Genomic DNA, 61,632 nt, shown 5'->3' with positions numbered 1-61,632 from the left:
AACCTTTTCATAATTTTATTTTATATCTGATATCTCTCAGGCACGGTTTTTCTTCTATTAATTCTGAAAAATAATTTTCCTTGATGAAAAAAAAGAGCGAAGTTGAAACTTAAATCGAAAAAAAATCACTGCTTCGCAATTTATGCAATATATTTTTGAAAACTATTTAAAATGAACTGGCTTTTGGTATTTTTCTATGTTCGTAGAATTATGAAAAACCAGGGCTTTACCGAAAACAACGCCAAAACAATAAAACAGGACTAGCAGCAGTGGAATCCTTAAATAGCCTGCAGAACAAAAAAGGCTAATTAATAAATAAAGGCTAATTAATAAAGCTTGGAATAGATTTTTACCGGCCAATAAACACAACAATTTCACAATACAATTTTAATTCTCTAAGAAACTCAAGCAAGTTTAGTCTTGACTACTATTGGCCGTGTGTCTCTCTTTACTAGGTTGCAGGTGCAACTATGATTACAGTTTCAGCTTAATATGAGTCAAAAGTGGAGTGTTTTAGGCCCTTAAACCCTCCCCAACCCCACACTTCACTTTTTCGTACTTCTAAATCTAAAAGGCATTTTTTTTTGGGGGGGGGGGGCAAATTCATCAGGTGATTCCATTTTTGGGTGATTTTTATGGAGATGATAAGAGACACTAATGGCTTTCTAATCATCCTTCTTATATGAATTTTGTTATATTTCTGGAGCAGTGGAAAGATATTTATCTTGGACAGGAGTTTGGAGACTGGCGACTACGAATTTTATAAAAATTAACATAGAATTGTATTGAAAAATAAGCGTTAGCACTTGAAATAAAAAAAAAAAAAAAAAAAAAAAAAAAAAAAAAAAAAAAAAAAAATCAAGCTGGATTGAAACACTGTCTTCCTCCAGAAAAAAATCAATTCCAAATTGACTTCTTGAAATTCAAAAATAAAGCTTTGATAATTTAAAAGTAAATATATTTATGAAAAAAAGGCACAATAAACGAAAACCAGTGTAAAAATAAAAATACAGCAAACTCACCAGGATAGGTTCAAAAAATAATTAAGACACAATTTCGTGCAATAAAGCCATAAAAAAATTTATCTCGAGCAAAGACGCCTTTATATATATATTATTTATTTTTTCTACCAACTATTCTTATTATCATTACAAAACAAAGCTCAGCAGTAGTTGTAAGCCCGCAGTCCAAAAGATGACAAAGTTATTCTAAAAATTCAGTCATATAAATTAATTAAAATTAGAAAGTTATTTTTAAATTTAAAGTTTCCATTTCTTGGAGGAAGAATAAAATTACAATAAAACATTTAATTCCAGTCAAAAGACTACATAATGATAAACATGAAAACACAAAATAACATCATTGCACTAAAATGACATTATTACATACAACATCAAATAAAGTCTAACTTCATTTCAGCATAATGAGGGTAAATATTCCTGAACTGCGTAGAACATGTTCCTGCACTGTATGTATGCGATCAGCCCCCCTCCCCACCAAAAAGCGAAAAAGGTCCACTTCCAGAAGCGCTTGAAACTTGTCTATTAAAATTGTACCCGATTCAGTAGACTAAGGATAAATATATACTAATCATGAAGAGATTTTTTCAGTAGAACCCCCCCCCCCCTCTCCCCAAGGAGCGTAGATTAAGGTTTTCAGAGGAACCAGAGTCGTGCCAAACAAAATCTAACCTGATTTTAAGATAGAGAGAGTAAATATTTATTACTTTTGTAGGAACTTGATTTCCAACAATGAAATTGTCAACTTATGGGACCATATTTAGAAAAAAAGGCATAACAAAACGACAACTAGTGTAAAAGTAAAATGAAGAAAAACACACCAGGACAGGCTAAGAAACTAATTAAGGCACAATTTCGCGTAATAAAAAACACATTCAGACAGAGGGAGCCCATTTTATTTGCTTTTTTCTTCTCATTAATAATTTTTTTATAATTTTTTTCTAAGGGTAGATATTAATTAATAAAATTATTAATTAATTATTAGTAAATAATTATCAAAATATTAATTAAATAATTATTAAGGGTCGATATTAAGTAGAAATTTTTTTTACCGACCAAGTTAACAACTCTTCCCCAGCGAAGCCACAGCTTCATCGTCCAGAGTCGACAGGGCCACAAAGATATAAAGATATATCGACGGGGCCACAAGTCAAATATAAGTAGCCTCGAAGAACACTGTGGGAAAAAATAGATGAGTCTGAGGTAACCTTTTAATGTATATTTTACATGCACTAGCCCCAAGGAGTGCTTTATTAGAGGCTTTGACAAAAAAAAATAATTGAATTTAAATGAATCATTCTTTTCAATTCTGATAATGATGTTTACAATTTAGAAAATTGTGTTTCAACCATTGCAATTGTTAAATTGCAATTGTAAGATTGAATGCAGTTTTATCAGTGGCTAGCACAATGGTATCACAGAGAACAAGGGTGGAGGATTACAAAATTTTTCTTTAATATGACACGAAATTTCTTTTCGTCAAAGCTGATCATGAAAGGTTCCTTGAGGGCTGAGTACATACATGGAATATATCAAAAGGTTAGCCCAATTCTTCCAACAAAAGGTTCCTTGAGGGCTGAGTGCAAGCATGGAATATATCAAAAGGTTCTTTGAGGGCTGAGTGCATACATGGAATATATCAAAAGATTAGCCCAGTTCTTGCAACAAAAGGTTCCTTGAGGGCTGAGTGCATACATGGAATATATCAAAAGGTTCCTTGAGGGCTGAGTGCACACATGGAATATATCAAAAGGTTCCTTGAGGGCTGAGTACATACATGGAGTATATCAAAAGATTAGCCCAGTTCTTGCAACAAAATCTAAAGCATAGATCATACTGTGGTAAATAGAAATATATTGCGATTTCAGCGTTATCATTGGCTCCTATTAGACAGCACTCAGTAGATAGGAAATTGATATACTAGAGCATCTAATTTCGTCAAGCGGAATCGATGTAACAGCGTCGTCATACCGGCTGGTAAGTTTGCCTTAAAGCGAAATCCTCTAAATTCGTCCAAGAAGGCTTCTTGGGAAAAAAAACACCTTTAACGACGATTAAAAAAGAATAAGAATTGTACCCTTTTCCAGCACTGGACACTCAATAAATTATCTTTCCGACGGACAGCTTCAACTTATCTTAAATAAAGCTGTTCCGGCCCGAAAACGAGCTTTTCATCAATAATCCGAGACGCAACCGAACCGAACATTCTTAATCGGCACTATTTTTTCGAGCAGCCAAAACGAATTATTCAAATTTAATCCAAAACAGAAGCGAGATCAAATATTCACAACGCGAATATTTTTTTTTCGCCTCAACAGCCGATACTGAGAATTTGACTCTTCTAACAAGCATTTTTGAGGGCACTGTTTCGATAAGCCAAAACCAAATTATCCAGCATAGGTCAGAAATAGAAGCGAACCGAGTAAGCGCCACTAGAATAAATTTCTTTTATAGCAGTCGTCTAAACAGCCAGTATGGAATCGAAATTCGACTCCTGTCAGAACCTAGATTAAAGAGCGCGATTTGTCGAGCAACAAAAACGAATTATTCAACTTACATCCAAATCAGTAACGAATCGAATATTCAGCACATGAATATTTTTATTCGGCCAATTCGACAGCCGATATTGAGACAAAATTCGACTCTTCTAACAAGCATTGAGCACTGTTTGGACAAGGCAAAACCCAATTATCCAGCACAGGTCAGAAATAGAAGCGAACCGAGTAAGCGTAACTAGAATAAATTTCTTTTATAGCAGTCGTCTCAACAGCCAGTATCGAAATGAAATTCGACTCCTGTCAGAACCCAGATTAAAAAGGGCGATTTGTCGAGCAACAAAAACGAATAATTCAACTTCCGTCCAAATCAGTAACAAATCGAATACTCAGCACATGAATATTTTTATTCGGCCGCCTCGACAGCCGGTATTGAAACGAAATTCAACTCCTCTTCCAAACTTGTTAAAGGACATTGCTTTGATAAACCGAAACCGAATCATGCAGCATAGGTCATAAATAAAAGCGAATTGAGCATTCGTCCTAAGAAGATATTCTTTTTTTTTTCTTCTTTTTTTTTTGTCGTCTCGACAGCTGGAATTGAATCAAAATCCATTTCCTATCAAAACCCACATTAAATAGCGCTATTTGCCGAGGAACAAAAACGAAGTATTCAACTCCGTCCAAAACCGAAGTTAGCCAAATATTCGCCGCCTGAGTAGGCTATATTCTTTTTTTCATTAAGCACCTTGACGGTGAGTAAAAAGCCGAAATTCGACTCCTTTTAGAACCTACATTAAAGGGCGTTATTTTTCGAGCAGCAAAAACGAATTATTTAACTTTCATTCAAAACAGAGGAGAGAAATATATTCACCATGTGAATATATTATTTTATCAGGCAACTCGAAAGCCAATAAAAAGGAAAAATTAGACTCCTGTCAGATCTAACTTGATCGACTCTGCTAGAGAGCACAAAATATAATAAAATAGTGACCACCTTATTATTAGAATGCTCTTCCCCTTATTACTACTACTACTAACAACAAATACGCAACAAGCCACCTGAGGCCAACAGAGCTACGCACTCTTGCTCCATGCAACCCTATTCAAAGCCTCCCTCTTTACACCCTCTCAAGAAATTCCGATTTTCCATGTGCAAACCTACAAACGTGCACAATTTTCTACGTGCAAACGTAGTTCTAGTCCTCAAAAATAAATTTATTATATAAGTACCAACAAAAATATTAGAAATAATAATTTCCGTTGTATAAATAGAAATCTGAAAGGGTGGTGAGTTAAAGGACTAGACTTTATTATTTCATTACACCCAATCAAAAATTCAAAAATGTATCGATTCTTTAAGTTTGTCGGACCCTCTTATAGGACCATAGTTCCACAAAGGGCTAGAAAAGTGTTTCTACACCGGATACAGGTTCCATTTCGTGCAAGGGCTAGAATGTGTCCTCGAACAAGAAATCGAAAGGATTGAGGTCAAAGGTGCTTTCATTCTTGCTTGAAACAATTACTTTAACCTATTGCACTAAAATGACTTCAGAAAAATGCCGGACCAGAACCACAGAACCTCCAGAACCACACATTTACAGTTCCTTGGTTGAATCAAAACCATCACCAGAAAGTATAAAAGAAATGTACACCTCTCTAAAAATAAAAGATGACAATGGAAAAGAGAGAAAAACTATAGACCAATCAAAATCTCTCGCTGTCTCCCTCATTCATGGGAGAGACATGCCTCTCTTTATGTTAATCCAAATGCGGCCCAACTAGAGCAGAATAAGATTATCTACAATCATCATATTGCAAATATCAGATTGAACCTGTAACAAAAAGGCCTTTAAGGCTTCCTGCCAGAAAAAGTAGCATTAACTTTGAAAGCTTGTATTTAATCTTTTTTATCTCGTTCGAATGAATTTTATCATCTCATATCACTTTGCTTATCAATCCTGGTTGAACTTCGTTGAAGTAATGATCATAGGGCTATTTTAAAAGTTTTAAAAAAGATTTTTAGTTTTAAAGTTCGCATTTTAATGTAAGTTATATATATATATATATATTTGTTAGTATTGTGCTGAGGACGGCCCTTGGATATAGGACCGAAATATTCACTGAAAAATTCCACTGGGTTAAGAAAATTTTCCTTGTTGTTTCTAAGTGTGTTTGCTTGTTACGGAAAGGCAGTGAGGTCTTTGTCGCTATTTACATCATATTATATACAAAAGTTTTATTTCATTTTCCTGTGGCCCGAAGAGGCATTTGCTTCAATAAAAATATATCTATCTGTTTATCTACTTGTCCAAGATCATATCATTTATTTGTAGTATATGGCCCTTAGTTTCCACCTCATGGGGAGCTTATAACTCCTTCCACTTTCAACAAAAAAATTCACACTAAAACGACTTCAGAAGAACCCCGAACGAAGAATGGGCTGTTACAACACATTTAGTTCCTTGAATGACACAAAACCATCACCAGCAAGTGCATAAGAACTTTTGAAAAAAATTACAATGACAATCTGGCAATGGAATAGAGCCAAAAACTATAGACCAATCAAAATCGCTCTTTTCATTCATGGGAGAGATATGGTTCTTGTTATGCTGAATCAAAGGTGGCCCAACTGCAGCATCATAAGAGGCCAAATCCATCAGAAGATTATGTGTAATTATAACATTATGTGCGTTATTATTATGTGTGTAAGCTTTATTTTCTTTTACTACTACCCAAAGAGGCGTATGCTGCAATAAAGATGTATCTATCTATTTATCTACTTGTGTATGACCATATCATTTGATTTATAAACCCTGATACTTAATCAACGGTTTACGTTTGATAGAAGAAGTATAAAACATTAAGGAGTTTTCCTGACCTCTGCTAATTCAATACTTCTTTTACGTTACTTGTAGTCTGCCATGCAAAAAGAGGGGTAGCAAACTGGTAATGCTACATGGCAGTTTTCAAATTTGTTGGCAGAATTTTTCTGAAAATATCATTCTTACATATAAAAATACTTTTGCTCAAAGAAAAGCTGTCAAAACACAAGTTGTGCTGCTACTGTCGGCAGCTTTTGAAATTCTGTTGGAAATCTGTTGATTCTGCTACTGGCAGCTTTGGAACTTTGTTCATAACTGACAGGGGTAACCTTGCCTTTTTGCAAATCAAGTGGTGAATACAACAATGATTTAAACAATGATCACCTACTTCCGTCCGTCAACAACAGGTATGACGTCAAAACGTCGATCAGATTCCAACGACTACGACGGTTTCAACGTCTCGAAGCCCCTACGGCACACAGTCCATGGTGATCCTACCTTTTTCAGTTTCGGTTAAGAATTGTATTATAATATCTTGAGAATTTTTGTTTTAAGGTTTAAAACTTTTCAGTACAATTATAATAACTCAACAATACTAAGAGAATATAAAATATAGCAAAATTACCAAAATAATTAAAGTAATTACCACAATACAACTCATTAAGAAGTTCCAACAGACGAAAGTTCCATTGAAACTTGACATCCACAATAGAATATCAGGTACCTTAACAGTAAGCGAAATATGTCAACTAGAAAAAAGAATAAAAAATTAAAAAGCAAATAGCATAAATTTTAGAAATGAAAACTGTCTTGACAAATATAATTCTTGACATTTGTTTCACAAGACATCTAATTCCCAATCCGTGAGCATTTTTTTCCCTTTCTTTTTTAAAAATTAACAACAATAAAAATTAACAAAATTAACAATCAATGATCTTGTTATAGACCTGGGCCCTTCTGTGTATCCTGTATTATTGGCTGATGACAGCAACTTCTTCATCACTAGCACCAATCTACCATTGGCAATAACCTCTGCCCAAGTCCTTCTGAACAGAGTCCAGGCGTGGTGCCTTACGAATAACATGACCATTAATAGCAAAAAAGTCAAGTAGTATTATTCAGAACCCCCTACAACAAAGAAATATTACTATTTATTTTGATTTTAATTTCAATTGCCTCTCGAACAACCTGTTTTATGCCTAAATCATTGCTAATAAGGCAAGTTTCTTCAAAAAGCATTTTATGACTAGGGTTATCATATATGTGGCTGCTTAAAACAGAATCTAAAGAAATTTTAGTACTATTAGAATTTAAAGCTTTAGTTATTTCATTTTTGTGCTGTTTCAGGCGTTTTTCTAAATTTTGATGGGTTCTACGAACATAAAAATGGCCACAGTCACATGGTATTTGATAAACCCCTCTCTGGCGAGTAACTGGGGTTACATCTTTACCAGAATTTAAGAAATTCATGATTTTAAAATTATTTGTAAATACGACATAAAAATTATTTTGTGTGCAAACTTTTTTTAAACTTGTAGTGACTTTTGGAATATACGGAAGGTAAATTATATTTGAGGGCATGACGGGAACTTCACATTGCAAAAGACCCTTAATTTTACGGGAGTGTCTTGCCAATCTTTGGCTTATTGTATTGTTAATAAAGACAATAGGATAACCGTTTCCAAAAAGCATGTCTCTAATAAAATTTAGTTCATCTGTGATGTAAGATTCAGAGAAAATGTTTAGGGCACGGTCAACAAGAGATGTAACAACACCTCTTTTAACTTGTGGGGGGTGATTGGATTTAAAATGTAGATATCTGTTATTTTGTGTGGGTTTTCTGTAAATTGTAAAATCCAGTTTATCAATGTCACGAATAATTAAAACATCCAGAAACTGTAATTTATTTACATTTTCAATTTCTAAGGTAAATTGTAAATTTCGGCCATATGTATTAAGGTGATCCAGAAAGCCCCTAAGTTCATTTTCCCCATAATTCCTGAGCGATATTACATCATCCATATAACGCCCCCAATATACATGTTATAAAAAAATATGAATTTAAGGCCCAATTTTCAAGGTGTTCAACATAAATGTTCGCGAATAACCCGGATAGCGGCGCACCCATAGGGAGACAATTTTTTTGTTGATGAAATGAATTACGGAGCTGAAAATACATTGAATACTTATTACATAGATTAACTAAGGTCATTAAAACCTCGCAATCTATTCCTGTTGTTAAATCTTCTATTTAATAATAATTTTCTTCTATTTTATTTTTTAATAACTGCTCAGATATTGCTACATCATTATTTGTTTATATAGAAACCATGTCAAAACTACTTGCTATTGTATTTTCTGAAATGCTTGCACTTTTAAGTTTTTCTACTAAATCTACCGAATTACATAGGTACGATTTTTGGGAATAAAGTAAAGGTTTGAAGGCTGTACATAACCACTTTCCAATATTGGAAGCAGGGGCTTTCGTACATGCTACAATTGGCCTTAAGGGAATACCTTGCTTGTGTAATTTCGGTAAACCGTAAAACTTTGGGCAAAAGCTACCTCGGGGGAGAAATTTATTATACAATTGTGGGGTGATTTTGCCATTTTGTTTTAGATTCTTTAATTCGGTTATAATTTTATTCGCAAACTTATCAGTATGGTCGTGAGTCATGGAAGTATATGTATTTGTGTCATTTAAGCGTGAATAAATTTTATTGTCGCAATCTCAGGTATCAATGACTGCAAGTGAATTTCCCTTATCTGCTTTAGTTATTATAATTGAAGGGTCTTTGCGAAGATTAGACGAAATTTTCATATCGTGCGAAATATCTGGTCTCAAATTAGTATGAAATGTAACTTTTTTTTGTTTGCCGTAAGTGTACTACTAAAACAAGACCTCACCTCATCTGGGTTGGAAATGGATATGTAGTGTTTATGCAAAGAAGATTATAAGGAGGAAACAATATCTGCCACAGGAACTTGTTTTGGTGTAAAAGAAAATTTTGGACTTTTTTCAAGAGTTTGAATTTCCTTAGGTTCAAGAACTCTAGAGGAGAGATTATCAATAGCGGGTCCTGGAGTAAACCTCGGGGTATAAACACGATGATCCATCGAAGATTCATACCTCAGACATTCCAATTTCTTATTGTCTTTGAGACAGCAATTTTGAGACAGCAATTTCGTTCAGCATAGTAGAACGGTCCAGCCACTATGTCTTTAGGGATATTAGGCATGTCAACCCCCCACAATTATGCAATTGGCTCATTATGCTGTAAAACTAAATGTAGCTTTAAGATAAATCAAAAGGCATTGTGTTCAATGGTTGCCAATAAGCAACCTCAGAAATATATCGAGAACAACCGGGGATATTAAGTTGAAAGTTTTGGGGATAGTTTTGGGGATGCACCCGAATCAGGTAGAGATATTGTTGACCAAAAGAGTGAAATAAAATTACTAAAGATTCAAGAAACAAAGAATCAGAATGCTTCAAGTGAAAATATTGCGTGTAAGGCTGCTACAGAAAAAAGCTCAGTCATCAACGATATTAACAATATCGAATTTGCGAAATCAAAACAGTATGGATGTGGCTGACCTATCAGATATGACTTCTTATTCTTGAGAATAATTCTTAAGAAAAAATTGGAAATTTAATGTATGGTTGCTTTAAGGAAGGTAACCATAAGGCTGAGGTTGGATTACGAAACAGTTGAGACTTGAATTAGTTGAAAACATATTTAGAATGAAGGTAGAATAGAAAATAGATTCATATTTGTTAGAGTTACAGATAAGATTGCAAAAAACACTTTTGTCGGGTGGTCGGATAAAAATGAAGAAGATGAGAGCCATGGCTAATTGGAAAAGAAAAGCCAAGACAGATAGTATGAGTGAGAGGCAAAGCTGGCATTAGCTTCTTTCAGAATTATATAAAAATTCATATGCAAAGAATATGCCTGTTCTTCACTAAATTATGTAGATTTTATAACACCTCTTTTTCGCCTTGCGTATCATCGTTTTATGTCACGCTTATGCATACTTCTACCACACGTAGACACACTTTTGCAACGCCACACCTCCTCGCATCACGCACGGTATAAATCTTCAATATATTGTGGGATCCTGATAGTGTAAACGCTTTTTGAAAGTGGCTGACCCCTTTGTTTAAGTAGATAAGGAAAATTTAGATAAATGTTTTGAAGTTAAATATTTTTTTTCTTAAGGTTTTTCTTAAAGTTTCATATTCGCTGATTGATCACCCTATGTCTAGCGCTTGTATTGCAGCATCTGATTCTTTAGTGATGGAATCCAACTTAACTTCAAGTGTAAGTTTTTTTGCTACCTCGGTACAGTCAATAATACAAGAAAGAATAGCAAAGGTATTGCTGACTCCTACCGTTTCTTTGTGATCAATTTTTGAACTGCGAAATTTCAAATCTTCAAATCTTCAAATTTCAAATCTTCTCCACCGATAAATGAATTTTTTATTTACGCATATTTTGTAAAATTGAGATCATTAAAATAATTCGTGAAATAGATTAACAAAGTATCCAATCCAAGGGTTCAACAAATGGATTTTTATTCGCTTCTATGTTATCTTGGGCGCATAAACTTATAAGTGGAGACATGTGATTTTAGTGACAAGAGGATACACATGTGACAAGAGGATAGTGATTTTAGTATGTATTCATTTTATTTATCCTTTTTCTTTTCTTTTTGTTTTGTATATGGCTGTAAAAAAAAAAAGCTTTAATAATACATTATTATTATTATTATTATTATAGGGTCGAAATATTCATTTAAAGTTGCGTTCCACTGAAATTTCCACTGTCTTGTATAAAAATTTCCCTGTTGTTCTACTTATTTGTTTATGATGGAAAGGCAGTGTGGTCTTCGTCGCTATTTAGGTGCCTCAACAGAAAGAGAAAAAGATCAGCTAGAAAAAGTAATAAAACAAATGTCATGAATATATAGAACTAATAATTGTCATGACAATTAAAATTTGTGGGATTTGTCTCCCCTCTTTTATGACATTTCCCTCCCTTCTTTCTTAGAAAAGTGATAGTAGCAGTTTCATTCATTCCTTCAAATAGGGGCAGTAGGGGGGAGGGGGTTATTAATACAGCATTAGAAGCTTGACATTCACAATACAATAGGTGCCTCAACAGAAAGAGAAAAAGATCAACTAGAAAAAGGAATAAAGCAAATGTCATGAATATATACAAATAATAACTGTCATGACAAATAAAATTTATGACATTTGTTTCCCCTCATTTATGACACCCCCCCCCCCCCATCTTCCTTAGAAAAGTTAGAATAGCAGTTATATTCATTCCTTCGTGTATTGGGGGCGGGGAAGAGGGGTTAATTAGTACGGTGGTAGAAGGTGGATATCCATAATAGAATATCAGCAGGAAGCAAAATAGGTCAACTAGAAAAAGGAATAAAACGTTAGAAAGCAAATATTATTGAATATCAGAAAAATTAAGCATTATGACAAATATAATACGTTGCAGTCGTTTCACAACAGACCTAATCCCCAATCTGTGAGCACCCCCCCCCCCCCCCCCTTTTTTAGAAAAGTGATAATAGAAGTTATATTCATTTCTTCGCATAGGGGTGGTGAGGGAGAGGGGTTGATTGGTATGGTAAGTAGAAAGTAGAAATCCTTAATAGAATATCAACAGGAAGCGAAATATGTCAACTAGAAAAAGGAATAAAACATTAGAAAGTAAATACCATGAACACTAGAAATAGTATTTGTCATGACAAAAAAGAAGAAGTTAAAGAAGAGGTTAAAGAGCCAAACTTCTCTATAGACTGTCAGATTTTTGTTTTTCTTTTTCGAGAATTAATGAATTTTTCTGTTTTTTATGAGTTTAATGTTTTTACTGAATCAATGAGTCAAAATTGATATAAGTAAATAAGTCTCCAGGAAGCCATTTGATAAGTTTAAAGTTACAATTTTTAAATTTTAGTGCAAGAACACTTATCTTCGCATGTTCGTAAGGACATTCCTGATAAAGATACCAATAATAGGTTGAATAGGTCAACCTATTATTGAATAGGTTGACTATTGAACACAAAATAATCTTTAAGAGGCCAATTTGAATTAACGCGTACTAAAATCTACGTAAGGATATTTTCTGCACTCAAAACTACTCAAAAAAACTGAAATTTTCTGTACTCTAATACATAAAACTAAAAATAAACCTGGACATTTTTTTTCTACCAGTTAATCGATGCATTAAAATTAAACTCAGTAATATATCTTCTCTTGAATTGTGTCCTTTGTTTATTCTTAAAGTTCAGCAATAGAACTTAGAACCGCTGAAATATACTTCAAAACATACAATTTCCACTATCTCACTTTTTTCTTTAATTATGTCAATTTACTTTTATTTCAAATATCTCAATTGTATTTTTACTTTTACTACAATTTACTAGAATTTCAATTATTTATATTTACTTTTATATTACAATATGGAAAATACATTTATCAACAACCTGAATTACAAGCGTACGAACTGAATATACGGCGTATAAGGGAGAGGGGGTGGGGGGGGGGTGGGCTTCAGGAACGTTTTATCTTCTCAATTTCTTATTTTTGGACAATGATTCGGGACAAAATTATGTATGCCACGAAATATGTTCATTTAGAAATATCAGGGAATGCTTTTACACCACAAAAAAGACAACCGCATAAATTAATAATAATATTTAAAAAAAAAAACTGCTTTTTTTGGTACACACAAATCTCGACAATGAGGTATTGTAGTGATTGGGATCTTAGAAAACACAAAACTTAGCCCCTCCTCAATTTAACAATATCACCAACACATTGGCGTCAACCCACAAATACGTGCGGGATTGGGGCAAAAATGTTTGTCGATTTTTTTTCAACGAAAATGCCCAAAAAAAGCATTTTCCTTTGGAAACACACCAGAATTTTTTTTTCCAAAATCTAGGCAGAAAGAGGGGGGGGGGGAATGTTTTCGCACATTGTATAGATCATTAAGTCTATTTTATCTTATCTATTAGCCTTGGCTTTGCAGCTCAAATATCGTAGGCCTATTTCATTATTAGATATGCAAAATGGAGGAATGAGGGGGATCTTGGGGGGAGCCAAATGAAAACGTGTACCCATCATCAAGGCCGTATCCAGGGGGGGGGGTCCCGGGTTTCACCCCCCCCCCCCCGAAAGTTTTGACCGACTCGAAAATAAGTCGAAAATTAGTAAAACCTAGGTAAAAATCAGTAAAATTAGTCGAAAACTGAGTAAAAAATTAGTAAACCTCCCCCCCCCCCCCAAAAAAAAAAAGTCAAAAATTAGTAAACCCCCTGAACAAAAATCCTGGATACGGCCCTGCCCATTATACACAATGACCTGGAAACAAGATTCATAAATCGTGTTAATGCCTCGAAAAAATATAGACCCACGTTTTTATCTTAGACCAATAAATCATTTTCAAAACATTATTTTTTTAATGGCATTACAATGATTCATAAATGGGATAATGGGAGTAGTGGGGCTTCATGTATTGGTTAGTACATAAGTATTTTTATCGCACGTTTGATAGACCATAAATCCTTTTATGGGCCTTGTTTTTACAGCTTAAGTCGTGTTTCCCATACAAATATACAAAATGAAAAGGAAAAAGGGACGACTCACAATCCAAGAGTATCCTCGTTGCAAATATATTTCCAATCTTCACTCCAAAGAAAAAATAGAAATTCGAGACCATCGATACGGCGAATAAAGGCACTGACAATAAAGCCACAAATCTTCGGTGATGAGAATAGCCCAAGTTCATCTAAAAAGAAATTTATTAAATATAAAATAAAATAGATATACAAAAAATAATATATATATATATATATATATATAATATATATATATATATATATATATATATATATATATATATATATATATATATATATATATATATATATATATATATATATATATATATATGTATATGTAACGTGGAAAATACAGATAATATTAATTTTATTTACACAAAAAAAAACAATATATATATATATGTATATATAACGTGGAAAATACATAGAAATATTAATTTCATTTACACAAAAATATATATACAATATATATATATATATATATATATATATATATATATATATATATATATATATATAAAACAAAAAGTTTATTACAAAAGATAAGACTTAATCTTCCAAACATACCATAATCGTGCCTTCACATGTGGGAGTTGGGACCATTTCCTATACAGCCCCAAAATTTTTGTAAGAAAGAATAGAAAGTTGCGAAATCTAGATACAATCAAAAACAGAACCTGTGAATTCTGCCTCAGGGAACTCATGGGCCAACAAGTCTACTGGTTGCAGAGGGTGAACAGGTCGATAACTCATGAACATCAAGTCCAACCCCCTCAAAATTTGACTATCTCTATATTGGCAATGAAAAGTAGAATTTAAAGCGCCGTGCATTTGTATTGGCTAGTAACCTAACATCTTCATTAAGCCATCTACGATGTATAGATTTATAGATCTTTTGTAGGTTAAACACACGAACGGAAAAAAAATAAACCTACTTTAATTCTAAGAGAAAGCCCCTCCCATGGGAAATAATCCTATCCAAAATCTAGAGCTTGTTCCGTTAAGAAAGAATAAATAAAGAACAGAGGTACATTCCAGTGGATATTAAAGACACATCATTTTAAGTAAAGAGGGGAGTAAAGTAAACAGTGAAGCTAATAAGGTAAAATAAAGTAAAGAAAGATAAGTAAAGAAGAAAAAGTAAAGTAAAGAAAGTAAAGTAAAAAGAAGTAAAGTGGATATCTAAAACTGAAAACGAACCTAGTTTTGTTTGCCATTTGCGTTTCATGACTAAATGGTTAATTAGTTTCTTTTTCTTCTTAAAAAAGTTAATTAGTCATTTCTAATTGGTTATTTGTGTTAGTTAAAGCCAGTAAAATTAAATGAGTCCGTATATTTTCAGAAATTTTATTTCATAAGTTTAACTTATCATTCCTAAAGTTTCATTTCAAAAATTTAACAGTTGTACAACTATATTGATGACTTTGTATAAAAATGTACGAATACGTCCATGATTTACAAAAAAAAAAATTGTAGGGAATAATACCTCCTCCCCCCCCCCCATATTTATTTGAAATCATGTCATAGACAGTTAGAAAATTAGAAAGTTGGTGAAATTTTGAAAAATAGAAATCAAAAACTTGCAAATAGTCAATTACAAAAATATTTATTTTATAGTAAGATTTTATACACGTCTCAATATTATCTTATAAAAGGAAAGTCAAATAAACTGGTAATTTTTGAGCTTTTACTAAATATTAATAATTCACTAGACGAGGGTCAACACGTGTTGGCGATTTCTCTTGATGTCGCCAAGGCGTTTGACACCGTAAATCATTCGTTGCTTATTTTTAAACTCATGTCTTATGGGTTTTCAATACAAGCTGTTAAATTTTCTGCATCTTACCTTTCTGGGAGACGACTAGATTGTGCTGATAAATATCGTGATCTCCGTTCCAAAACTTTTTCGATTAATTACGGAGTGCCTCAGGGCTCTATTCTATTCCTTGGGCCTATTCTATTTCTTCTTTTTATAAATGATTTGCCAGAAGTTTTGCCTCTTTGTAAAATTATAATGTTTGCTGATGATGTAATAATTTTTGCTTCTCATCGGGACCTATCAGTTCTTTTCCAGAACCTCGAAAGTACATTACTAACTGTATCTGATTGGTATTCAAGGAATTTACTAGCTCTTAATGAAAAAATGCTAATATATGTTATTTTCGCGAACTGGATCAGTAGTGTCAGATAGCTACTCTCTTTTCTTGAATGGTCTTGAATTAAAACGGGTAGATCAGTTCAAATATCTTGGGATTATTTTAGATGGAAATTTGTCGTTTCATAAATATGTAAAAACACTGTCGTTAAAAACTTCCCGAAATATTGGCATGCTAACTCGTCTTCGTCATTTCTTTCCTAAAGCTATTCTAAAATCTATTTATTATTCTTTCGTCCACCCGTATTTGCTCTATTGCATTTCGGTTTGGGCATCTACCTTTTCATCTGTTTCCAAATCTCTCCAAATACTTCAGAATAAAGCAATGAGGATTCTTTTTAATGTTGATTGCAGATCTTCAGTTAGACACCTATATGGGACTTCAGGAATTTTCTCTTTGGACCAACTTCATTTAATTTCTATCTCTAGTATTTGTTACGATTATCAATACAGTGATTTACCTGTAAATTTCTCACGGCATTTTCCAACTAATTCCCAATTTCATAATTATCCTACTACGCATCGTTCAGAATTTTCGTGCGAAATTCGCCCGGCGTCGAGAGCGGGATTCAGCATCCGTCACACTGGGCCAAAAATCTGGAACTCAATTCCAGCATCAGTTCGAGAATGCAGCAACAAGCGACATTTTCTAAGACTAGTGAAGAAATATCTTATGACATGCTAAGCATTTTGTTTATTAGGGTTATCTTCTTCGTTGTTGTGAAATTTAGTTAGAAAATGGCTGTGTATTTTCGTTGGCAATATTTTCAGCGCTAAAGTATGCCACCAGGCATGTGCGCTGTTTTGTGACATTTATTTATGTATGTGTTATAAATAAAAATACTCTACTCTACCCCCCCCCCCCCCGTGTGATATCATTGGCTATAGGAATGGGGGTTACATAAACAGCATATCGGCACTTTAAAACGACACAATCTCTTTTGCTACTTAAATGGAGCAAAATGAATTTCAATTCCCGTTTCATTGAGCCCTCTCACGATGTTCTACGTTAATAGGGTTGGTGTGATTGCCTCTGAAAAAAAATGCAAACATCTGCAACATTGTTGAGAAAAACATAGAATTATCCTATTTTTGTAAATAGAAATTCACAGTGCAAAGTTTCAAACTCGAAAGTTTCTCATCATTCGCACCTTTCTTTGGGGTTTCCATATGAGGAGTTTCCACATTTTCTGTCAATGGATCTAAGCACATGTTAATTTTGCTTTGACGGAAATACAGAGACCTAAATTTTGCAATTTTCGAACAGCATTCAAAGAATATTTATTTATTACATATTATCAAAATTCCGTTTTTTTTAGTGTTTTTTTTTTCAATGGACAAGGGACTCTCTTTACTTACTATTCTTTGCCATAAACAGTTAGAAAAACCTTTTATTTTAAACATTATTTAAATTTAAACTTAATATGAAGACAGGGCCAGAGCAGTAAGCAGAATGGGAGTTTTTTGTTCACACCCGAATATAAAATATCTGACATAATCAGATTGCAAAATATATTCATGTAATTTTTCATTATTTGACAAAAAAAAATAAGTTATAAATTATAAACCCTTCTCCCCCCGCCCCATGTCAAGTCCAATTCAGAAGAATGAAACCCCTATACAAGCTGATTGTGGAAAGAGGCAGCCACAATGAAAAATTTACAATACATACGTAATTACCCCGTCTTGGTTTAACACTATTTGGACATTTTAGATTTTGAACTTTTTTACTTTATTGATCTTGACCTTTTTGATGTTACAATTTTAGTCTCATAAACCCTTGAAAACATAAAATTTTGGACTTCAAAGCAAAGTTCAACTACATAATTAATCAATTATTTACCTCAAATTCCTTGTATGAATTTGTTTTTCCAATTTTTCTTGCAATCATTTCGACTATTATTCCGAGACAATTCAAGATGGACCAGATTAAAATGAAATCATAAGGCCCATGCCACAAGAACACATAACCAAACGACAAAACAGATCCGGCTATCTTCATGAAATTTGACGGATTCGGCTTAACAACGGGACCATAAATATACCTTAAACAAAAAAGAAAGTTATAAATTGAAAAATACCAAATCAAATCTACGGAATTATTGAAGACAATGGTGACAACCTTTTCGTGGGTGCCTCGTGGTGTCCTGAGGCGGCACAAAGAGGGGTCTACTGCTACAAGTTTCATTCGCCTTCCAGTCACTGGCCGTCCTGTCCACTGTCTAACGATAAGGTATTTTATGAAACAAACTACCAACATTATATCACTGAAACCAGTTACACCTGCAAATATCCGGGGGAGGGGGGGGGGGTCAACAAGGTATATATTAAGTGCCAACTGTAGTGATATAAGGGCCCTTGAGCAATCCAGGTTGGAAGAATGAAGTCCGTTGCTAGTACCGGTTCGAAAAATCAAGTGTCACTTGTTCCTGGTGGCTGGTGACTGCTCTCTTATGGGGAATGTGGTTCTAGGCGTTTACCCCCCCCCCCCCGTAGAAAATAAGGCTTTCCAAATTTGAGAATTTTATTTGAGTTTTTTTTTATTTCCGTAGGGGGAAGGAATTTTGGTGTTTGTGTAATTATGCGCCACTCAAGTTTACGCCGTATAAAATTCGAGAACACACCGGATTTTGCATTAGTTTCTTCGTTACTTTAGAAATAAATTTGGGCTATAGGTTTGCACATTAGGGGGCGGGGGGGGGGGGGTAAGTATAGCGGGCCTGCATGCAAAATGTGTTTGGTACAATTATTCTGCATATTAGATAGATAGATAAATAAGTGTTTTTAAAGCCAAATATACGGCCATGAACACAGTAAAATAACATAAATAAATATTGTGAATGGGGGGGGGGAGGGGTTAACCCCTGGAAAATACCCCAACGCGAAAAATCCCCCCCCCCCGAAAAATACACCCCATACGGAAAGTAACCCTCGCGGAAAATACCCCTCCTTGGAAAATAATGTGTCTATGTTTGAATATTATGTTTTAGTTTTTTTTAGTTTCGTTGAAAAGTGCTAAGAAAAGGGAAAAATGGGAATTTACGCACCAGACGTATCTTAGAAACGCTGAAAAAAAAAACACAAATCCATTTGTGTTCGAAAGTCTTCCATATGAACTTCTACAATTCTTGGCAGTAGCGGGTGCCAAAATGAAAAATAAAATCGAAGAAAAAAAAAATATAGGCGAACAATCATCAAAATTAAGCTAAAATAAATGGCAGCAAAAAGTTTAAGAAGGTTCGGCTATCCTTTGAAAGGATAGTTGGCTTTCGGAACCAACAAACTTTAAACTGTTTAAGTTTTTATGGACAAAAGCGCTATCATATTCTACGAGTTTGTTTTTCTTATCTTCCAAGCGTAAAACTGCCACAAATCACCATAAACAAAAAAATGAAACCCAAAACTAATAAGAATTACAATAGATAGCCTAGTCAAACTCAAAACGAGCAAAAATTCAAAGGAGAATGGCTGACAACACCTATGTCTTCTTCAGACCAGAAAATAATTTGAACTTTACTTTAAAAAAAAAACCGTGTATTGTCAGCTTGATATACATATTCTGATATTTATTCCTTATAGTCATAATATCTCTTTATTTGTTAAAGTAAAAAAAGTGAAGAAAACATTTAAAGTGTATTTTGTTTTCAGTAAAGTGCAAATTATGTTTATATGGGTGGTGAAACTAACGAAAAAACCGGTGTGTTCTCGAATTTTACACAGCGTAAACTTGAGTGAGTGGCACATAATGCGCAAGTACCAAAATTCCTCCCCCCTACGGAAATAAAAAAAAAGTAAAAAAAAAACTCCAATTGGGAAAGCCTTATTTTCCACGGAGGGGGGGGGGGTATTTACCGGGGGAGATTTTCCGCAGGGGGGTATTTTCCGGTAGGGGGGGGGGGGTAAACTCCGGCCACCGAGGAATATATGTTGCCTGCTCAAGCCGGTCTGAAGCTGGTGGGTAGCGTTCTCGGGTTGGGGGGATTAGTGTATACTTACAAAAGAAAAAAAAAGATAGGTAAGCCCTACTTCTGAATACCACACCAGAGGGGTCACTAATAGTCCAGAAGATATCGGTACCCCCTATATATTTTTTTCGGAGTGGTATTGAGGAGGGTGGCAGGTCTTCGTATCTGAGCCTCGACTCAGTTTTGTGAGTCCACCCATAGCAATAATGATAGTAGTACTCTAAAGTCTACGTTTCTTTTCTCCTTTTTTCATAGTCCATGATGAATAGCAGGCTACAACAAGATCATAGAGAGATGTTTAATGGCTCAATTAAAAGCTACTGCTCATATGGCTACGTAAAAAGAAAAGTTAAAGAATACGACATCGGACTTTACAGTCCCTACCGGCGGTGCTGATCTCCGTTTCTTGGCCATTCAGCCGGGAAGTACAATGGGGGGTTGGGGGCACATCGTCCTGTGCTTTCGCATACTATTCCTGTTTACGAAACTGACCATTAAATAAAACATTTTTACTATCTGGCAACACACTTGTGTAAAACACACCGATACAATCTAGCAAGGCCGTACCCAGGAGGGGGGGGGGTAGGAGGGTTTGACCCCCCCCCCCCCCAGCCCCCGAAATGTTTGTATGACTCGCAAAACGTAACAAAAATGGATATAAACAGATTTTTTTATGCTTTTTTAGTTTTTTTGTGTACCCCTCCCCCCCCCCAAAAAAAAAAACTGCGTTTTCTTTTTTTTTAAATATGTTAATGTAAGCACTAGTAAACTAATGGGCGTCATATCCATTCTAGAAATTGATCAGAGCTATTGCTATTTTTTTAACTGTTTTACATTTCCTTGATCATCTTAGTGGGTGACAAAAATAATTACTGTAATTGCGCCTATAATTGCTATCTTCATACTTGGATACAAAGGTTGTGAAGCATCAGGTTATATTTGTCCAAACCCCTCTCCCTCATTCAAGTTCCTCCGAATGAAATATTTGGGCTGTCAAAAAAGTACATTTCAATTCTTTCCGACTTCAATTGTTGCTATACCATGACCAAAAGACATTTCCCATCTTTCTGTTAGGCAAAAAATTAGTGTCTAAAATTAGTTAATTAGGACAAATGCCTGATACCCCCAGAAAAAAATTTATACATCCTAAACTCCCTCTCACCCAAAAAAATTTTTAGCGATAAGAATCTATAATCATTATTATTAATAATCCACACTTTATAGCTAGATCCTTATAAATCCCAGCTGACTGGATTCTATAGTGGAATTTGGAAACCTTTTTTTTCTCTAGTATATTTGTACATGGTAAAATCACATAATTTGTTCATTAGATATATCCAATCCGTTTGCAAGGCCCATAGAAAATAGTCTATCACTTAAAATCTGGGAAAAGGAACTTCTCTTAGGGAGACAGTGAAATTTCGTGTATTTTTTAAACATAAAAAAGACAAAAGAAACACTTACTTCACCAAAACACTGTGCAGACCTCTGTCAAAATATCTCCACATATAGGAGTAAAGGTGGACACGGCCTATGCAAATTGGCGGTGGTGGGGCATTAACGCCATCTATCCTTGCAATTTCACCGCATAGTCCATAGAAGAAGACATACTTCATTTGGAAGAATTGCCCCATAGCATAGCCTGTAATATATGAGATTATTCATTTAATTTTATTTTTATATTATTTTTATTATTATTTTATTATATTGCTTTTAAATTATTTTTATTATATTATTATTATTTTAATTTATTGTTATATTGTAATCCCTATTTTTACTGTCACAAGACAATGGGTGAAACAAGCCAAACAATTGCCTTAATGTGCTTCACTGTTATGTATGGCAAGGCCGTACCCAGAGCGGGATCTATGGGGGTTTAACCCCCCCCCCCCCCCCGAAATGTCTGTCTGACTCTTAAAAACGTAACAAAGATGGATATAAACAAATTTTGTATACGTTTTTTGAGTTTTTTTTTGTGTAATTCATTTATAGCACAACATAAAAGTGATAGTGCAGTCGTTCCAGATTCAGGTATGTCTACAGAATTTTTTCCGAGGATGGGGGTTGCAATATAGAAAACTGAATCTTATTTCCCTTTTTTTAATAAAGGAATGCCCAGAATTTCCAGGAAATTTAGGAGCCAATGAGCTCCCCTATTTATGTTGGGTCGCTAGACTAGTAAGTTCTACTTCTCTGGAGATAAAACGCATTTGCTTGTTACCAGAGAACTCAAGCATTTATGCTTAGAGTTTTCAACTTTCTCTCGAAGAAAAGAAATCTGGTAAGAATCTCGAATTGCCTGGACCGAATTTCTTTTTAGGATCATTATACAGGTACATCCAAGGTTGTCCCTAAAAGATTGGCAGAGTGTGCTATCTTTTTCAAAATCTAAGTGGTGGGACTTTTTTTTATGAAAATACAAAAAATTAATCAGAATCTAGGGGGGGGGGGATCAAAAAGAGGTTCAAAAGGCAGTTTTTTTTATTAACGAAAACCCCAATGGTTGACATACCTTTAGTATGCTTGTATTTTTAATTGGATATAGTTCTTCAAGACCGGATATATTTCATATCGAATCAACGACTAACACTGTATTTATAGGCTCCTTATTTACTATCTTAAATTGGTTCGAATTAAAGGCACACGACATAGAGATGTTATTTACCTTATTATATATTATAATTATAGGCTCCTTATTTACCTTATTAAATTGGTTCGAATTAAAGGCACACGACATAGAGAGGTTATTTACCTTATTATATATTATAATTATAGGCTCTTTATTTACCTTATTAAATTGGTTCGAATTAAAGGCACACGACATAGAGAGGTTATTTACCTTATTATATATTATAATTATAGGCTCTTTATTTACCTTATTAAATTGGTTCGAATTAAAGGCACACGACATAGAGAGGTTATTTACCTTATTATATATTATAACCATAGGCTCCTTATTTACCTTATTAAATTGGTTCGAATTAAAGGCACACGACAGAGAGGCTAACGTTACAAAAAAATGAAAGCAACTTCAAATTTTGTCTTATGGGTGAGGGCAAAACAATTTTTTTTTTTAATCCTTACAAAAGAGTATAGTCTGTCTTTATTTTCATTTAATTGACCTTACTTCAAAAGCGCATCTGGTTTACTACTACTACTACTAACACCTCATCGCAGCACCAGGCCATCTGAGACCAACACAGCGAAGCACGCTCCTCCTCCATCACAACCTATCCCTCTTTACACTATCTCAAGGAAAATTCTGAGCAGGGAGAAAAAAGAATCAAAGAAAAGAAAAGAATCTTGTGGTTCTGGCGGGGAAAGTTCAACAATTTCAATATTAACTACTGCCTCGCTAGGTATAGCGTAGTTTTTAATATTGATATACTTATTTAACTTTAACAACAATTTACATACAAAAATGAAAATGATTCATCCAAAACCAAACGGTTGAAGCGGGTTGCATCAGGTAAAAAAACACATACATATAAAATAGTTTAAATTCACTATAATAAGTAAAAAAAGAAAGAAAGCGAGAAAAGAAAAGAAAAATAATACTACAGGGGCAGCAACTACATCCTATATTCATGCTGTGGGGTCACACTCACCAACCAAAAAACAATTACAGCTTAATTTAAATCAAATCTTCTCCAAAACAAACAAAACTAAAATTCATACTCTCTTAATAATTTTTCTTTCAATTTTCCTTTAAAGTCACTAAAATTTTCTATCTTCTTCATATCATTATCCAAATATGCCATGATTTTATACTCTTTGTAATAAAAGAAAACTTGGACCTAGCACACGCTGTAGGCGGAGTATAATAATCATTTTTACCCCTAGTATTTTGGTTATGTATATTCCATCGGCTGTGAAACAAACCGTTAAAACACTCCGGCAGCTGGTTCACATTATATCCTAAGATCCGCCGGTAATATCCTAAGATCCCTATAAACTTCTCGAACCGATTCTCTTTCTGAGTTGATGACAAACTCAATCGCAAAAATTTCCCATTGGCCAAAAAGTCAAAATCGACAGCATTCCAAAAGAATTTTGATTGTTTAGACAAAATTAAATTAAAAAAGGTTTTTTTTCAACTGAGAGTAAGGAGCAACATTAAAACTTAAAAGGAACAGAAATTATTCCGCATATGAGGGGGGCTGTTCCTTTCTCATCCTTCATACTTTGCAGTAAAGTTTGAATTTTTGTCTTTATTCTTTATGAGCGATTCCTGAAACACACGGGCTTTTGAATTTGAATGAGAAGTATTACTAAACAACTCTAAAACTTAAGCGTATAGAGTGAGAGTTCAAGAATAAACTTGTTTTTTATTTAATTACTGACCAAATTTCAAATAATGCCAGGATATCCCCCTTCTCCGTGTAAAAATTTTTCATGGAAAATTCAACTTCGAAACTTTCCTCTCCACGGAAAATTCCCAACGTAGATCCCCCCCCCCCTGCAGAAAAACCCTCCCCTGAAAAAATCTCATTGTACTTCCCAAAACCAAATACTATTTTCAAACAATGGGCAAACAGCAAAACTTACAGCCCTTTCTCCAAGTTCTGTGGGAGATCATGTCATGCCCAAGGCCATAGTTATCTAACTTTTCATCTAAGCTGAACCAATATACTAAAATTTTGATCGGATGTCTTTGGGGAAAAAAGGTGTGTGGGAGGGGGGCTAGCTGCCCTCCGATCTTGTTTATCACTTAAAAAGGGCACTAGAACTTTTAGTTTCCTTTCGAACGAGCCATCTTCCTATCTTCTACGACAATCGGTTCGATATGATTATCCCTGGGGAAAACAAAAAATAAAATAAAAATAAGTTTACCTTCTCTTGTCATTTGGGGGGGGGGGGGTCATCTTTATTTTCTGACTTTCCTTTTAAGCAAACTTGAATATTGTAGTCCTGAATTCTTTAACAAACTAGAATCTGTTTTTTTTTTTTTTAAGTTAATCAGTCTCTCTTGCGTCAACCCTAATCAAATGACTCGACTAAAGGCAAAAACAAATTGACAGGTTGAGTCCAAAAAAGTTATCTGTATATGGCTCAGGTTTGCCTCAGCATTGAGTATAACACAATATTTATGGAACTTTGTCGAACTTTCTAAAGTCATTTTTATACAAAAGTGAAGGCATTATAAGAAATTTCAAGCTCAATCAATAGTGCAGGAGTCCTTCATTCAGGTATCTTTACAGGAATTTTTTACGGGGGTTGGAGAGTGCAATAATAAAAAGTAAAATCTTATTTCATTATTTAAGAAGAATTGCCCGGAATTTCGGGGAAATATAGGATTTTAGGGGGACACGAGCCCTTCTCCTCCTCAAATTCCTACCAATGATGGGTTACTAAACTGGTAACTTCCACTTTCTTGAAGATAAACGTATTCGTTTGTTACCAGAGAACTAACGCATTCATACCTCAGCGTTTTCAACTTTCACCAGACTCGTTTCTACTCTCAAAGAACATAAAAGAATTGGAACGAATCAAAAATTGGGTAATCCAATTTCCGTTGACATTATTGACCGGGAACATTAAGGTTGTCACCATAAGATGGGCAGAGCGAAATTAATTTTTCCTTCATTTTTTAATGAAAGTTTTATATATATATACAAAATAGGGTATTTACAAAATGGAGGCGGGGGGACTTTTTTGTATGTGCAAATAAATGATTTCTTATTTATCAGAATCTCGGGGGGCGGGGTTATTTTTTGCAAACGCAACAAAGGTAGACATAGCACGCTTGTATTTTTTATCTGATTTATTTTTTCAAGACCAGGTTGATTGAATCAATTATTTGCACTTTATTTATGGACCTCTTGTTCAATATCAATTGAAAAAGCAACAACCTCTTGTTCAATCTTGAATCAATTATTTGCACTTTATTTATGGACCTCTTGTTCAATATCAATTGAACAAGCAACAACCTCTTGTTCAATCTTGAATCAATTATTTTCACTTTATGGACCTCTTGTTCAATATCAATTGAACAAGCAACAACCTCTTGTTCAATCTTGAATCAATTATTTGCACTTTATTTATGGACCTCTTGTTCAATATCAATTGAACAAGCAACAACCTCTTGTTCAATCTTGAATCAATTATTTGCACTTTATTTATGGACCTCTTGTTCAATATCAAATGAACAAGCAACAACCTCTTGTTCAATCTTGAATCAATTATTTTCACTTTATTTATGGACCTCTTGTTCAATATCAATTGAACAAGCAACAACCTCTTGTTCAATCTTGAATCAATTATTTGCACTTTATTTATGGACCTCTTGTTCAATATCAATTGAACAAGCAACAACCTCTTGTTCAATCTTGAATCAATTATTTTCACTTTAGTTATGGACCTCTTGTTCAATATCAATTGAACAAGCAACAACCTCTTGTTCAATCTTGAATCAATTATTTTCACTTTATTTATGGACCTCTTGTTCAATATCAATTGAACAAGCAACCACCTCTTGTTCAATCTTGAATCAATTATTTGCACTTTATTTATGGACCTCTTGTTCAATATCAATTGAACAAGCAACAACCTCTTGTTCAATCTTGAATCAATTATTTTCACTTTATTTATGGACCTCTTGTTCAATATCAATTGAACAAGCAACAACCTCTTGTTCAATCTTGAATCAATTATTTGCACTTTATTTATGGACCTCTTGTTCAATATCAATTGAACAAGAAACAACCTCTTGTTCAATCTTGAATCAATTATTTGCACTTTATTTATGGACCTCTTGTTCAATATCAATTGAACAAGCAACAACCTCTTGTTCAATCTTGAATCAATTATTTTCACTTTATTTATGGACCTCTTGTTCAATATCAATTGAACAAGCAACAACCTCTTGTTCAATCTTGAATCAATTATTTGCACTTTATTTATGGACCTCTTGTTCAATATCAATTGAACAAGCAACAACCTCTTGTTCAATCTTGAATCAATTATTTTCAATTTATTTATGGACCTCTTGTTCAATATCAATTGAACAAGCAACAACCTCTTGTTCAATCTTGAATCAATTATTTTAACTTTATGGACCTCTTGTTCAATATCAATTGAACAAGCAACAACCTCTTGTTCAATCTTGAATCAATTATTTGCACTTTATTTATGGACCTCTTGTTCAATATCAATTGAACAAGCAACAACCTCTTGTTCAATCTTGAATCAATTATTTTCACTTTATTTATGGACCTCTTGTTCAATATCAATTGAACAAGCAACAACCTCTTGTTCAATCTTGAATCAATTATTTGCACTTTATTTATGGACCTCTTGTTCAATATCAATTGAACAAGCAACAACCTCTTGTTCAATCTTGAATCAATTATTTTCACTTTATGGACCTCTTGTTCAATATCAATTGAACAAGCAACAACCTCTTGTTCAATCTTGAATCAATTATTTGCACTTTATTTATGGACCTCTTGTTCAATATCAATTGAAAAAGCAACAACCTCTTGTTCAATCTTGAATCAATTATTTTCACTTTATTTATGGACCTCTTGTTCAATATCAATTGAACAAGCAACAACCTCTTGTTCAATCTTGAATCAATTATTTGCACTTTATTTATGGACCTCTTGTTCAATATCAATTGAACAAGCAACAACCTCTTGTTCAATCTTGAATCAATTATTTGCACTTTATTTATGGACATCTCATTCAATATCAACCTTCAAAACTTCGTGTTAAACGAACACGATATAGAGACTAGTGTTAGAAAAAAAATTAAAAGCCTCTACAAATTTTGTTTGGGGGGGGGGGGGAGGGCAAAACAGTCTGTCTCGAATCCTCACAAATAAATATACTCTTATATGCTTTTTTTATTATTATTATTGATCTTGCTTCATAAGAGCGTCTGATGAAGAATGTACAGGCCTTATTAATAAAGAAGAGAAATGGATGAAAGAGCTCAAAACAAGACTTACCCAAACCAGCCAGTTCCCATCTTCCGAGCCTACCAACTAGGAATGTTTCCTGTTGTATCGCATTGAAATAAAAATAATGAAGTACGGCTTCAGATACGATGTACCAAAAAACATATCTCGAAATTTGAAGGACGTTCCCCCATCTTATATTCTGAAGCTGATTTTTCCTCTATAAATAATACATATACTAGCCCAAATAAAAAAAAAACTCAGCTAGAAACCCTTTTCCCATTCAAAACTATAGTTTTTGGACCCTTAGAAATCGCCCATACATATTACCTGGTTATACTTAAATTTGCATCATTATAGGGGCAGGATATCCTCATCCCCTAAGGTGAGTCACTTTAAAGGTCAACTGTAAGAATTAGTTTTTTTCGTTCTTTTCACCAAAAAGAATTATAAAAGAATTTAAAAAAAAAATAAAAAAACGAATAGTAGAAAAATAAAATACAGACAAAATATTAACAAATCCGATTTCTATCATTCATAAACACTCAACTCCTGCTTGAGCTTCTATATTTCTTTTTTTAACATTTAGTACCAAAAAGATAAAGAAATTAAATAAATATTATGGGAGCAGGTAAAGATTAAACATTAAAATGACAAGCTATTATATAATCGTGTATGCTCACGTCCTTTTTTAATTAATTACATAGAAATGGTCCTAGACCCTAAATCATAGCCCTAGTAGGTTCAAGAGCATCCCCAGGACATTTGCAGTCTAGTAACATCAGGTCTGTGGTTGGAGCGACTTATTGTACATACACCAAATAAAATTGAAAAATAATATAAATAATAATAATAATAATAATATATATAACGATAATAATAATAAATAATAATAATAAAATAAAAAAAATTGAATTCAGGCATGCATAATGGTATTCATTCCACCCTTAAGACATTTAAAAAAAATGCAAAATTTGGCAAATCATATAAAAATACAAGAAATTACAGAACGGATAAAATTTTCACGGTTTATGGGAAAACATAAATCACCGAAATTGCAACTTCAAAAAAAATACACAATAAAGATCAGTATAATAAAAGAAAAATATAGGCTACCTGAATGCGTTCGCTATATGAAATTTGTCTTGGAGTTGCCGTAGGTCAGCAACAAAATCGCCTGTCTACTTAGGAGAAAGTCGTTAGTTGGATCACTCGCCACACAAAAATATCGTATGTTAGACGAAATCATGAAATTTGTTTACTTCTCCCAACCCCACTCCTTCTCCCAACCCCACTCCAAAAATTATTCCATGCCGTCTGTTATGAAAGTAAAACCTGGCTGTGTGAATAGACATTATCCCTTTCCCAGAAATTAGATCAAAGACCCCCCCCCCCCCCGAAAACAGTACCCTTTAAAATACTGTTTCGTGTTTTAATCCCCTCAAAAAGAAATTCCTCTTAGCTCCCCCCTCCCCCAGGATTGGGTGGACCTATGATGGAAATTAGTAACAGAAACATGTACTTAAGTGTGCTTCCTATATCAAATTTGTTGCCGGGTGGTCGTAGGCAAGGCCGTACCGATGTTTTTTTTTCGGGGGTGGTTTTACTCAAAGATTTTTTTTTTTGGGGGGGGGGGGGGTACACAAAAAAACTCAAAAAACGCATGACATTTTTTTATATGTATTTTTGTTGCGTTTTTACGACTCTGACAAACATTTCAGGGGGGGGGGTCAAACCGCCCCCCCCACACACACACACCCTGGGTACGGCCTTGGTCGTAGGTCAGCAATATATTTACCTGCCTCCTTATTAGGAGGTCGTGGGTTTCACTCCCACTACTGGTAGGTTTTGCTTTATACCATTACGAAGAATACACTCTCAATTGTAGATACCTGAGTACCGCAGTCAGGTATCCATGCCAAATGGGCAGCACTGGGTTTCACCGTACCGTTGTGTATAGTTTTCCCAATGCGAAAATTTTCTATGGAATGAATTTTCCATAATTGTTATTGACAGAAACTCCTTAATAAAAGTTGTGACCAATTTTGTATAGTCGCTTAAGGTATATTTGTCAGATTTAAAGTGCTGGATTTTAGTAAATGTTTGTATAGCAGTCATTTTATTACTAATACTTTTCTGTGCATTAAACTTGCTATGGACTGTTTTGTTTTTGCCCCCCGTTTTGCGCTCAGCTTTTACAAAATACAATTGTTGGTGCTTCAGTGGATTACGCGTTACTCGAAAATAGTACTTCGAAAAACTTCGAAAAAAAAGAAGGAAAAACTTACTGGGAAGTTGCCAATTTGAAATGACTCATATGTGATGACTGGGCCACAAAAAAATATCGGAAGATAGAAGAAATATTTTAGAAAGTTGAAAAGAGAAATGTTGACACCATTTGACACATCTAATCCGAAGCTGAGTGCCCTCATATTGCACCAGGAATATGTTACTGAAAATCCATACCAAGCAATATCGTCGTTTACAAACTTGAAAAAAAAACACATTAAGTAATAATATTTGAAGTAAAAAGGACAGAAAAAATGAAATCTTATTATTTGAAGTAAATTTGATACTGTACTTAAGTTTCATAATTTTAAACAGCTAAAACAAAAATCGCAGTTTTCAGTTATGAATTGACCTGATTCTGATGTCCTTGGTACTTTAGAATCAAAATTTGTTTCTTAACATCTTAAATACATATGGTACCACTATATTATACTCATTTTGGCTAATCAATTTAAAAGGCAGTGTTTCCCTTATCCACTATTAAATAACAAAAACAAGTTTTTTCAACTGAAAGTAAAGATCAACATAAAACAAAACGAACAGAAATTATTACGTATATCAGGGGGTTTACTCCTCCAAAACACCTCGCTCTTTACGGTAAAGTTTTTAGTACTTTTAAAAAAGCTTCTTATTGTTCTAATTAAACGAACATAGTATTTCAGGAGTCGTTCTTAAAGAATTGGGACAGAATTCAAACTTTAGCGTAAAGAGCATGGCTCTTTAATGGCTATCTCAAAATTTTGATCGGACGATTTTGAGAATAAACGGGAGTGGGAGGGGGCCTAGTTGCCCTCCAATTTTTGCTCGCTAAAAAAGGACTAGTACTTTTTATATCCGTTCGAATGAGCCCTCTCACGATATTCTAGGGCCACTTGGTTGATAAGATCACCCCTGGGAAAACAAAAAATAAACAAGTCAACCCGCATCCGTGATCGTATTCAGGCAAAAAATACAAAATTCCACATTTTTTCAGATAGGCGCTTGAAACCTAAACAGTAGGGTTCTCTGATACGCTGAACCTGATATTGTAATTTTCATTAAGATTCTATACTTTTAGGGAGTTTTTCTCCCTTTTTTCGAAAATCAGACAAATTTTCTCAGGCTCGTAACCTTTGATGGGTAAAATTAAACTTAATGACTTAGATATTTGAAATCAAGATAAAACTCCAATTCTCTTGATATATCTATTGATATCGAAATTACGTTTTTTAGAGTTTCGGTTACTATTGAGCCGGATCGCTCCTTACTTACAGTTCGTTACCACGAACTGTTTGATTATCAAATTTCTCTCTCCTCTGATCGAAGAAGATAGAAGTGTCAAGCAAAGTTTTTTTTTCAAATTGCTCAGCAAGCTGTGATATTAATCTATTATTGTTCATAAAACAAACAAAAAATATTTTATTACTAATTTATTACTTACTAATTTTTATTACTTGGTTAAATAGTTTTTTTTTTTTTTTACCTCTGGTTTAACTGACTGCCATATAGTATTTCGTATAGATTCATCTTATTAAAATTTGCAATTAATAACCACGAGCTTGCCAACTCTCAACTGGTGTATCATCACGTAGTTTTTTTGCTGTATTTTCCTTGGTGCAGAACAATCATATGAGTGTCAACTCCAATTCAGTTGTTTGCCGACTGTATCATTAATAAAGAAAAGTTTATAGGATTACTTAGACAAACCGCACCAAGCAGTCGGCATAGGGGGGGGGGGGGGGGGGTGTCGCCCAGCATGCCAAAAAGCATTTAATTTGTATCTCTTGAAAGGGATGTTAGTTTAGGTATTGTTGTACTAAACGGACTCTTTTATATATCTCAAACTCGAGACGCGTTGAAAAACCCGTTTTTACGGGATGATACAAGACACCGTTGTAAAGAAATACAATGTATAACGGAGTTTTAATAGCGTATACGATATTTAAACTGTTGTTTTTTTTTTTTGGGGGGGGGGGGAGGTACCTAGGTTATGTCATGTATTTAATATATGCTTTGCCCCCACCCCCCCAATGTGCAAATATATAGTCCAAATTTGTTTCTGAACTATTATATATTTACCCTATTTTATTTTATTTCATTTGCATCAACAAAACTCGTACTATATAAAAGAGTCCATTTAGTGCAACAGTACCTTAGTTTATCTAATTTTAACCCTTTGTTATACAAAAAAGTGAAGAAAAATATTAGGCAATAGCTTTTTCTAAAAACAAAACCTGAACTAAAAATAATTACGCATAAATTGCCAAACAACAATAAAGACACGAACAGAAACAAAATATGCCTTATACACAATACATTATACTAGCAAAATCAGCAAAATACTAGCAAAATCAGCAAAATCAGCAAAATACTAGCAAAATCAGCAATAGAAATGTGCAGTCAAAATGAAAAGACGAAACAAAATTAAAAACTGTCAACTCACCAAAAACTGTTTTGCAGTCTCAAATCGTCCAATAAACAAGGTTGATATACACGCAAACCAAATCAAAGACTTGCACTTTGTCTTGCTAATTAAGAAGATCGTGAGGCATTTCAGAATAATGAAAAATGATGCTAATATACCAAATATCATGCACACACAGGCAAGTGTAACGAACACGCGCAAACCTGTCGCAATCTGTAAGACCATATGAAAAAAAAAATTTATAATAACTCAATAATAGCAAAACTTGACAGTCCCATTAACAAAGCCAAGCATCAATAAGCAAAATACCAAGCCTCTTACCCAATGCGAGAGCCAAGGCAAATCTGTAGAAATTATTTGTCAAAATAGTAAAAAGTCTGTAAAACAATAAAAAAAAATCATGATAATTGTCCCACTTCCGCATATAGCCCTAAAACCTCCACTACACTTCCTCCCCCCCCCCCACAAAAATATGACAAAGGAATGAAAATTGTACAAAAAATCATGCATAGTTCTTTTACCTGATAAAAATTGAAAAAAAAAAACATAATAAATAGTAAAAGTCAAAAGTCAAAATAGTAAAAAGTCTGTAAAACAATAAAAAAAATCATGATAAATGCGACCCAAAGCCCCACTTCTGCATGTAAACCTAATATCTCCACTGCACTTCCTCCTCTCCCCCTCCCCTAAAAACTGACAAATAAATGAAAATTGTAAAAAGAACAAACATGCATAGTTCTTTTACCTGATAAAAATTGTATAAAAAACATAATAAATAGTAAAAGTCAGAAGCCAAAACAGTAAAAGTCAAAAGTCAAAATAGTAGAAAGTCTGTAAAACAATAAAAAAAAATCATGATAAATGCCACCCAGAGCCCCACTTCTTCATATAAACCTAATATCTCCACTACACTTTCTCCTCTCCCCCTCCCCTAAAAACTGACAAAGGAATGAAAATTGTTAAAAAAAACATACATTTTATTTTTATCATTTACCTGATAAAAACAACAAAAAAACATAATAAATAGTAAAAGTCAAAAGTCAAAATAGTAAAAGTAAAAAGTCTGTAAAACAATAAAAAAAATCATGATAAATGCCATCCAGAGCCCCACTTCTGCATACAAACCTAATATCTCCACTACACTTCCTCCACTCCCCATCCCCTAAAAACTGACAAAGAAATGAAAATTGTAAAAAAACATGCATAGTTCTTTTACCTGATACAAAATGTAAAAAAAAAGATAATAAATAGTAAAAGTCAAAATAGTAAAAAGTCTGTAAAACAATAAAAAAAAAATCATGATAAATGCCACCCAGAGCCCCACTTCTGCATATAAACCTAACATCTCCACTACACTTTCTCCTCTCCCCTCCCCTAAAAACTGACAAAGGAATGAAAATTGTTAAAAAAAACATACATTTTATTTTTATCATTTACCTGATAAAAACTACAAAAAAACATAATAAATAGTAAAAGTCAAAAGTCAAAATAGTAAAAGTAAAAAGTCTGTAAAACAATAAAAAAAATCATGATAAATGCCACCCAGAGCCCAACTTCTGCATATAAACCTAATATCTCCACTACACTTACTCCTCTCCCCTTCCCCTAAAAACTGACAAAGAAATGAAAATTGTAAAAAAACATGCATAGTTATTTTACCTGATACAAAATGTAAAAAAAAAGATAATAAATAGTAAAACTCAAAATAGTAAAAATTCTGTAAAACAATAAAAAAAAAATCATGATAAATGCCACCCAGAGCCCCACTTCTGCATATAAACCTAACATCTCCACTACACTTTCTCCTCTCCCCCTCCCCTAAAAACTGACAAAGGAATGAAAATTGTTAAAAAAAACATACATTTTATTTTTATCATTTACCTGATAAAAACTACAAAAAAACATAATAAATAGTAAAAGTCAAAAGTCAAAATAGTAAAAGTAAAAAGTCTGTAAAACAATAAAAAAAATCATGATAAATGCCATCCAGAGCCCAACTTCTGCATACAAACCTAATATCTCCACTACACTTCCTCCTCTCCCCTTCCCCTAAAAACTGACAAATAAATGAAAAATGTAAAAAAACATGCATAGTTATTTTACCTGATACAAAATGTAAAAAAAAAGATAATAAATAGTAAAAGTCAAAATATTAAAAAGTCTGTAAAACAATAAAAAAAAAATCATTATAAATGCCACCCAGAGCCCCAATTCTTCATATAAACCTAACATCTCCACTACACTTTCTCCTCTCCCCCTCCCCTAAAAACTGACAAAGGAATGAAAAATGTAAAAAAACATGCATAGTTCTTTTACCTGATACAAAATGTAAAAAAAAAGATAATAAATAGTAAAAGTCAAAATAGTAAAAATTCTGTAAAACAATAAAAAAAAAATCATGATAAATGCCACCCAGAGCCCCAATTCTTCATATAAACCTAACATCTCCACTACACTTTCTCCTCTCCCCCTCCCCTAAAAACTGACAAAGGAATGAAAATTGTTAAAAAAAACATACATTTTATTTTTATCATTTACCTGATAAAAACTACAAAAAAACATAATAAATAGTAAAAGTCAAAAGTCAAAATAGTAAAAGTAAAAAGTCTGTAAAACAATAAAAAAAATCATGATAAATGCCACCCACAGCCCAACTTCTGCATATAAACCTAATATCTCAACTACACTTCCTCCTCTCCCCCTCCCCTAAAAACTGACAAAGGAATGAAAATTTTAAAAAAAAACATGCATAGTTCTTTTACCTTATGAAAATTGTAAAAAAAAACATAATAAACAGTAAAAGTCAAAAGTCAAAATATTAAAAATTCAGTAAAAAAATTTAAAAAAATCATGGTAAATGCGACCCAGGGCCCCACTTCTGCATGTAAACCTAATATCTCCACTACACTTCCTCCTCTCCCCCTCCCCAAAAAACTGACAAAGGAATGAAAATTGTTAAAAAAAATATACATTTTATTTTTATCATTTACCTGATAAAAACTACAAAAAAACATAATAAATAGTAAAAGTCAAAATAGTAAAAGCAAAAAGTCTGTAAAACAATAAAAAAAATCATGATAAATGCCACCCACAGCCCAACTTCTGCATATAAACCTAATATCTCAACTACACTTCCTCCTCTCCCCCTCCCCTAAAAACTGACAAAGGAATGAAAATTGTAAAAAAAAACATGCATAGTTCTTTTAACTTATGAAAATTGTAAAAAAAAACATAATAAACAGTAAAAGTCAAAAGTCAAAATAGTAAAAAGTCAGTAAAACAATTTAAAAAAATCATGGTAAATGCGACCCAGGGCCCCACTTCTGCATGTAAACCTAATATCTCCACTACACTTCCTCCTCTCCCCCTCCCCAAAAAACTGACAAAGGAATGAAAATTGTTAAAAAAAATATACATTTTATTTTTATCATTTACCTGATAAAAACTACAAAAAAACATAATAAATAGTAAAAGTCAAAATAGTAAAAGCAAAAAGTCTGTAAAACAATAAAAAAAATCATGATAAATGCCACCCACAGCCCCACTTCTGCATATAAACCTAATATCTCAACTACACTTCCTCCTCTCCCCCTCCCCTAAAAACTGACAAAGGAATGAAAATTGTAAAAAAAATCATACATAGTTCTTTTACCTGATAAAAATTGTAAAAAAAAAACATATTAAATAGTAAAAGTCAAAAGTCAAAATAGTAAAAAGTCTGTAAAACAATAAAAAAAAATCATGATAAATGCCATCCATAGCCCCACTTCTGCATACAAACCTAATATCTCCACTACACTTCCTCCTCTCCCCCTCCCCTAAAAAATGACAAAGAAATGAAAATTGTAAAAAAAAAAAAACATGCATAGTTCTTTTACCTTATAAAAATTGTAAAAAAAAAAACAATAATTAGTAAAAGTCAAAATATTAAAAATTCTGTAAAACAATAAAAAAAAATCATGATAAATGCCATCCAGAGCCCCAATTCTTCATATAAACCTAATATCTCAACTACACTTCCTCCTCTCCCCCTCCCCAAAAAAATGACAAAGGAATGAAAATTGTAAAAAAAAAAACAATAATTAGTAAAAGTCAAAATAGTAAAAAGTCTGTAAAACAATAAAAAAAAATCATGATAAATGCCATCCATAGCCCCACTTCTGCATACAAACCTAATATCTCAACTACACTTCCTCCTCTCCCCCTCCCCTAAAAAATGACAAAGAAATGAAAATTGTAAAAAAAAAAAAACATGCATATTTATTTTACCTGATAAAAATTGTAAAAAAAAAAACAATAATTAGTAAAAGTCAAAATAGTAAAAAGTCTGTAAAAACATAAAAAAAAATCATGATAAATGCCACACAGAGCCCCAATTCTTCATATAAACCTAATATCTCCACTACACTTCCTCCTCTCCCCCTCACCAAAAAACTGACAAAGGAATGAAAATTGTTTAAAAAAATATACATTTTATTTTTATCATTTACCTGATAAAAACTACAAAAAAACATAATAAATAGTAAAAGTCAAAATAGTAAAAGCAAAAAGTCTGTAAAACAATAAAAAAAATCATGATAAATGCCACCCACAGCCCCACTTCTGCATATAAACCTAATATCTCAACTACACTTCCTCCTCTCCCCCTCCCCTAAAAACTGACAAAGAAATGAAAATTGTAAAAAAAACATGCATAGTTCTTTTACCTTATGAAAATTGTAAAAAAAACATAATAAACAGTAAAAGTCAAAAGTCAAAATAGTAAAAAGTCAGTAAAACAATTTAAAAAAAATCATGATAAATGCCACCCACAGCCCCACTTCTGCATATAAACCTAATATCTCAACTGCACTTCCTCCTCTCTCCCTCCCCTAAAATCTGACAAAGGAACGAAAATTAAAAAAAAAAACATGCATAGTTCTTTCACCTGATATTAAATTGTAAAAAAAGCATAATAAATAGTAAAAGTCAAAAGTCAAAATAGTAAATGTAAAAAGTCAAAATAGTAAAAAGTCTGTAAAAAAAAAAAAATCATGATAAATGCCACCCAGAGCCCCACTTCTGCATATAAACCTAATATCTCCACTACACTTCCCCCCCCCCCCCCCCCACACACACAAAAAATGACAAAGGGATGAAAATTGTAAAAAAACATGCATAGTTCTTTTACCTGATAAAAATTGTAAAAAAAGAAAATAGTAAAAGTAAAAAGTCAAAATAGTAAAAAGTCTCTAAAACAATAAAAAAAATTATGATAAATGCCACCCAGTCCCACTTCCGCATATAAACCTAATACCTCCACTACCCCTCCTCCCCCTTCCCCCACGAAAAAAATATGACAAAGGAATGAAAATTTTAAAAAAAAAAAATGCATAGTCATTTACCAATAATGCTTCATGACTATTGTGTATTTAATAATGAGATTATACATCTTCAGAGATATTAGATTTTATGTTTTGTTTCCATCTTTTATTTTTTTTTTTTTTTTTCTTTGTTACCTCTTATAAAACGTTAAAAAAAGATTAAAATACGCTAATAATATAAAACAGGAATTATTTTCTCAGCTTCTATCACAAAAGTATTGACGCTAATGTCAAAAATATTTCCTGATCGGGACAAGCCATTTTTTAGATCATTGGCATCCTATCGACATTTTGAAACAAGTGTATTGAAGATTGGGAATCCGCCATACACAAGATGTTTTAGTCTCCATGCAATATTTTATAAACACACCTTAAGACAAGGCGGGTGGCACACAACTCAGCAGATATCCGAGAAGGATATCTGCTCCGAGAAGGATATCTGCTCCGAGAAGGATATCTGCTCCGAGTGCAGGATCCGAGAAGGATAGGAGCTCATTCCTTTAAGGATTTTGAAAATATTGATTTTAGTTTGTTTTCGTTTTTTGTTGTTGTTTTTTTGCAGTTTGGCACACACATGCCGTTTTATTTAAACGAAAAGAGCAAGCCATGTTTTAAAAGGACGCTTGAAGAAGTGATATTAATCTTAATTGATTATTCTTAATGGATGATTAATAAGCCCTTAAGAATTGATTTACTCTTTTTAACATACAACGTTTTGTTCGCCTGTAGAAGGCGGCAAAATAATGACTCAATATATACAATAGTTTTGAAAAAATAATCGAAAATATGTTGTGGTTTAAATAGTCGAGTTAGTGGTTTTCTTTATTGCCAAATTTAGTTTTAAGAATTGATCTAATCCAAATGTGGTTGTCTCAAAAATGCATAAATTAGCAGTTAATCGAATTTCACAGCACCTACGTAGTTTTCTGCGCTAATATATAGGCTAAATTTGCCAGGTTAACTATATTTCACATTTAACTACGCCAATCATAAATCATCACAAACAAACTATTCAAGAAGTAAAATCATGAAATGGAGATTTAAACGTAAATTCTTAACATGTGGTCGAGTGAAAGGTTCTACGACAGTGTGAAAGCACCATTAGGCTTATTCCTATCAAAAGTTACTTAAATTTTGTATATTTTCTTATCAATAAAGGGAGAAGAAATAAAGCGAAGGAAATTTATGTCTTGGCAAAATATTATAGATTAGTGATGGGTGTTGGATGACAAAGTATGTCTATCGAGTGCAAAAGGTGCCAGGCGAGTAACTAAAATTTGTTATTTAAATTTTATGGCATAACACGTATAGTTATACTTGAGACGTTTACTGGCAAAAGTAAAAGACATTAAAATGAGAAAAGGAACTAGCAAGGCCAGAAACGCATAAAGGTCATGTTAAATTCGTACTTAACAACTTATCTCTCCCTTCTCAAAGGCTTGTATGTCTAATATGTAATTTTTCAAAATCAGTTACAATTTATTTTTTCAAGAAATAATTGTTAGAATACAAGAAGACCCCCAGAAAGCATAGCTTGTTAATTACTATATAAAATATGCAAGATTAATGCATACAAAAAGAGACAGCACATGTGCGATAGTGCCCGATGTCAGACTAGCATTAGGTCTTTCTCCACGCCCGGATAATTCGAACTTCAATCCTCAAAGATCTGGTTCAGTTGCAGAAGCTCAGATTTATGCTTCTGAAAAGATCCAATGCCCAATTTTAAGCTGAATGTTGCCACTTGTAAAATCCACTTGTAACTGAATGTTGCCACTTGTAAAGGCCACCCTGAAAATCGCAATATCGAGCCCAACACCAATGTTGAGCTTAAATAACACCTTCATTGAACTCAACACGAATATTAAGTCAGTATAACTCTAATATTGAGTCCAGTACCAAATTGCAATATTAAACACAATACATACAATTTGGGCCCAATAACCTATCCAGATCAACCAAGTAATTTAGAATTCAATATATTCCATCATGACCTCTAGTATAAATTCATGCCTGATTTGGTTAAAATTAAATGCCAAAAGGGAGTCTTCGAATCCCTGTTGCAACGTTGTTGCTGAAGAAGTTTTCAATTTGCTTTCAAAACTCATTAAGTATTTGCCAAAGTACAAGTCTTAGCAATGTCTGAAATGTTGTCTGACAGATGTCTTTGCTGCCCCGCAAAATGTCTAGCAACTGCCACTTAAGGACAAAGATTGATGCCTTGACTGGTTCAATGCATCTTTATAATAATCAATTCTTCCTTGTGGCATCAATTAACATGTTTTTTTCTACTTCAGCTGCTTCTGTGTAGCTTCATTTAAAAATAACATGTTATTAAAAAAACACTTAGACAGCAGTGGCATAGGCAGAAAACAAAAGAAAACTATTGAATCACCAAGCAATCTAGAGAAGAAGATATTACCACCTAAATTTAGAAAATAGTGTCGTTTAATAGCATTTTTGTCAGTTAGTTGCCATAAGAACTTCCTCAATCAATGATACGATTTGGGAGGTTTCTTAGGACTGTATTCAGGATCTAAAGTGAGGTTTAATGCTTTAGAAGACGAAAAGTAGTTAGAACATGTTTGAGGAAGTTGTAAGCAAGCTAGAACTACTTTCCATATGACAGACAATTCTTCCTCAAGTCTGTCTTTGGAAGTAGTTGTCTTTTCTGGACATCCACCACATGGCTAATATGGGAGTAAAGTTCATTTGTAATGCAAATGGATGTTATATTTAGATTGAGGATGCAATTCTAGGTATATATTTGCACATTAGGGGGGTGGGGGTATATATTCTGTAAATATTTAGGTTCTAAGAAATTCATGAATTTCTTAGAAAAACTTAAAAAACAAGGAAAGAAGGGAATATGAAGAATCTCCCCCTGCAAAATGTGTTAACTAGGATTATTCTCCATATTATTGAGAAAGAATTGTCTTCCTAATATGTTTCCTTTTTTCCAGCTCGACTCCTAAGCTTAAAATACTGGTTGGTTATTTGACTAATTCAAGGATTTGGATGTTTATAAACTGTCAGATGAGCCATCTGATGGTATCCCGTCTTTTCTAGCTCCACTAACTTTATGTAGCTTCCCTCTAAAATAACGTATTAGAAAAAAAGCATGCTGAAAAAAAGTGTTTTGGCAGCAGTGGCATACCCAGAAAAATTAATCCATGCAAATCTCCCAGCCATTTAGAGAAGTAATTTGATTAAACTAAATGACAAAAGAGAGCCCTCAAGTAATTTGGTTAAACTAAATGCCAAAAGGGAGCCCTCAAGTAATTTGGTCAAACTAAATGCCAAAAGGGAGCCCTCAAGTAATTTGGTTAAACTAAATGCCAAAAGGGAGCCCTCAAGTAATTTGCTTAAACTAAATGCCAAAAGGGAGCCCTCAAGTAATTTGCTTAAACTAAATGCCAAAAGGAAGCCCTTAAGTAATTTGCTTAAACTAAATGCCAAAAGGAAGCCCTTAAGTAGTTTGCTTAAACTAAATGCCAAAAGGGAGCCCTGAAGTAATTTGGTTAAACTAAACGCCAAAAGGGAGCCCTCAAGTAATTTGCTTAAACTAAATACCAAAAAGGAGCCCTCAAGTAATTTGGTTCAACTAATGCCAAAAGGGAGCGCTCAAGTAATTTGGTTAAACTAAATGCCAAAAGGGAGCCCTCAAATTCCATCAGACAGAGGTATTAGTGAAGTTCTCAATTCACTTTCCAAATTTAGTAAGCTTTTGCCAAAGTGCAAGTATATGTTTTGCAGCTCCTAGTGCGGAGAAAGAACGATGCTTTGACTAGCTAAGCGTGCTAGCTAAAGCACGAGTTCCCTATAATAGTCAGCTTTAACTCAAGGGTCCATATTCTGATTTTATTTAATTTTTTTTTTTTAGGTCCACTGCCTCTATGTAGCTTCATTTTAAAAAACTGCATTAGCAAAAAAAAAGCATAATGAAAAAAAAAGCATAGCCAAAAAAAAGTAATCCATGCCTTGGAGCAATTTAGAGAAGTATAAACAACTTCCACAATATAAATTGATGCTTGATTTAATAACAACTAAATGCCGAAAGGGAGCCCTCAAATTCCATAGGGCAGGGGGATTAGTGAGAAAGTTCTCAATTCACTTTCCAAACTTAACAAGCTATTACCAAAGTAATAGCTTGGTCCTGATACAGACAAAGAACAATGGCTTGACTCGCTAGGCCTGCTAGCCAAAACAAGAGTTCCCTATAATAGTCAATTTTTTTTTCTCATGGGTCCATTTTTTTTCTAGGTCCACTGCTTCTATGCAGCTTCACCTTAAAATAACATGTTAGTAAAAAAAAAAAAATATATTAAAAAAAACATTTAGACAGCATTGTCAAAGCCATAAAAAAAACGTCTGTACTCCAGAAAGACAGGTGCAGCCGATTTGGTCAGAAAAGCAAAACACACAAGCTGGCTCATTTACTTCCATTACTTGGCATACTCCTAATTTGATAAACCTATCCGGCTCTATAAAAATTTTCGGCTCTAAAACCATGCAGGCATCTGCATCACATAATTGTGTGTTAATGAGACAATTTACAAGGAGGGACAGTCTTAAAATATTATACAAGATCATTTTTGGTTTAGCATTAAAATGGATCAAGTTAAGAAATTAACTTAAAACATAAAGACTTCCCAGTTATATTTCTAAAATTGAATTTCTTACTTTCATTTACAATTGTGCAGAATCAATAATGAAATTTTTAACCAGCTATAATAAGCATAAGAAATGCGACAGACATAGTGAGGCACAGATGGCAAAAGCTGGCTCTCGTCAAACCGACTGTTAGCCCCAGAAAACCAACAATAACTAAAACATTGCTCTTGTCCACCCCACCTAGAATATGGTATGCTTACTGCATTTCCTCTCAAAAAGGAAATGCTTTGTCCAAAGAAGAGCCACTAGAATGCCAAATGATGCAAGAAACCTGCTATATGAACCTCACTTAAAAAGTCTTCAAATGTAAACACTCAAGTACTTCTACTCTTCTCTCCAATGATCTTACTCTTCCAAACCTTTCTGCTATGACTGAAGGTCAATTAAAAAAGCATTAACAGCCAACCAGCTTCACAGGAGTTTATCAAAAGTTTTGGCTTGGAATCCATATTTGCAGGACGCTGTCTGGGCTCCGTGCAAAAGCTCTTGTCGACATTAAACAAAAGCTTCGGATAGGCCTAACAATGCTGTTTTTTCTCTGGGTTGTTTCCAACTGTCAATCCAATTGTTTTGCCGTTAATGGTTGTGCATTATATTTGTGTATATTGAGGTTTCTTTTTTGTTTATTTTTCCTAGTACTTCGCTTGTGTTTTGTAGCAGTAAATAAATTATTATTTTTATATTATTAGTATTCACTCAGTATCAGCAAGAGACAGCCTATCTTAAGGAACTTAATCTACGAAAAACATCAAGAAGTTCAAGATCAGAGTTCAAGAGAGACCAGTCACTTAGCTGAGAGATCTAAGGTATTTTATGATAACTTTCAGGTAAAACCTGAGAATAATAAGCCAAAACGAAGCCAACTGGATTTGATTCACCATTACTACAAATAGAAATGGGATATCTATAGATCCCTTCAGCAAATGCAGAAATATCTCAGTGAAAGCTTGAATTAGAGCTTGAAAGTGTATGTAGACATATTGAGTCAGCCAATTTACAGCATAGCTACTTCAAAAATTAAAGTCTTCATCCACTTTAACACTACAGGCCACTATTCATATAAAGTAAAATATAAATTACCTTCTCTTGACTTTTATGATTCATTGTAAATGATGTAAGCAAGTGAAAGGTGAATGGAAAGGTGAGCCTTAGGATTGTTTTGCTCCAGTACTCCCATTCAAAGTCAGAAACATCTTTTTCTTCTCTGAGTAGTCTTCCTTCCTCAAAATCTTCATTGTTCAACAAGGGTCTTAACTCTAAATTGAAAACTGAAGTTAAAAATGCATCCCAAAATACTGGGTAAAGGAGATAATCAAAATAGTTAATTTAATTACCGTTAGTGTAGCAAAAATATTTGGCAAGATATTTGGTTAAATTAAATCAACTGAAAAACCTTAAATTTCATAAACCATAATCAATCAACATTAAATTTTCTCATAGCTTACAATCATAAAAACAAACAAAGAGGAAGAAAAGAAAAAGAATGAATTCTAAATAAACAAAGACGTAAAATATAAACACATAAACAAACAATGATTTCCGAATAAATCAAGAGGAAGAAAATAAATTTGAATAAACAAAATCCTAAATAAACTTAATACCAATCCATTTCAGATCAATATTTTTAAATTCAAACAGATCCCAGGTGTTTCAGTCCCTTAACCACAATTCTGGCCCACATCTACTCAAAAGGCCCTGTAGGGTATTTTCTCAGTACCCTCGCTTTTCCTCGTTATGAAAACTATTATAGGCAGTAATTTCTAAGAGAAATTGAAATTAGTCGATGATTTGAATATCCTTTAAACTTGCTGCAGAAATGAAAAGTCAATCCTTAGCAATGAATGGTAGTCCTACAAAATCAAAGCATTTTAACAATGAGTTTGTTAAACATGAATTTTGCAAAATCAATTTGTGTAACAAATCGTGTTGCAAATGTGCTGCAACTAATTAATTGTGTTGCAAATTTGTGTAACAATGAGTTTTGCAAAATCAATACTGATAACTAACAAGCAGAATACAAGAAGACCCTCAAAAAGCATAGCTTGAGAAATGTTAAAAAAAAAACGTAAAAGGTTAATACATGCAAAAAGAGATAGCGCATATATGATTTTGACCGTTGTCAGGTTAGTATGGGATCTTTTTGCATTGTCAAACTATCGAAAGTTCAATCCTCAAAGATCTGTGGAAATATGTGGTTCAAAGGAAAATTGTAACCAAGACAAAAAAAACTTTGGCAGTGAAACTGTAGTTAAAGATTGGGGCCATCAAGGACGCCATTTCAAAAACCTCAGGGAGGGGGGGGGGGCAAAGATCAATTTTGTGCCCCCGTCCAGACTCAAAGTGTAATTACTCTGTTTGATAGACTACTCTTCAAATTAGTCTTCGAATAAACATTAAAGCATCGTACTTATTTAGATTTTGCTTTTTACAACCTGGTTAGGGACCGAAAAATCGTTACAAGATAGAAAATTTACCACACAAAATAAAAACTGAAAGTTACGTGCAGTTATCTAAGCAATGGATATCTCCTTGGCTTCATTTTTGTGAAGTCGTTCACAAGCTTTACAAAATTGAGCTCATTCACTGCAACCTTTTCAGAGAACATAAGGAGCAAACGCGAAATTCACTCGTTGTCCATTTGTGTCTGAAGATAAACCTTCACGAGTGTCAACATAGAAAAAAATCGTTCATTTGAGCATGTTGTGAGAGGGAGTTTGAGGACTACCCTCGCGACCTCAAGAACCTCAGAATAAGCTTCTTTCCATCCTCCTAGGCTTTCAAAAAGATCTAAAGCCGGTTTCTGTGGAAGCTGCGACACATATGCACGAGCTATCAAAGCTTGACTCTTCAGCTCTATAACATCGATGCCAGCCTTATCGAAGTATGTCGCGATCTCGATCAGTAAATCTGTGTTCATGAAGTCTTCGGATTTGGGGTTGAAGTATCGTCTGGCTTCTAGTACTGGCAGCTGGACAGAAAAACACCCTTCAAACTCATTTACCACTCTGTCCAAAACCTCGTAGAACTCTCGTTGCATTTTCTCTTCTGTTCTTGCGCCCTCAGATTCAGAGTTGTGCTTTCCAAGTGTTGATATTGTTAAATAGTCCCTGAGTCTTCTGTCTCTGAAATCGTTTTGATTTTGCTGGTATGGTTGAAGCAAGAGCGTTTGTTCCCGACAGATCAGCTCCAACAATAATAGCTATCTCCTTAGACTTGCCGTATAGGACTCGAAAATACTCGACGTCATACACTGTCTTCAGTTGGTTTTTTGTTTTGGTGACTAAACTGCAGGCTTCCGAAATGATCAGATCTGGGGCCTCCAGTTGTTCAGAAATAGGGCTGATCACTGCAAGAACTTTGTGAATAATATGCAAACTGAATATGAAGGAAAACGACTCGTATTGATTCTTAAGGCATGTAGCTTCTGCTGCTTCCTCCCTGTCAGAAGATTCTTGAACAAGTGACAGAATTGGGAATATGCAGTCATATCTTACCAGAATTTTAGCCACTGACCAATACCAGTAAGACTAACTTGTCACAACTGTCCCTTCAAGCGTTAGCACGGACACGTTGGTAGTTTTCTTGGCCCTCGACAAACAACTGGTATTGAGCATTGCTGTTTGAGAAAACACCATAAACTGTTTGAAAAACTGAAAATACTGAAGAAATTCTTTGTATTTTCTGCATACAATCGCCAATAACAAGGTTAAATCTATGGGAATGACAGTGAATGTACGCCACTTGCAGTGCCTTTTCCCGGAGACGGGCCTGTACTCCTGAAAAACATCTGCTAATTACACTCGCCCCGTCATAACACTGCCCAACACATTTTGACCAGTCAAGGTCGATACCCTTTATTTCGTTGTAAATAAAGTCGGCCAAACTCTCAGCGTCAACCTTGCGCATGTGGTAGCAACCTATGGCTCTTTCTTTGATTTTCATATCATGTATATAGCACACTAAGATCGCAAGTTGTTCCTTTTTTGAGAGGTCTTTTGTTTCGTCAGCAAGAACAGTAAAATATTTTGCTTCTTTGACTTCTTTTGCGATAGAACTTTTAATTTTGTTTCCTATGACCTTAATGTATTCATTTTGGTACTCGTGTGACAAGTAATGGCCATAGGCCTTGCGAGACTTGCCCATCAGGTCCAGGTTGATTTCCGTTTAAAAGACCTAACCTCTCAACGAAATTCCCTCAATTGGCACTAGACTCTCCTTCATCATGGCCACGAAACACAAGACCTTGCCATCCAAGTAAGGCTGTAGTTTTTAGCAGAGCCTTTACATGCCGTCTGTTCTCTAATATTTGCTTTTCCTGTTCTTTGGAGAGGCATGAGGCAACAGATTCGGCCGTCTCGGTCTGAATAGCTTTAAATTTGGTCCAGGAAACGGTAAATGCTTTGTGCTGGTCACTGCTTTTGTGCTGCCTTACCAGCTCTGAAATGTCTTTTCACTTTCTCAATCCTACGTCAATGAATGCTTTTGCGCCATGTCTTTCACCTGATCTTAGCAATGATCCACTAAAGTGTCAGTAACAGAAGCAGAATACCAAGTCCTGTTATTTTGAATATTTGAGCCATGGATATGGCCATGGAAATGACTTTACAGGCTGACCGAGTACATAAATTGTTGGAGACAGTATAATGTGACAGGCTGAATCTGACGAAACGATGCCAAAGGAGATATTCTTCAAATGGGTGACTTTGCTGCAAATCTTTGAGTGTCTTCAATTTACTGTTTTATAATGACCTAATTTTCGGCTTGTCGGGAATAAATCAAAAGCAACAAAAAATTTGGAAAAGGAAGAATAAACTGAGAGCTTCAGAGTTGAAAATTGGGCCACTCAAAATTCAGGGGGGCATGACCACCCCCCCCCGAATGGCGCCACCTGTGGCCATAGAAGTTCATGTTTAAGTCATGAAATTCAAATAGCTCCTCCATTTAAAATTGTCAATTTTAAATTTTTTTTTAACTGAGCATTTCTACTGTTACGAAATAATGAAGCTAAATTGATTGTCAGCAGCATGTTTATATTTATGACATAAGGAGGGATATAACAGAATCAAAGGAAGTCGAAGAAAACCTTCCTATAAAAGAAATTGGATATGCTACAGTGGAGCTGAAAAAACTGTACTGTTTTACTCTGAAACAAGCTTAAAAAGAAGGCGATATTTATATATATATGGAAAATCACTCAAAAACCTGAGTTAAAGCCACAATTCAAAAGCACTTCAAGTAAGAAATTGTTTTTTTTTTCCAATCCTCTCTGAAAATTACTAATATCTCTCATCAGACTCATTTGTAGAAACTTCACCCTAAACGATCCTCAGCTTTATGCAACTCTTCAAGTCTCTTGTTCAGCCTATCATTGAATACAGTCACACGACAACAAAACCTCACCTTCAAAAAGACATTGATGCACTTGAGAAGATTCAGTGAAGAGCAACAAAATCTGTACCAAAACTAAGAAGCCTCTCCTATTGTGAACGATTGGAAAAGCTGCCACTTCCTTCCATGTCCTCTGAGGTGATCTTATTGAAACTATCAAGCTATTATCACAAGTACTTCAATAGAATTGGACCAGAGAAAATACTCTTCTTCAACACAAACAATCTGCAGGGACACAACTTTAAGCTAAAGCAAAGCAAAGCAAAACTTTGAATAAGGATGTTGGAAAGTGGGACTTCTCAAACCGAGCAATCAAGGAATGGAACAACCTCCCCCAAGAAGTGGTTATGGTTGACTCTACCAACTCTTTCAAGAATAGTATTGACAAGTTTTTTAGTGAAAGTAAACTTGCATAGACGCTAAAGCCTTTTTATTGCTGTATATTATTATTAGTTATTATGGGGCTCCACAAACATAGTCCTATTTCCAATGGCCTCTTTGCAATGTAATAAATATTTCCCTACAACTCAACGTTATGGTAGACAAAAAATTGTTTGTGAGTACATACTAGAAGATGATTCTATAGCTGTTAATGATAGTCTAGCTTGAGCAAGAATCTAATCAGCATTTCCAAATTGGAAAGGTAGCTACTTTGACAGCTAGCTTTTTGTAAACTCACCAACTTGGGAGGTGAGTCCATCCCACGGCAATCTACAACCCATGACAAATTGTATTGCTCAAATGAAGAACAAGTAATTTTAGTAAGAAGATGTCTAATCCTCGTCCTGACCATCTGGAAGTATATTCTGATGCACTGGTGGATCCAGGGCAGTGGGGGGACCCTGCCCCCCCCACAGATTTTTCTGGTGTCATCTTATCCTGTTTTTTTTTTCTTTTTTTATAAATACATTTTTCAATTTGGTCAATTATTGGCACCATTATCACACTGCCCCCCCCCCCTAAGATTTTGCTCATCAACGCCCTTGTCACATTGGGTCTCCCCCAAAATTTTGCTGTAGATCCGCCACTGTCCTGACAGCTTAAATAAAGAACAGGGTACAGGTACTGCCTCTGACATTCCCACCTTAAATTTTAATGTTATTCATCTCTGACTAAATCTTATTCTATACTTTAGAAGAGATTTAAGCAACTGAGATAGCTTTAGTGTTGCCAAGCAAGTGTTGTTGAATTTTAACCTGATGTCAAGAAATACACTGGTCTTGAATGTCACTAACTTACCTTTGATTTTGGACTCCAATGACTGCAGTCTAACTTTCAATGTCCCATTCTTTTTCCCAACTAAGACAAGTTGGTAACTAATCACCCCACTAGACAAACTTGGAAAAATACTGGTTAACCTTTACTTAAAGAGAATTTCATTTCCGCAATTGAAAGACATTGTAATTCCTTTGTGTTGTATTTAATTCACAATTTAAACCATTGGTCTCATTGTTCGAAATGTGAAGGGAGATATATTTTGTGATGAAGAGTTAGTGATAGTACTAAAAGCTTTAAAAAATAATTAAAGCTTATTAATTAATAAACTGTTTAAAGCTTCATATTATTATATTTTATAATTTATAACCAACACTGACTCTAGACATTTCCAATATACCAACTCTAACTCTGACTCCATTCAGAATAAAATTACTAAACTCCAACTTCACAGCCCTGGATTGAACTGAGGCTTTATTTCAAATGCACCTTTTACTATTGTAAGCATTAAGTCTACAAGTTTTTCAATTGAAAGAAGCAGGTAATATAATTATGCAAAATATAGCTGTTAATTAGTAAAATATCAAACTTACTTCTACTTATAGTCAACAGTGAAATGCATGAATATAGGATGGAACCAATCCAAACTCCAAAGTAAATAGCTTTTTCCACAAAAACACAATTTTCTCTGACCAGGGCCATCAAAACTACTGTTCCTGAAAGTAAAAACATTACAGGTTTTTTTTTTTTATTTACTGCAACAGAATTGTGAAAAGTGGTAGACACTTGTTGGTGATTCTAAAACTAGACTACTTAGTTCAAATTCTGAATTTTAGAATGAAAGGGAAAAAATCATGAATAGTAGAACTATGAACAAAATTTTAAAAGGGGAAAAACTATTGAAAGCTATAAACAGGTTATAAAAATCCCTTGCAAAATAGATCTTCTGCTTAAATGAAGAACAACAAAATTATTTTCAGCTTCACAATTTTGCACAATCCTAATTTATAAGGTCTTAAAGATAGCCTATGCAAATACATTTCCTAAATTTTGAGAAAAAAATATTGATATGGCTTAGAATTTAACTCAAATAACAGGAATTGCATTTTTTAGAACTAAAGCCAGAGAAAAAGAAACTAATAACTGAAAATTAAGGTAAAATGTTTTGTCAAAATTTCAATAGGTAGGCCTAATAGGCTAGACCTGTCATGTAGGCAAATTTCAGCACCCTCTAGAGATAGAAGGAGTGGAGGTAGGTATTTCAAAATACCTTTGCAGGACATACTTTAGCCTGTAGACCCATCCCTGAATTTTTTTTTTATAACCTAGGCTAACCGTTTTCCAAGATAGCCAAAAGTAGCTAAAGTAGAATTTTACCATGAAGCTTAACACTATATCTAGATCCATTAGATAGAAGAATCAATTGCAACAGGAGTGATTATGGTAGGCCTAAATATTTACCAAATCATATTATTGAGTTAGGAATAGGCCTACACCATTTGATGCCTTTTTTTATGCTGATTACAAATGTAATAATCATTTCTATTAAAATGAATTTCAGCCCCCCCCCCTAACCTAACCTAACCCCCACCCTCATATGTGCAAATATATAGCCTAGGCTATTCTGAATTGACATATAGGCTATAGGCTAGGGGGGGGGGGGGGGCTCAAATTCATTTCCAATAGAAATGATTGTTATATTCATAATCAGCATAAAAAGGCATCGAAGGGTACATTCACTTTAGTTGTAACTCAATAATATGATTTGGTAAATATTTACCGTGATTTTTATAGACCTATTAGACTAGCTTAGCCTAGCCTATAGTCTAGCACTGGATGGGAAATTGAATATTAACCTAGGCTATGTCTTTTGTCTCTAGGGTATTTGATCCCAACACTATTAGGCCAAATTTTATCTATCATTCGAAGTGATGATCCAGTCATTAAAAGATTTTAAGAAGAACAAACACTAATCATCAATTAACTCACATTTCAGACATTTTGAATCGCAATTCGCCTCTTTTCTTCATAAGGATATAAAAGGAAATTCTTACAGATGGCGCTAAACAATATATACAGAGGACTCTTGGTGGCGGCTCAGTTTTAAGACGGTCCTATAGTTCATTGGCAAATAATAAGAGATCGGAATTTGGCCCATAGTCTATTGCAAGAAACCCTATAGCTATCCGCCCTTACATGACAAATAGAATGAAAAAGCACAATATAACAACATTGAGTTATAAGAATAAAATCTATAAACAAACAAGTCAGATTACTAGTTCTAAGGATCACCTATCGCCTATTTCAGGCTCTACGAAAAGTGTGGTTGAATCCTGCTTTATACGGCTATAAAAGGAGAAAGACTGCGGATGAAGGATGACACCATGCCAATGATTTTTCTTTCGCTCCAACCGCTTAGGGTTAAGCGGAAAGCAGATTATCCGTTGTTAAGGTAGGAGTTTGTTGTAAAGAATAACTTAAGGGAAATGGAAACTTCCTGAAATGGTGTAAAGAGGAAGGCTCGAATTGGCTGGGATCGAGGAGTAGCGTGCGTAGCTATGCTGGCCTCAGTCGGGTTGGTGCTGTGGTTGGTTTTTAGTAATAGTAATAGTAGTAAGATAGCACAAACTGAAATTCTAAACCACTTCTAGTGCAATAAGCAGAGTCCTACCTTCAACGGCTTAGGGTATCCGACACTTTTGACGGATTTGGAAATGGAAATCCTCCATCTGGCTTTTAAGTTTCTAGAGGCAAAAGTGAGTATGTCAACATCCTTATATTTGATGATATATCCATGATACTTTATAAAAGAAATATAGGATGTGTAAGAAAAGACAAGAGTCCGAAAACGGATAAGAAGAAGAAGATTCTGCAAAAGCAAAAATTTTGAGAGTATTCCTTTTGCTACAATTTTTAAGCCCATCAGAGAATCCAAAGACTAAAGTTGCCTTCTTTCCAGTTCAGACTTGATAGAGCCGACCTAATAAATACAATAGCATTGTTAGGAATATTGATAATACCACCAAAACTCCCTTTTTTACTTTTACAGAATACAGTAGTACCCTTCAACACCAACACAAAATTTACCCACCATGTTCACAGAAAAGATTAGGCCGAAACTCTTTGTCTAGCCGAGTGTGCAAGACTTGGAATTCACTTCTATCAGAAATAGTTGCAAGTACCACGGTCCAGTCTTTCGAAAGTAGTTTAGCCTCTACAGATTTCTATACTGGGTCCTACCACAATCCATTTTGAGAATATTTTTTCTTTTGTATAAGCTGATTTGTGCCAGTGGGTTTTCAGTTATTTTATAGGCTTAGTCTTTGGTAGGTTTCCATTATTGACATATATATTTCAGTTAAGTTTCTATGCTATTGTATATTTCAGTAATATTTTTTTCATTGTTTTCAGTTACTGTATGTTTTTGTTATGTCATTGACATTGTTATAGACTTTTTTATAATTGTTTAGTGCGACAAGCTTGTTAAAGCTTACCGTATCTTGGTATTAATAAATAAATAAATAAAATTAACTGTAGCAAGTGCTTACATGTAATATTTTAGTTTCAGTCTTATGATTCTTATTCAGTTTCATTCAGTTTCATAATTATGATTATGTTCAGTTTCAATGCCACCAAGATAAGAAAACTATCAATTACCCACTTAAAGATCTTGCATCAACCTCCTAGTTTCATGAAACTTATTCAATCACGATAATAGAACAAGTCTCTCGAGCATACATTTCTCACTGGGGTCTCAAGAGGCACATTTCTTAATCGAATCCAGTCACCCTACACCACAAAGCTAAATATGAAGGGCGTTCAGACAACATACGTAATTGTCAATACTAAGTAGACCCCGAATCCGCGCCAGAAAGTCAACGGCGCGCCACCGAAAAAAACAGTGGCGAGACGCCGAGCTTGCATCAGCGCGCTGACGCCGCCGCTGATTCTATCGGCGGCGGCGTCACTAATACGCCGCCGTTTTTTTTGTATCTTTTCTCTCTTTTTTGCTTATATCAACCTCCGGGCTTCAACTGTCATCCCGGCTAAACTGTTTCTTAAAGATAAATACTGTCATCTTGGGCTCGACATGTATATCGGTTCGTAGGCAGAAGAAGAAGAAATTTTTCTTGAAACAAAAATTCTACCTTCCACTTTAAAATTCCGTTCATTTTTCTTTCTGATTTTTCGGATGAAAAGAGGTAGGTAAAAAAGCATTAGGCAATTCAGGATGTTATCATAGGCGGCGCAATCGCGCTGCCTAAGTAAAGAACAATGTTGGCACAATGCATTATTTTTTTTTCATACCAGGGCAATTCGTATCGAAAGAGTTGTCGTAAAAACTTCGAAAAGGGCTCATTCGATTGGAAATTGGAATAGCTAGTGCCCTTTTTAATAGTTGAACGTGATTGGAAGGCAGCTAACACTCCTTCCACGCCCACCATTTCCCCAAACACATCCAATCAATATTTTAAGATAGCCCTTTTATTCCGAGTAACTGATTTCCAGAGAGAAAATATGTTTTTTAGGAGGGTACTCCCCCACAACCCTTAGGGCAAGGGTTTTAAGTTATGCCCTGGGGGTATATAAGAACGATGTTGGCACAATGTATTATTCATTGTTATTTTTTCTTTAGGCCAGGGCACTTCGTATCGAAGAAGTTGTCGTAGAAACTTAAAAAAGGGCTCATTCAATTGGAAATTGGAGTGGCTTTTGCCCTTTTTAATATTCGAAAGTGATTAGAAGGCAACTAACACCCCTTTCACGCCCACCATTTCCCGAAACACATCCAATCAAAATTTTGAGATAGCCATTTTGTTTAACGTAGTTGAAAGTTCTGGAAAGTAGGTCCGAGAAGATGACAACCACCCTCACAGCCCTTAGGGTAAGGGTTGTAATTTATGCCCTGGGGGAATGTAAGGTGTTTATAGAAAGCGTTGTCGTAGAAACTCAAAAAGGGATCATTCGATTTGAAATCGAAAGGCCTATGTGCCCTTTTTAATAATCAAAAGTGATTGGAAGGCTTGACATTTTTATAGTAAAGATCGACGTGGGTATAATGTATCATTTTTTTGTTGTTGTTGTTGTTTAGACCAGGGCACTTCGTATCGAAGGAGTTGTCGTAGGAACTTCGCAAAGCGCCCGATCGATTGAAGATAGAAAGGGCTGTTGTCCTTTTTAATAGTCTAAAGTGATTGGAGGGAAACTTATCCTCTTCCTACGCCCACTCTCCCATTTGCTTTTATGTTTAAGAACTAAAGGTTGTCTTAAGATAAAATCAACATGCACAGTGTTAATGCTAATTCCCAATAAGGCATCTCAGCAGTATCCAAAGAACGACCGAGGGTTCTATGTTCAAAATTTCAGGGCTACTTCTGCTCTTAAAATTTAACCAAATCAAAATAGCGTAAATGTATCCAAGCTATTAAAGAAAGTAAACAGATTTTTTTGCGAATGGTATCAAGTTTTCCATTTCAGGTCAGCTAGAGGAGGTATGAAATTAAATTAAACACTACTATTTGTGTCCAGATTTTTAAAAGAGTCTATTTTGTTAAAAATTGCTGACAATTTTTTCCCGCACATAAATAACAGGCCAAACTATAATTACATGAAAAACTAAAACATTTAAAGTATTATTTTCTCTTTCCCTGAAAAGACTATGTCAATATAAAACGAACAGAAACTAATTAAATAAAACTTTTTCCATAAGATAAATTTTTCAAAGAAAAGTAAAGAACTTCATTAAACAAAAAATGAGCAAAAATAAAATAAAATAATCTACAAAGCGTGAAACTACCACCAATCATTATTAATCAATATATGAAACTCGAAGCGAACAGAAATTACAATAAATAACCGAGTTAAACTCAAAACGAACAGAAATTAACATAAGCTGGGCGAAATTCTACCATGCCTTCCTAAGGTCTAAACAAGATTTTCATTTTACTGAAAAAAATCAAATGAATGTGCATTGTCAGTTTAATACACATATACTGATATTTAGTAATCAAAATGTTAATATTATATGACTTATTAAAGTTATAAAAGTAAAAACATTTTAATTTTTTCAAACATTTATATTACGCCACCGATTTCTGACCGGCGGCGTGCCACGGTGTGCCGATTTTTCTGATTAAAAATAATAATAAAAATTCCACTTCACCAAGCACGTTCAACCTTAACTTGATTTTAATAAGGATTTTTAAATAGTTGGCTAAAAACATACAAGAACAATATGACAAAACAGGAATTTGTTGGGCCATGCGGAAAGTGTTTATGTTCATCATCGATTAGACCAACTAGAATTCCCATTTTCAGCCACTAGACCCAGGGAAACCTATGTTGTGTTTATGTTTAACATCGCATTGTTCCTATAAAATCCCGTGTTTAGTTATTTTCTCCTTTTTAATGATTTGGGCTAATGTGTGTATAACTTTCTAAGTTTGAAGTTCAAACATCTCCTGTTCATCAAATACATACGAAAAGGAAGTGAAAAAAACAACAACAAATAACAACATAAAAAAAACACTGTATACAAGTCAGATAACATGGCTTAACAACACCAACAATTTTAAATCAGTGGTTACATCACTTCAGTTACAATTGATGTAACAAAAGTGAGTTGTTCACTCTGCCTGGAGCCATTGATCTTTTTGCAGTCACTATCAGTCCTGTCGTGCTAAAAAGCCGTTTAGCTGGGGCACTTGTGGCCGGTACAGCCAGAACTTGACGAGCGTAAACGGCCACTCGCGGGATCTGATATTAGCATTGGACCTTGGGGTCCCACAGAATGCTGCAAATGGGCTTCTTCTTTGTATCTGTTGAAATAAGTTGTTTTTATTAGGGAGAACTAACCTGCACCTTTACCATAGGGCTCCTGCGCCCTACACTACAGGGGGAACTAAACTGCACCTTTACCCTCTTTTCTTATCAACACGGAATAACCCTCCAAAATTTTTTTCTGAAGGAAGTGGTCAAGTTATGAAGTTCCAAGTCAAAGTTTAAGGCTGCTTCAACTTCAGTGTGCTCTGCTCACTGTGCAAAAAAAATATGTAATTCTGTTTAATAGATAAATTTCTATACTAGCTCTAGCTCTTTTCCAGATTAATTAAAAAAACTTTTTCCACAAAATAAGTTCTTCAAAGAAAAGTAAAGAACTTCATTTAACCAAAAATGAGCAAAAATAAAATCAAATAATCTACCAAGCGGGAAACTAACACAAATCAGCATCGATGAATAAATGAAGCCCAAAACGAACGGAAATTACAATAAATAACCGAGTCAAACTAAAACAAGCAGAAATTAACAGGAGTAGGGCTCACAATACCTAAGCCTTCTCAAGGTCAGACCATAACTTGGCACTTTACTGAAAAAATATAAATATTTTTTCTTTTATAACTTTAATAAATGCAATAATATTAACATTTTGATTACTAAATATCAGTATATGTATATTAAACTGACAATGCACATTCATTTCACAGTCTCCATTTAGTCTCCAGAGTGATAGCATCTTTTTGGATTTATTGAACTTTAAAACCAGCTGTGAAATTGTATTAATTCAGTGCCTTGAGCTTTAATATAATTCAGTGACCTTGAGGATTACAGAAGTTTGACAATACTCTGCTACGGATTATAATCTAAAGTAGACTTATTTATATGGACTAATTGCTTTGTTTGGATTTTATAATACGGTAGCAACAATAGATCGTCCTATTATTTTGTGTGGCGTTCGAATTACTTTGAATTAGCTGATTAAGGATGCCAGAGTACGGTGGTGAATAACAAAGCAGGTTCCGCGGACCACCGGGCCAGCCGTCAATTGCTGATTGCCACTGCTGCCGTGGGCCAGCCCACTGAAAGTTAAGTTGATTTTTCCTCTCTTTTTTTTGGTTTTTCTCGTAGTAGCGAAGTAATGTCAAAATTCCAACAGTTCCAGCTTGCGTTAGCGAATTTAAAAAAATTCCCGTTGTGGCCCGTAAGAATTATCCAAGTTTCAAAGGATAAAACAGGAATCTTCAACTACCTAGTTTTTTGCGTATGGAGATCACACAGAGTCGCGCTTAACGGAGAATAGTCTCATCTCGTTTGAGGACAATTACTGCGAAGCATCTACAAAATCTGATAAAAATGTTAGAAGTGCGTTTAAAGAGGTTAACCAAAACCCGGACATTTATAAGACGGCTTCTAAAACTTTCGTGTCGCTGAAAGCAGTTTCTTCTGAACCATCTACCGCGGATTTGCTAGCTAAAATAGTCGCAACTGAGGAAGAAATCGCTAAGACAAAAGAATCAATGATGAGTGCGATTACTAAGCAAGTTCAAGATAAATGCGGAAACGACCGAACTCTGAAAACTTCTGTCGAGACTATCGTGAGTGAAATATACTCGTCAGTATCGCTAGAGTTTAATCCGAAGCTAGAGCAATTGTTGGTATAAGTAAAGAATATCAAAGGACTGATTGAAAATTTAGAGAACCGAATTGCAAAATTAGAAGTGCAAATTGATGATTATGAGCAAGAAAAACAGCTTGGAACTCTAGTTTTTTACGGTATTAAGCAGCAGCCGGGTGTTGACTTGAAGTCGACCATTCTGAATATAGCCTCGCAAAAGCTGGGGCTTTCCGGTATCTCTGATTGTGATTTTGCTATGGTTTACAGGTCGAAATTGAATAATCCAGGGTCGGCAAACGATAAAGTTGCACCAGTGTTCGTGAGATTTTCTACCTGTGAGACGGCCCGTAAAGTGTTTGCGAGTAAATTAAAATTGGCTGGTTTGAAAATCTTTTTGTCTGAGTCTCTAACCAAGCGCCGGCGTGATATCCTGAGTGCCGCGAGAGAAAAGCTTGGCGTGAAAAATGTATGGTCAGATCGTGGCCAGGTTCTCGCAATGCTTCCGGGTGAGCGAGCTGCTCGTCGAATAAACTCGCTTTCAGATTGCGTTTAGTTTGTTATCTATGAGTAGTTTGGTAGTGTTTATCTCGTTAAGATGTTCTATATTGCTCTTTATTTATATTTTTATTTTGTTGGTTATTTTTTGATTTCTTATGAGTATAAATATCGTCCCGTTTGAGCGCGGAAAAGGGATGAATTATAGGATTCTTTTTTGCGTAAGTTGATATGAATAGTAGTTTACGTGGAAGATTGAGTGATTTGCAAAATAATCCATTTAATGTTGATGATTATTTGTTAACGAATATTGGAAATGATGGGTCGCAAATTAGTTTTCGTCCATCTCTTGATAGTAAATATCGCCAGTTATCAGCTTTGGAGGAGTTAGACCGGTCTGGATTTCATGCATGTACATGGAATTGTCATTTAACGTCTTCTTACCGTGAGATTTTTTATTTTATTTCCCGATCTAATAATTTACATATAATGGCATTATGTGAAACATTTTTGGGTCATGATACCCTTCTCTCGTCCTTTAACTTTCCAGGTTATGAACTGATTGCTCGAAATCGACCATCAATGGGACGTGGAGGCCTCGCTTTCATTGTCTGACAGGATTTGAATTGGAAAATTAGAAAGGATTTGGACATTTGGAAGGAGGGTAAGATAGAGACCTTTAGTATAGAAATTCAGTTTGAAAATCGAACTTGTATTTTACTGTTGTATATAAGCCACCAAGTGCATCATTTGAAGAGTTTGCTGAAGGATTTGAATGTCTTGCTGCAAAGGTAAATAGATCTAGTCAAGAGTTTATATGTATGGGAGACTTTAATTTTGATTTGTTAAATATGCGTGGACCAAATTTGGATTTTTTTAGCCTAATGATGTCAAATGATTTATACCCCACCGTGAGCATTCCAACGAGAATCACGGATCATTCGGAAACACTCATCGATAATGTGTTTGTGTCTTCAGCGATACTAAGTAAAGCGTGCTGCTCTGTTGTTATAAGCCCAGCCTCCAACCATCTTCCGGTTTTATTGCATTTGAATTCTGAAGTGAAGAAAAATAACAGAAAGAATAAAATACCAATACGTGAACTGAAGCCAGTTAATGTGAAAAAATTTGAAGAACAAATTAGTGTTATTAACTGAGAAAAAGTACTGAATGAAGATCATCCGTCGGAAGCATTTGAAAAGTTTAACCAAATAGTGTCAAATATTTATGATAGCACGTGTCCGCTTAAAGAAACAAACCCCAGAAAGAATAAACCGAGAAAACCATGGTGTGATGATGAGCTGCTTAATCTGTTTAATATGAGAAATCAGGCGTGTGGGGAGCATATGAATCATCAGCAGAATAATGAGCTCCATGTGATGTATAAAGAGCTAAGGAATAGGGCAAATGCCCTAAGAAGGAAAAAAAGAAGGTATATTTTACAAATGTATTTGAAGAAAGTAAAGGTAACCCCAAAGCAACATGGCAAGTTGTGAAAGATCTTCTAAAAGGTCCTATGAAGCCATCGGAGCCAAAAATTGTGCTAAATAATAGGACCTTGGAACTGAGGAAATCTGCAACGCATTTGGACAATATTTCTCTGAAATTGGCTGCAAGATTCAAGAAGAAGCAAGGAACTCCCATGTTTTCGAATCAAGCAGTTTTGTGGATGAGTGAGGAAGAAGTTTCGAAATGAATTTCCAGCCTTGTACTGAAGAGGAGGTACGCAAAATTGTTAGCACGATTAAGTCAAACATTGCAGGAGTTGATGGAATGAGCCTTAGAACGCTCAAGTCGGTTCTGGTTTATTTGCTTCCTGTCCTCGTATACCTTATCAATATTTCTATGGAAAAGGGGATGTTTCCGAGTGCACTTAAAATAGCTAAAGTTGTACTGTTGCACAAAGGTAGAGTCAAAACTGACATATCTAATTGGAGACCAATATCAATTCTCCCAATTTATTCAAAAATTTATGAAAAGATTGTTCATCACTGGCTTTATGAGTATCTGATGAAAAACGGTGTTTTACGCGATGGTCAATTTGGCTTCTGGAAAGGATCTTCAACGACACAGGCAGTGCAGCATCTTCTGGAAAATATTTACTCAGCACTTGAGAATGGTGAGCAGTGCATGGGCATGTTTATTTATTTTTGTAAGGTTTTCGACACTGCTGGTTTTAAGATTTTATTTGAAAGGCTGTATTATTTATGCATAAAGGGTAGTGTTTTAAATTGGTTGGAATTATATTTAATTGAAAGGAAACTACAAGTGACTTTGAGCGAAAAATCTTCACAGCTGCTTCCCATAAAGTGTGGTGTTCCAAAGGACTCAGTTCTTGGTCCTATCCTGTACCTGATATTCGTAGACGCAATGAGATTCTACATTTCCGAGGCTTCAGTTACTTCATTTGCTGACGACACGGCTTTAGTGATTGCAGGAAAGTCGCTGCAAGAGCTCTTGTTCAAGGTAAATAAGGCCCTTGATGGCCTACATAGATTTGTTTGTTCTAGCCTGCTTAGCATCAATACATCAAAAACTAATTTTATGAGGTTTACGAGGACTGGTTCTGCTCCCACTCTCCCTGGTGTCATTATTTACAATGGCCTACCGCTCTCACAAGTCGAAGAGATCCGATATCTGGGATTCATCCTGGATCGAAACATGAGTTGGAGAAAACACTGCGACATCATAGCATGCAAGCTGGCACGAGGCCTTGGAGTTCTGAACCGTTTTCAAAATTTTTTACCTTTGAAGATTCTGCTTTTATTGTATTTTTCATTAATAGCGCCTTATATAAATTATAGTTGTTTGATTTGGGGGAGTAATTTTAGTTGCAATTTTAGAAGAGTTCAAGTTCTGCAGAATAAGGCTATAAGGTTGATTGGAAGGTATGATCGTGGTATTGATAGCACTGAATTACTTTTTAGAAATTTTAAAATTTTAAAAGTTGTTGAAATAAGGGGTTATTAAATTTGAGTATTTGTATTTCAGTGTCTGAATGGTCTTGCACCGGATTTTTTTATGAATATTTTTAAGCCTAATTCGTTTTATCACGATTATTCAACTAGGAGTGCGGATAGTCTTGCATCTGAGCCACAGAACACAATGAGAGGGAGTCAAGTGACCAGACACATGGGCCCGTCAGTTTGGAATTCGTTCCAAGATTCAGTTTGTCAAGCTGAAAGTTTGCCGCAACTTAAAACCCGTATTAAAAATCATTTCTTTTCAGGAATTTGGCAGTGTTAAAGGTTCGAGAGAAGGCTTTTTTTTTGTAGATATTTTATTTTTATTTTTTTATGCCATTATATATTTATCATTAATTTCAGTTATTATTATTGTTATCCCCTTTTTTCATTTTATTTGGTGTGTTGAATTGGCATGCATGATATCCGACCGGTAGTTTTT

At 34.4% G+C, this 61,632-nt stretch overlaps 1 protein-coding gene across 3 annotated transcripts; it reads right to left on the bottom strand.

The window, feature by feature from the left end:
* Window positions 1–925: 925 nt before the first annotated feature.
* On the bottom strand, window positions 926–51,352 carry rasp (protein-cysteine N-palmitoyltransferase Rasp). 3 transcript variants are annotated; one of them, XM_089093166.1, is made up of 10 exons: window positions 51,330–51,352; window positions 49,934–50,056; window positions 43,818–43,993; window positions 32,719–32,913; window positions 30,296–30,496; window positions 28,059–28,227; window positions 21,571–21,748; window positions 17,985–18,186; window positions 14,012–14,153; window positions 926–7,088 (listed from the first exon to the last, which is right to left on the bottom strand). In XM_089093166.1, exons 2-10 carry the CDS (start codon window positions 50,040–50,042, stop codon window positions 7,000–7,002), a joined length of 1,461 nt encoding a protein of 486 aa, XP_088949292.1. In that variant the 5' UTR covers window positions 50,043–50,056; window positions 51,330–51,352; the 3' UTR covers window positions 926–6,999. The 3 variants fall into 3 exon arrangements, with proteins under 3 accessions (XP_088949292.1, XP_088949291.1, XP_088949293.1); XM_089093165.1 differs by lacking the exon at window positions 51,330–51,352 and adding an exon at window positions 51,197–51,314; XM_089093167.1 differs by lacking the exons at window positions 32,719–32,913; window positions 51,330–51,352 and adding an exon at window positions 51,197–51,314.
* Between the last annotated feature and the right edge of the window lie 10,280 nt (window positions 51,353–61,632).

Source organism: Artemia sp. Qi Xiang Cuo, chromosome 8 (genome assembly GCF_049724085.1).
Source record: "Artemia sp. Qi Xiang Cuo chromosome 8, ASM4972408v1, whole genome shotgun sequence".
Classification (NCBI taxonomy): domain Eukaryota; kingdom Metazoa; phylum Arthropoda; class Branchiopoda; order Anostraca; family Artemiidae; genus Artemia; species Artemia sp. Qi Xiang Cuo.
The sequence above is the reverse complement of the archived record's forward strand: the minus strand, read 5'-3'. Positions and strand labels throughout refer to the sequence as shown.

Bases quoted from the DNA above. Each gene is read 5' to 3' on its own strand.
- rasp (XM_089093165.1), bottom strand. From the start codon at position 51,284: ATGACTGGATCATCACTTCGAATGATAGATAAAATTTGGCCTAATAGT. The intron at 32,914-43,817 runs GTAATTTATATT...ATGGTCTTACAG, and splicing joins ATCATAAAAGTCAAGAGAAG to ATTGCGACAGGTTTGCGCGT. The intron at 7,089-14,011 runs GTGAGTCGTCCC...TCTTTTTTCTAG, and splicing joins AACGAGGATACTCTTGGATT to TTGACATATTTCGCTTACTG.